This window comes from Telmatherina bonti (genome assembly GCF_933228915.1).
Source record: "Telmatherina bonti genome assembly, chromosome: 18".
NCBI lineage: Eukaryota > Metazoa > Chordata > Actinopteri > Atheriniformes > Telmatherinidae > Telmatherina > Telmatherina bonti.
In genome coordinates, this window is record NC_136616.1 from 6,057,711 (window position 1) to 6,129,799 (window position 72,089).

Genomic DNA, 72,089 nt, shown 5'->3' on the forward strand with positions numbered 1-72,089 from the left:
CCCATGGGTCTCCTCGTCGTCCCCCGGGTCTCCACGTCGTCCCATGGGTCTCCTCGTCGTCCCATGGGTCTCCTCGTCGTCCCATGGGTCTCCTCGTCGTCCCCCGGGTCTCCTCGTCATCCCATGGGTCTCCTCGTCGTCCCCCGGGTCTCCTCATCGTCCCCCGGGTCTCCTCGGCGTCACCCGGGTCTCCTCGGCGTCCCTCTTGTGTTACTGAGAACTCTGCCGAGTCCTGTCATCAAAGGACTGGATGCTGGTGGGTCCTGGTGGTCTCTAATGGACTGGATGATGGTGGGTCCTGGTGGTCTCTAATGGACTGGATGCTGGTGGTCTCTAATGGACTGGATGCTGGTGGGTCCTGGTGGTCTCTAATGGACTGGATGATGGTGGGTCCTGGTGGTCTCTAATGGACTGGATGATGGTGGGTCCTGGTGGTCTCTAATGGACTGGATGCTGGTGGTCTCTAATGGACTGGATGCTGGTGGGTCCTGGTGGTCTCTAATGGACTGGATGCTGGTGGGTCCTGGTGGTCTCTAATGGACTGGATGCTGGTGGTCTCTAATGGACTGGATGCTGGTGGGTCCTGGTGGTCTCTAATGGACTGGATGATGGTGGGTCCTGGTGGTCTCTAATGAACAGGATGCTGGTGGGTCCTGGTGGTCTCTAATGGACTGGATGATGGTGGGTCCTGGTGGTCTCTAATGGACTGGATGATGGTGGGTCCTGGTGGTCTCTAATGAACTGGATGATGGTGGGTCCTGGTGGTCTCTAATGGACTGGATGATGGTGGGTCCTGGTGGTCTCCAATGGACTGGATGATGGTGGGTCCTGGTGGTCTCTAATGGACTGGATGCTGGTGGGTCCTGGTGGTCTCTAATGAACTGGATGATGGTGGGTCCTGGTGGTCTCCAATGGACTGGATGATGGTGGGTCCTGGTGGTCTCTAATGAACTGGATGCTGGTGGGTCCTGGTGGTCTCTAATGAACTGGATGATGGTGGGTCCTGGTGGTCTCCAATGGACTGGATGATGGTGGGTCCTGGTGGTCTCTAATGGACTGGATGATGGTGGGTCCTGGTGGTCTCCAATGGACTGGATGATGGTGGGTCCTGGTGGTCTCTAATGAACAGGATGCTGGTGGGTCCTGGTGGTCTCCAATGGACTGGATGATGGTGGGTCCTGGTGGTCTCTAATGGACTGGATGATGGTGGGTCCTGGTGGTCTCTAATGGACTGGATGCTGGTGGGTCCTGGTGGTCTCTAATGGACTGGATGCTGGTGGGTCCTGGTGGTCTCTAATGGACTGGATGCTGGTGGGTCCTGGTGGTCTCTAATGGACTGGATGATGGTGGGTCCTGGTGGTCTCTAATGGACTGGATGCTGGTGGGTCCTGGTGGTCTCTAATGAACTGGATGATGGTGGGTCCTGGTGGTCTCCAATGGACTGGATGATGGTGGGTCCTGGTGGTCTCTAATGAACTGGATGCTGGTGGGTCCTGGTGGTCTCTAATGGAGTGGATGCTGGTGGGTCCTGGTGGTCTCTAATGGACTGGATGATGGTGGGTCCTGGTGGTCTCTAATGGACTGGATGCTGGTGGGTCCTGGTGGTCTCTAATGGACTGGATGATGGTGGGTCCTGGTGGTCTCCAATGGACTGGATGATGGTGGGTCCTGGTGGTCTCTAATGAACAGGATGCTGGTGGGTCCTGGTGGTCTCTAATGGACTGGATGATGGTGGGTCCTGGTGGTCTCTAATGGACTGGATGATGGTGGGTCCTGGTGGTCTCTAATGGACTGGATGCTGGTGGGTCCTGGTGGTCTCTAATGGACTGGATGATGGTGGGTCCTGGTGGTCTCTAATGGACTGGATGATGGTGGGTCCTGGTGGTCTCTAATGAACAGGATGCTGGTGGGTCCTGGTGGTCTCTAATGGACTGGATGATGGTGGGTCCTGGTGGTCTCTAATGGACTGGATGATGGTGGGTCCTGGTGGTCTCTAATGGACTGGATGATGGTGGGTCCTGGTGGTCTCTAATGAACAGGATGCTGGTGGGTCCTGGTGGTCTCTAATGGACTGGATGATGGTGGGTCCTGGTGGTCTCTAATGGACTGGATGATGGTGGGTCCTGGTGGTCTCTAATGAACAGGATGCTGGTGGGTCCTGGTGGTCTCTAATGGACTGGATGCTGGTGGGTCCTGGTGGTCTCTAATGGACTGGATGATGGTGGGTCCTGGTGGTCTCTAATGGACTGGATGATGGTGGGTCCTGGTGGTTTTTGGTGTTTGCATGTTTCGGATGATCCACTTCGCTGAAAACACCACAACGCTGAGGCATGAAGAAATATTAGTTTACATACATAAACAAACATTGTAAATACCAAGTTTTCCTCAGTAGAAACCTGTTTTAATAGAATGTATTTTATTTTATTAATTTATTTTTCATTAACTTATTTTGTAAATCTCTTTATTGTGTTTTATTGACATGTTTCAGATTTCTGATCCATCATCAGCCTGCATGTTTTACTTCCTCCTTTTTATTTGTCTTATTTTTTATCATAAATATGGATGAACGCAGCCTCACTGCCCAGACTCTCAGTCCGAGCTGAGAAGACGACAATAGTTCAGACTCCGCTGAAAACAAAACATTCATTCGTTCATCCATCATCCTAACCGCTCAGTCCGATGAAGGGTCACGGGAAGCTGGAGCCTATCCCAGCAGGCTCTGGGTGAAAGGCGGGGAACACCGCGGACAGCTCGCCGGTCCATCGCAGGGCCCAAAACAACACATTTATAAATTAAAAAACTAAAAGAATGAAAAGAAGTGGGTTCTCTCCGGGTTCTCCGGCTTCCTCCCTCCGTCCAAAGACATGATGTTAGGTTAACTGGTTACTCTAAATTGTCCCTAGGAGTGAGTGTGAGTGGTTGTTTGTCTCTGCGATGGACTGGCGAGCTGTCCAGGGTGTACCCTGCCTTTCACCCAAACATTGCTGGGATAGGCTCCAGCTTCCCCACGACCCTTCATCGGACTAAGCGGTTTGGATAACACAACAAGATCATTTAAAGAAACTGAAATATCTTCTTTCTGTCCCAATGAAGGCATCAGTAGGGACACTGCAGTTTTTAGTGCTTTGCATTGATTCACCCCCGTCGTGTCCTGTAAGCACCTCCACAAGCTGCTTATAAGCTACTTGTTCCACTTCATCTTCAGGGAGGTCTTTGTCAGCCGTGGCTTTGAAATGTCTGCATATTCAACCACACAATGAAAAAAGAAAGCTACCCAGGGCTGGGCTTGTATGGGCATGTGGATTTCTGAATCTCTTCCTGGTCGCCCTGTCACGAGATCGGAGAGAAAACAGGTCTGACTTGAGTGCCACCCATCTGCTGATGTGTGTTTGGGAAATATCTTATTTCCTCTTTCTGCGTCACATGAAGTCAGAAACAACAGCTTTAAACCAGATTACTTTATTATGTGTATTCTACTTGTTTAAGACAAATATAAACAATACTTAATGATTCTGCTACTGTAATAACATCTTCTTATACTATTAAACCGAGGCTGTAACTATTGAACTGTGGCAGCACGACAACGGCTACCACTAGCTCTTGTGCTGCTAAAATGACTTTTCTTACTTCTAGTACAACGTCGACTCCTACATGTATCACTCCCAAAACTACCATCATGTTTATTAAAACTACCGTTTGTGACTAGCTATTAAAAGAGTTTAGCTTCCCTTATTATACCATGTACTATCCCGCTGTTACCAGATTATCACAACTATTGGCTATAATGATAAAAAATCCTTATATAAAGATTATAACTACTAAAACTATTAGTTCTTGTGTTACAGCAGGATCCGTTACTATAACTATTGCATCACTGCTTGTACAGCAAATATTTCCACAATTAAACCACATACTCAATATATTATTGAATTTCCCTTGGGGATTAATAAAAATTTTTTTTCATATACTATTAATCCTAATGACATCACGTAATTAAGCTACTATGGTACTGTAATACTGTTAAGTTTAATCACTGTTGGTATACTAATACGGTCACTTCTGTACTAAATACTACATCTCATCATTCTGCTCAAACCTTTGCCAAAGAAACCAAAACAATCGAACCAAAACCGTGTGAATTATCACTAATAACAATAACTAATACAACCAGTGCTAATGCTATCATGCTAGCACAGCAATTACTACCAATAGTACTTTTATGACCAACGTTATCATACTATATATATATATATATATATATATATATATATATATATATATATATATATATATATATATATATATATATATATATGTATATATATATTATCAGTGTTGCTGTTACTATTACTGCCACCTCTGTTGAAAATATCACCTCTACTTCTAATACTATTACTTTTAACTATTACAAGTACTGACATCCTATCAGTGCTAAAGCTCTCCTGCTAGCATAGCGATTATTGTCACATTACAACCAGCAGTAGGCCTACTGTTAACATATTGTTTTCCTACTATAAGCTTTTTTCGTGGTGGTATTACTACCTGCCTGTATTATCATACCACTACAGCTATAATTTATTGATCCCACACTGGGAATTATATCAGTAATGCTACCACTTTCATGCTAGCACAGTTATTCAAAGTACTAACATTCTAGAAGAATTATTATACTATTATACTATACTATTATTCTATTATGCTAAGTATTAATAATTATTAGAATCATTACTGTTATTAAGCTACTAATACACAAATATTACTCTTATTTTTCTACTTTCACCAGTTTTACTATATATTACTAGTACCACTGTTACTGCTACCATGTGTATAGTTAATACAGCTACTAGGTGTTAGTATCAGGCAACCGTGTCTGTATTTAAACCTCCACATTTACTCGTTTTAAATAAAGAAGTGGGGTAAAATGGTCACAAACACAGTGTTTGTCCTTCAGGTTGTGTTCAGCAGATGAGTATACGGGCGGGAAATCACGCGGACGTTACAGTCAGGCCTTCTGGTTTGTACTCAGTTTAGTTTCGTTTCTTTGTGGTGTAAAATATCATGTTCCCCCCACTTTACAGCCACAGCCTCCTGCCCTGCTTTCACACTAGTTTCATTTCCTGAAACTTGCTCTATGAGGCAACTTCAGACTTTTTCCAGCTGCTCAGAGTGCTGCTTCCTGTAGAGCCCTTCAGAATAAAAATCCTCCAGCTTACCTTCTTCTAACATTTCACATTTATAAATTATTAATTTATTTCTCTGGTTATGATCAAAGCTGCTGAGCACTGGTTATTTTCTCCTCTTCGTCACACTCAGCTGACACCACACACTGGTTAAAACTTCACCTCAGAGGCAGGTTTTCTAGGGGGGAATGAAGAAAAATGAGGTGCAAACTAAATGAATGAATGGTAATAAATCTGAGGAAGGAATTATTCTTCTGTGATATACATTACTGAAGAAAATGAAACACTAGAAAAAAAACATTAAAATTTTGTTTGGATAGTTTAAAGTGAACTTATAAACTAAGTATGGATGAAACTGAGTGTGAGAAGTACTGAAATTAGTGTTTGGTGAAACGTACCGTCCTTACAGCTCCTACCTGCTTATAACTGGTGTTATCAAAGAAGATAAATAACCAACCAAACATTGTTGTGGTTTAAGTTTAAATAGTTAATATTTTAAAGGTATAATAAAAGGTATAATAGTTTCTTATGTTGCTGAAGTTACTTTAAATCATGCCTAATTCAAAGTTCAGACTTTGTCTCCAAGAGAAACTAAACTGAGTTTGAGTGACAGAGGTTCAGCGTTATGCTTGTTTACAGCAGCCTGGGTTACTCTGAGACACACGCATGTCTCATAAGATGGGGTAAAATAATTGTTTCTGCTGTTCTTTTTAATACTTTTTAGGTTTGACAACTATGTAAATGTGAAAAAGTATTGATATAGGATGAGGAAACATCCAGCCGAACATTCAACAAAGCGTGTTGCAGCTTGAAAGCAGTTTATTGTGGAAGCACAGCGAAAGGGTTTCCTGTGGCGTCGCGCCCGCCTTGACGCAGAAATGAGTTTATGATAAGAGGTGCAGCTCTTTAGTTGCTCATTAAGCCTGTTTTCGGAGCTGTGAGGCAGAAATCTGGTCAGTCTGTCAACATCTGTCAACATGCTGAAGGCGGTTGTGTTGATCCTAGCTGTCTGCGGTGCTCTCTCAGGTAGGAGGCCACTTCTTTTCACCTTTTTGTCTAAATTAAAGACAAAACCATGGATTTAATCAGCAGACAAAACTGTACCAGAATATAAATATAAAACTATCTAAATTGCAGCATAATAGTGTTTCTGAAAGTTAAAAATCTGATTACATCTGAGTCTAGGTCCATTTTAATAATAATTTTTGAATGTTGTCTTTTTTTATTTATTTGCTGTGTAAGCTGTATGTGAGATAGATCAATCTGGCCTCACTGTGGCTTCCTGGATTGTTTCAGGAACAAAGGTTTCCGCAGTCTTTGTTTGCGTGCAGGTCTGTGTCACATGTCTGCTGACAGATGTTTTAAGTCTGCAATCTGTGCTGAAGTCCAGCAGTGTTTAAAAATCACTTTGCATTCCTTCTGCTGAAGTGTAAACTTACTTTTTTTAAAAGTTTTTATTTTTTTATTTTTTCAAAGTCATCCTTTGTGAGATTTTTGGAAGGTGACGTCTGTGTTTGCCCATAAAAAGCTGACTAGTTTCCGCATCTACCTGCTTCACTGTCAAGTAAATACCTGAAACATTTAATAAACCAGCAGAAGGTGAGGACTGAAGTCACACGTGTCAAATATAAACTGACACGGTTTTTGCATATTTTGTTGCTTTAACTGTTTATTCAGTTGATTTAATTTCTTTTCTGATTAGAGTTCATAAAAAGTCCAAAAAACTGTCCTGAAAACAATATGGAAAAATATTTTTCTATCATTTTGTGACGTTAGACCTTATGACAATTACCAAAAATGCAGTAATTCAAATGAACTTTTCAAATGCTAGTTTGATTACACCTGATTGTTTTCTTTACTTTTCATTTTTATAAAAGATTAGTTTTTAAAAATGCAAAACATGAGCAGCAGCATTGATTTTGAAATAATGTTTTTCCAGCATTTGATTTGAAATTAAATTTTTTTAGGTTCTCAAAGGATGAAAAAAAAAGTCCTGAAAATGTCAGAGGTCCTCTTAAAATTGGAATTCCAAAGTTCTTCAAGAAAAAAAATAATTAGTTACAAAAACATAACTTTTGTGGGGGAAAACATTTAAAAAATGGCCGAAAGTCAAGGGTAAATTTAGTGCTAACTGACTGACAAGGGTTAGCATGCTAACCGTGAGCCACTAGCTTTAGCTTCATATTTTAAAACAGTGGTAAATGATTTAGTTTTTTGTTTTTATCTACAATGGATTCAGTTGTTTCATATAATTAAAAAGGTATCACATTTTATCACCTCATTGAAAACAATCCTGTGCTTTTATTTAGTTTCTTTTTTTCAGTCCTGTTTTGCTGCATTGTTTTCATTTCACAGCCCAAAAAACAGGTTTTGAGAAAACCCGTGACTACAGAGGTTCATTAAGCGCTAGCTTATCCATGGGAACAAAACATTTTTGGAATAGTATGATTCCTAAATCAATAATGTCTAAAGTGCTTTTTTGGTCAATAAAAATGGTAAACCACCTACTTTCTACCCTTACTGGATTTTAGCATGGCTAAGACTTTTTTTTGCAGATGAATCGGTGCCTCCAGGATTTTGCAGCATTTGTTGGAGTTGTACAAGAACAAATTAGTATTTCAGTCACTGTGTAAATAAGTAAATACTTTGAAACCTCTTAGCAATAGTATCTGTATATAAGTTATTACAGATCTTAAAGCGAATGAAATTCTTGGGGTTGTTCGAGGAACAAATGAACATTTCTATTATTGTGTAAATAAGTAAAGCATTAGCATCTGCATATTAGCTATTTAAGCTAACATACAATGCTAACTGGGTAGTGTTCATGGACATTTAGTAGCTGTAAAAGTCATTTAACAGTAAATTAACATTTGTGTTAATGTGTAAAGCATTGATTTTGAACCTCTTAGTAATAGGAGCAATGTATCTGAGTTGATGTTTAACATCTTCTGTCTTCCCCTGTACATGGAGCTGAGGAAGAAAAGGGCAGCACAAACTGTTTCAGCACACACAAGGAAGTAGTAATGCTAACATGTAGCATAGCAACATGACACAGATAAGCTCAGCTAAAAGACTTTACCAAGCATCAGCATCCAAACCAAACACAGTTCAAACCCCAAACAAGAGATTATCATTGGCTTTAGAGCTTCTGATCATTTCTCCAAACAAACTAGGTGTATTATGAAAGTAATATCACTTCATACCGCTTAGGTTTACTTTTTTATCTTCTACTTTTGCATAGTTCCTCCTTAGATGTTAAAATATTAACCCTTTAATGCTGCATGTATCATACTGCATACAGTTTCTGAGACAATTTGTTTAGTTTTATAGTAAAAACTTGGTTCAACACACCTTGTAAATAATCTGATCTTTGTCTTCTGCCACCTAGTGAACACTTTTTCACTACATATCATAAAGTATTAAACAGTAAATGAGAAAAATATAGATTTTGTTCACTAATTTTTGGCATTTTGTTAAAGAACCAAAGAAATACTTCGGATTTAAATAATGAGACATTGCTCCCCATTTTGTTTTGGTTAAAGGATTAATCCCCCGGACTACTTAAATAATTCCTCAGTGGATTGTGCTGCTATCTTACCTTTAAAAGATGAGCTTAAATTAGTATTCCATTTTTGTTTTCACATATCTATTCATTTTTTAAACTGCTTAATACAATTCAGAGTAGCAAAGAAGCTGCTGCCCATCCCAGCAATTAACAAGCGAGAGATAGGGGAAGCAACCTGGACAGGTTGCCAGTTGTTTTCGTTTAGGAGATAAAAATTCACATTTTCTAAGTTTGGAGCTGCACTTCTGTGAATTCTGAATTTTTTTCTTTAATCTATCTTTTCCTTGAAGCACTGTCACTGGACAACGAGATAGGAGAGTCCAAACCTCCTGCATCCATGGGCCCTGCAGGAGCGTTTGGAACCCAATCTCCAACAACTACACCTAAACCCACGACGACAAACACAACTGCACCTACACCTAAACCTACGACAACAAACACAACTACACCTACACCTAAACCCACGACGACAAACACAACTGCACCTACACCTAAACCCACGACGACAAACACAACTGCACCTACACCTAAACCCACGACGACAAACACAACTGCACCTACACCTAAACCCACGACAACAAACACAACTACACCTACACCTAAACCCACGACAACAAACACAACTACACCTACACCTACACCCACGACAACAAACACAACTACACCTACACCTACAACCACCACAGTTCCTGCAACAACTCCTTCGACCACTGTGACTGTGGGAAACTACAATCTGACGACAGGCAAAGATATCTGTCTGAGAGCTGACATGGGGCTGACGATCCGACTGGAGTCAAAAGAGGTAAATTTAATCAGTTGAATATAAAAATAACATTCTTCAAAGCTCAAGCTGACTTCTAGAGATAATTCTAGCTGTAGACCATTCTCGTCTTTTGATAAATTGTACTTTTTTTCAGTCTTGATTTGTTTATTTTTAGGCCCAATTTGTTAATAAAATCTTTAAGTGAAAAAATTATTATCAGATCTTATAAACAGGGGGTGGTCAAGTTACAGTTCTCCGAGTGTTAGAAGTTTCCCTGCTGCAACTAGCCTGACTCAGATCAATGTGTAATGAAAAGACTTATGCTGAGTTTGTCAAGCTCTGCACAAGTCTGTTAATTAAGTCTGATGTGTGTCAGGTGTGTTGCAGCAGGGAAACTACTAAAACTCACATGAATATGGCTCTCAAGAACTGGAGTTGCCCGCCCCGAGTATAGACCAGCTTTTGTCACTGATCATGTGGGGGCAAAAGATAAGCTACTAGCAGCCGGCTAAATACTAGCGGCTCGGCTGCTACAACCGGTTAGGTACTGGCGGCTCGGCTGCTACAGCTGGCTAACTGCTAGCAGCTTGACTGCTATAGCACACTAGCTGCTAGCGGCTCGGCTGCTACAGCTGGTTAGGTACTGGTGGCTCGGCTGCTACAGCTGGCTAACTGCTAGCAGCTTGGCTGCTACAGCTGGCTAACTGCTAGCAACTTGGCTGCTATAGCACACTAGCTGCTAGCAAGCGGCTACTACACCTAGCTTCTCCTGTGTATCTGGATGTTCCAGTCGGCTTCCAGATGATGTATTTCATATTCCGGACTACCTGCCTCCTTTTCAGTTCATTATAAATGTGCTGGGAAGCTAAATCTGCTAGCTGAACCTGACAGCTAAATATCCTTCAGCTGGCAGTTTTGGAGGAATGTAAAGCAGAATTTGGAAAATCATGCAGGTTCTGAGCACCATCAAGCACATGTTTTATAAAATGTGTCTGTTTGACATGAACACAATAGCTGAACTGGTTTGGAAAGTGCAATGTTTGCTCGCATCATCTGTGTGACAAACACTTTATTCGTCACATGATAATGACAGCTAGCTTTTAGCAACCCAAATGGCGGCATGACAAACATTGGGACATCACTGAGAATGGGAAGTTGTGCTGGGACAAAATAAGAGGTATCAAACTATGTGAAATATATGTTATGTGATGCATTGAGACAAATTCAAAATATTCAAACAAGCAAATTGTCTCGGACGCTTTAGGGCTATGAATACATCACTGAGGGGTGCCTGAGATAGATGCCATTCAGCAATAAATGATATTTTAATATGGGGATAACCCATCTGAAACCTGATGGAAAAGGGTCGGTCTTCTTCTACTGCGTTTTAATGACGGTCATTCAGATGGTACTTAGACAGTCAAATAAGCTAACGAATTAGCCATTTCATGAACAAAGACCCTGCTTTAACCTCTGACATAGATTTCAGCAAGTTCAGTTTCCAGCATCCTGTATTCAGGAACTGGGAAGATGCAAGTTTTCATTCCTCATTTTAACCATTCGATTACTTTAAGAGGTTAAACTGGTCATTCTCTGTCATGAGGCTATTGCTAATCCTTCTTGCCAGGCGAAAGAGTCCTTCAATCTTTTTTTTATTTATAAAAAGAAGTGCTTAAATCTGAAGAAAAGAAACATTTGTGATTTAATTCATTTCTTTTCAGACCAAAGGCAGCTTTATTGTTGACCCAGAAAAGACCTCTGCAAAGGGGCAATGCAAGGAAACCACTTCTAACCTTACCCTCGTCTTTCCTCAAGGCTTCATCACCTTCCTCTTCAAGAAGGTACTTTTCATTTCCTTCTCAGTTAAAGTGTTTTTGTCAGTAACTGATCCTCGTGCAGTTCCTGTGACATTTCTGTGTTGTTCAGTCTTTTGATGATGAGTAAGAATTAGCTTCAACAATCTGTGGAACTGGGACTGGGGAGGAAGTTTAGAAAAAGAGAAGTGTATTCATCCTGTCTGTGTTGGGATCATGTGACAGTAGAAACCGCCGAAATGTCCCCTCTGTGACTCATTTGGTGCTTTTCAAAGTGACAATTCATGAATTTTTGGAGCGTAACACTGAAGTGTTGCTGTAAAATTAAATTTACCCAGCAGTGTCATAAATCTTTACTGAGATATATATAATAAATTACAATTACCAAAAACTCTCATATTAAAATGTAAAACCTTTCCTGGTAAACAGAAATATATGCATGTGTGATCCAATAAACGTAACAAAAACACAGCAAAGCCGTTTATGAAAAGGACTTGCTGAGGGTTAAAACAATTATATCTGGGTAAAACATGAGTCTGTCCACAATGACACGTTAAGCCATTCACCACCCATCCTATCTCTTAACATACCTGTTCAAAGAAATTGCAAAATTACAGAGTTGTTTTTGGATCATTCAGCCATTATTCATTGGTCTTTGAATACGGCGAAATACCAAAAACATTATGCAAATTTTCATGTTGGAAAAGCATGAATAACTGAAAATTTTTTCAACAAAAAATATTGTTTAATGACATTTTGTATTAAATATAATTTCAAAATAAGAGTTGTACTGGTAGATTTAAGTTTAAGACTTTTAAAACACTGATAATATTGCATAGTAAACCTATTTATAGTAGCAATCTTCTGTCATTTCTATTGTTTTTATTTGTGCAAGAAATTAAATTGTTATCAGTGTATTTCATTATGAATTTGAAAAAATATATAAAATTATATGTATAAAAAGTTTTTATTTCATAGAATTTCCTTGTAAATTTTACATTTTATCACATTAATTTTGTGGAACAACATGTCATGGAAAATAAATTTTTCTTTTATTCAGTATATATATATATATATATATATATATATATATATATATATATACAAATATATCTATACATCAAGCCAAATAACCATGTGCAGAAAATACACAACATACATGTACATGTTACATGCTGATGTAGCCTCGATGAATATAGTAGATTATTATGGATTATAATCTGCTGGTCTGAATCCTTTTCTTCAGTTTTCTGACCAGCGTGCAGCCCTGCTGGCATAAGAATGGAAATGTATGCAAAGTTGTTGAATAACTTTATTTAAACCATGTAGGGAGCAAAAACAGAACCTTGTTGCTCCATGTTTGTGAAAGAGCTGATCAGATAAATGTGACCGAGTGACTCATCAGTGCTGCTATACTTCATATCCTGACTAAAACAAATCGTTGCTATGTGAATGTTTGCTTATCTATGTTTTATGGTTTTATGACAGACAGGTGCATTCAGCTGCTAGAAGCGTTGCACATCCATATTGTTTATATTTTTTATTTATTTACTCATCGACTGGTTTAGATTTCTGATTATGTTGAAGTTGTTGCATTTATCAACCAAACTCTGATGTGTTGATGTGAATGGAAGGGTTTGTGTTAAATGATACTGCATCAGACTTAAGGGAGTAAAAGACATTCAAGCCTATGAAGAATTACTACCCAGCTACCCGGCCATCCGGCCACCCGGCCATCCGGCCACCCGGCCATCCGGCTACCCGGCCACCCGGCCATCCGGCTCCCCGGCCACCCGGCCACCCAGCTACCAGGCCATCCGGCTACCCGGCCACCCGGCCACCCAGCTACCAGGCCATCCGGCTACCCGGCCACCCAGCTACCCGGCCATCCGGCTACCCGACCACCCGGCCACCCAGCTACCAGGCCATCCGGCTACCCGGCCACCCGGCCATCCGGCCACCCAGCCATCCGGCTAACCGGCCACCTGGCCACCCAGCTACCCGACCATCCGGCCACCCAGCTACCCGGCCATCCGGCTACCCGACCATCCGGCCACCCAGCTACCCGGCCATCCGGCTACCCGGCCACCCGGCTACCCGGCCATCCGGCTACCCGGCCACCCGGCCACCCGGCCATCCGGCCACCCAGCCACCCGGCCATCCGGCCATCCGGCCACCCGGCTACCCGGCCATCCGGCTACCCGGCCACCTGGCCATCCGGCTAACCGGCCACCCGGCCACCCGGCCACCCAGCTACCCGGCCATCCGGCTAACCGGCCACCCAGCTACCCGGCCATCCGGCTAACCGGCCACCCGGCCACCCAGCTACCCGGCCATCCGGCTAACCGGCCACCCGGCCACCCAGCTACCTGGCCACCCAGCTACCAGTTTAACCCAAACTTTTTATCAGTGTACAACGTTGCGCAACCGCCTCTGTGTTGTCAAGGAAGTCTGTAAAATTACGGCCATAAATGCATGTAGAGGAAGTTCTCATTGTTTTAATTTCATTGAAGAAATAAATGTTTTATCTCAGGTTTAATCAGGTTTGAGAAGCTGCGTTGACATGAGTCGCTGTTTGTTTCCACAGAACGTTACTGAAAACCTCGCCTACGTTGATAATCTGTCTTTCAAGCTGTCCTACCCCTTCGCAAACGGAGGTAAGTCCGAACCAGCTGCTCATTCAACTCTGGACTCTTCTGAAGAGGGTCCCTGCAGTGGGAAGCTGCAGACGGCTGTCACACACTTGTTGCTGATATAAACAGCAGACCCAGAAGCTTCCTGGTTTATCCGCCCAGTTAAACGCTGAATAGATCCAGTCTGTTATCTTGTCAACATGTGATGCCAGAAACACGCAAAGCTCCTTTCAGTGCAATGCAGTCACACTAGTTTGGCATCTTTTCAGCTTTTCTCCGTGTTGCAGGTCCATACAGTGGCAAAAACTCGTCACTGCATCTGTTTTCTGCTCGGATCGGGCATGCGTACTCCTGCAAGAAGCAATCGGTCTACATGGGGAATGGACTGTACTTAGACGTCACCCAAGACAGGATGCAGGCCTTCAATCTGACTGCCAATGACTTTGGCTCTTGTAAGTGAGCTCACAAACAAATATGATGTGTGACAGATAAAAGTTGCTTTTACAATAAGATGAGAAAATTAGACAAAACCTTTAATAAATGTTCTAAATAGAAACTTTAAACACTGTTTATTAATAAATAACAACAAAGACAACTAAGTATTCCCAGGATAATAACCTAAAAAAGCAGGTGGGTGTAGTACTTTTAATATTTAGTTACTTCCAACCCTGAACTATTAAACTGTGTTAGAATAAACAGTGAATGTTGTTGGTTTGGAAAATACAGATGAAGAAGGAGCACATGACTAGTGGTTCACAGCAACCACAGTGCAGATACAGAGAACTGGTTAAACTGGTAAAATGAACACATTTAAATTGTTTTCCAGTGTCAAACCCTTCAAACGAACCCAGGTGTCACTCATCACCAGTTTCATACATTCATTTTACATCATTTTAGCCTCAGAATCTGACAGCTGAGGCTGAAACATCACGTTTCCATGGAAACAATTCCTCACGTTGGGGGCGTGTCCCTTTGATTGACAGGAACTTAGTATCCGAAGGCAGAGTAGCACAACCGCATATATTAGTTGAGTAACACCGTGACTTAGCGTTAGCCCGCCCACCCCCAGTAGCTAGTTAGCTCCAGGTTAGCTCAGTTAGCTCTTAGCTACAGGCAGGTCAGACTTTAGTAGATGTCAATCATCCACCATGGCGCTCCCCCCTCCTCAGCTCCACCGCTTTGCCCATTAGTTTATTTTCCTGGAGTGACGGCACACATGATGCCCAGATGGCGATGGTACGAACCGCCCACCGAGCAGGAACCTGCGGGTGGCATCACGGAGGCTCCGCCCATCTTTTAGTGCAGTCTGTTATCATAACAGAGTTTATCGAAGCGTGGCAGTTTTATAGTTTATATCCTCCACAGAGTTCATAAAAGTCCCAACATCTCCATATTTTAGCTCTTCTCAGACGTATTTAGACAAGCTACAGTTAGTTTGTTCATTTTTTAAGCATGAGCATCAGGTGAAGTTTAAAAACTACCTGAAAGTATTTTCAGGTGCAAACAGTCATTTTATGATTATTTACCATAATAAACCAGTTTGGGTGGTTTTATTTAACTGGTAATGTTGTTTATCTGATTTTATTGTTATTTATTAGACTGTAATGATGCTCATGTTTACAACAGATGTTGTTCGGTGTGCGTACATCAACGCACAATGAAGATGTAAATGAAGGATGCGTGAGCGTGACAGACGTCGTTCCAGCACACCAGCCGTGTGTCCGGCGGAGTTAGCTGCCGCTCAGGACCAGCAGGTTTCTCCTGCAGCTTTTGGACGACATGTTTACTCAGAGATGCCGTAGAAGCTTCAGCCTGGCGCGTCGTTGCCTCTGTGCTCCTCTGAACCACCATGAGAACAGTGTTTAATCATTTACCTTGTCTAGCAGTTGAACTACTGGTTGTGCTAACAGGCTACATGCTAACCAAGCTGCTCCAAATGGAGCTTTCATTCAGAGAATTGATCGGTTTATGGACGCGGTATTGATTAACTGTCCCACTTGTGCATGTTGTAGCTGACCCCTGTCCTGCCGACAAGCCTGATTACCGGGTCGCCATCGCGGTTGGGGTGACGCTGCTGGTGCTGATTGTGGTGGTGTTGGTGGTCTACCTGCTGGGTCGGAGGAGGAGGACTGACGGCTACCAGTCTCTGTGAGAAGATGGGGGGCCGGCTGCAGGTCTATAAGACCAACTCCGTCTGCGAGGTTGTGAATGAGGCTTCCACTGAAGCTGCCATTTTTCTGACGCTGTATTTCCTGTTTTTACATAATGATGTTTACTCAGCGTTTTCCTGCGTGGTGGAGGCTGCAGCGACCCACCTGAAGAGCTTATGTGCAATCAATGATTAAACTGATCCAGATTCACCCAAAGTCCAACAGACTGGCTGGCTTAAACCTCGTGTTTACCAGACTTTAACCCTTAATTGTAAAACTTTATTAGCATTCTCCTCTGAACAAATAATCTGCATAATTAGACGCTGCGTACAGCCCGGGTCGACATACTTTCTAGATTGTCCTCGACCTGAATATAAACCACGACTCGGCTCCTGTTCAGACACCAAAGTGAAACCTGAGCCCGTTTATCTGTGATGAGAAAATCAATACATTGATTACAGAATGTTAGTTTCCACGTTACACATCCAAGACTTTATAAAGATCAGTTTTAACCAGTTTTTATCATTATTGATGTCAGTTCTCCTCATTTCTGAATGTTTTCTCATAAAAACGTGACAGAGTTGTGTGATCATCAGGAGGAGAAACTGACCTTGTCATGAATAACTGACCAGTCAGAGTCAAACTGGCTCCTTTATGGACCAGCCCGCCTTCCACCAGAGCACCAAAGGCAAAAATGAACCTGATCAGATAATTCCAGTCACATGACCAGTTTTATGGGAATGTGCTGGAAACATCATGGCCGTTTTTATTTTAAATCACATTTTGTGTTTTCTGAATTTAATTTTTCCAAAAGGAGCATTTTCTAATCTTTACCTGTCCAGGTGATTGAGCTGAATAACATGTTGATTTCTTAGTTTAAACAAAGGGAAAATGGTGGTTTTAGAAGGGATTGTATTCATATTAATTGCACTGACTGCGTTTGTTTGTTACATAAAGACAATACTTTGCTTCTGATGTGTAAAATCATGCTTTGCTTTTTATTTCTTTTCCCTCTTTAAAGTAAAAATTGTGCACGGTTGGACGAACATCGACGTGCGCCCAGGGAACAGCTCTATCGTAGCTCCACGTCGGTTTCCTTCTAGACTCGCTCAGCGGGTACGAAGCTGAGAGATGATTTGGTTTTAAGTGTTCTCCTGTTTTAAGATGAACTCTGTAAGGAAGGGTTTGGTGTTTGGAGACGTCTTCACGCTCCTGCTGAAACACGCGGCCCGCAGGAGACCTGCCGTAAGGACTTCCGGCCCCCAGGGCTGCAACTGGGCCAGCAGTGGCCCGGATTCAGCCCCAGGTATTACCTTCAGCAGCTCATCTGCTGTTTCTCATCAGCTTCTAAGTCTTTCGGTGCTCAGATGGTGTTATGAACGTCTGCTGCATCCCATGTGGAATGAGTCGGTTCTTACACCAGACAGAAGCTGGAGGGAGTTTCTGACTGCAGGAAGTCCAGCGGCAGGTCTCTCAAACTGCGGCCTGATGAAGCCAAATCCTCATGAAACTAATGCCATGGTTTGGGTCTGTGTGTCAAGCAGAAACTTCCTCTGAGAATAAAGACTTTGATTTCTAAACGTCTTTGTGTCTTTTTGAGACAAATATTCCTCATGTTCACATGTAAACCTGCAAGTTCCTCGCAAAGTTTCAAGACAAATCATGACGAGAAGACAAAGTCTGGAGAAAATGGATGGGAGAAATTTCCATTCAGTTTTCATGAGGGGTGGCGGGAAACTGCAGTCTATCCCAGCAACCACTGGGGGGGAGGCGGGAACACCTGGATAATAACCATGGTTACGGTCAACCATCTAAGAAGCTTTTTGGTCTCAGAAACATCACACACATATATGTGTGTGACCGTAACCATGGTTAGATATATATATATGTGTGTGTGTATATATATATATATATATATATATATATATATATATATATATATATATATATATATATATCTCCAGGGTTTCCAAAGGTCTAAAGAAGAGGAAACATTCAGCAGCAGCAGTTGTCTGGACCAGAGAGGATCCAAACCTGCACTAGCCAACTGTACTTATTAAACTGTCACATCTTTATGAGAACGAGGACGATGGAAGACTAGACTCCTCCTGTCACAACAGAATATCTGCGTATCGCTTTCTCTGACATGAATCATTGGTTAAGCTGGTTGTTGGACAAGTAAACTCTCCTTCAAAATGAAGAGATCTTTCCACATCACAAAAGTCTAGCTGTGACGTTTCTTTGGCATGAAGCAGGGTAGCAGGAGCTGTTTTTTTTCTCCAGATTGCTACACCAGCAGGTGTTTGGGGAGGTGTTTGGTCAAATGTTTAGGGGAGGTGTTTGGTCAAATGTTTAGGGGAGGTGTTTGGTCAAATGTTTAGGGGAGGTGTTTGGTCAAATGTTTAGGGGAGGTGTTTGGTCAAATGTTTAGGGGAGGTGTTTGGTCAAATGTTTAGGGGAGGTGTTTGGTCAAATGTTTAGGGGAGGTGTTTGGTCAAATGTTTAGGGGAGGTGTTTGGTCAAATGTTTAGGGGAGGTGTTTGGTCAAATGTTTAGGGGAGGTGTTTGGTCAAATGTTTAGGGGAGGTGTTTGGTCAAATGTTTAGGGGAGGTGTTTGGTCAAATGTTTAGGGGAGGTGTTTGGTCAAATGTTTTGGGGAGGTGTTTGGTCAAATGTTTAGGGGAGGTGTTTGGTCAAATGTTTAGGGGAGGTGTTTGGTCAAATGTTTTGGGGAGGTGTTTGGTCAAATGTTTTGGGGAGGTGTTTGGTCAAATGTTTAGGGGAGGTGTTTGGTCAAATGTTTAGGGGAGGTGTTTGGTCAAATGTTTTGGGGAGGTGTTTGGTCAAATGTTTTGGGGAGGTGTTTGGTCAAATGTTTTGGGGAGGTGTTTGGTCAAATGTTTAGGGGAGGTGTTTGGTCAAATGTTTTGGGGAGATGTTTGGTCAAATGTTTTGGGGAGGTGTTTGGGGGAGGGGATTTAAACCCAGCTGTGTGTTTTCTGAATTAGCAGGACTGATGTCTGGACCCAGAAAAGTTCTGACACCAAATTTGACTACTAACTCATTACTTTTATTTATTCTGGAAAGATTTTCTTGACTTTATCTCTTTTTATTTTTTAAACACCTCCCAAAACATCTCTCCAAAACACCCCCCCGAAACTCCTCCCCAAAACAATTCCCGAAAAAACTTCCCCAAAGACTTCCCCAAAACACCCCCCAAAGCTCCACCCCAACACACTTCCCCAGAAAATACCATAACACCTCCCCAAAACACTTAACAACCCCAAAATAATTCCCCAAAAACCTCCCCCAACTGCTTCCCTCGGTTGAGACAGATAAGAGTTTCTTTTCAAAATTTTAATCTACATTTGAACTGTTTTATTTCCATTTTTTGTCTCATGTTCTTCTTCAGCTTGTAAAACACTTTCAGATGGTTTGGGAAATATGGGTGGACATGGGAGTACCTCTGCCCACCCCCCGCCCAAAGTGAAGGTTATCTCGGCCACCCTACAGCAAATTCCTGGATACACCCCTCTGTATTTCATAGACATTGGACCTGTTTCTTTGCAGTATTTTTGTAATGGCAGACACGTTTATGATACAGTTAAATAATCATTTTGGAGAAGCTGAAGCCACGTTGTCATCCAAACAAGAAGCAGGTAACAATAATGTTAATATTTTTCTGTGTAAATTAGTCAGAATGCACACCATTCCTCTTCCTGTGGGACTGTCCAGCCCGTCTGACCTCTGACTTAGAAAGCAGAAGTCCCCTCATATCCGCCGATTCCGCCCCCTGCAGATGATTGGATTCCCCAGCAGTCCCAGGACGGGACCCCTCCCACATCCACCAAAACATTGCAAAACCCTCCATCTGAGGCCTGTAAGCAGCTGCTGACTCAAAAAGCGAATAAAAAAGGGGAAGATTTGAGCTGAAGTTCCAGCGGATCTTGAGATCATGGCAGGTAAATAAACACGAAACAAAGAAAAAGATGAAAACCGTGAATTTATGAGTATTTTTAGGTTAAAAAGTGAGAGAATCTGTGAGATTTGTGCTGGTTGCTCAGAGTGATCAGATCCAGATGTTTTCTGCTGCTTCATAACTGAGTCCGGTTTCCGCTTCTGGGACTTCTCCTCCTATAGCTGCTGCTTTGTGCACTGTAATCACATTAATAGACAAAGAAATGGTTTCAGGAAGTTTAGTTAGTGTTTAAACAGATGCTACTTTCAAACAAATGTACTTTTAAAGAAATTAAATGCACTGTTGGCTCCAAGAAGAAGACACTGTTGACGTGATCTTATACAAAAGTTCATCCAAAAAATGTTTTCACTTAAAAAAAGTAAATTGTGCATCATAAATTCATGATTTACTTAATCATGATAAACATTGCAGTAATATTCAATAAACAGACAATTCAGTATTTAAAAAGACAAACAATTTTATCAACATAGACTCCAATAAATTCCCTCTCAGTTTAATCCAGACTGGTCATACACAACAACCTCAGCACACACACACACACACACACACACACACACACACACACGCACGCACGCACGCACGCACACACAACGAAGCCATGAACAAGTTGGTGCATTTTCTCTGCCTCCACCCACCAGGTGGCGCTGGTTACAATAACACATTTTAAGTAGAAGCAGGTAGAAGTGCAGGCTTTGCTTGAGGAGACAAATACAGCTGAGTATCATCTGAATATCAGTTAAAATTTATTTTATATTTACAGAAATATTACTGAGGGGGAAGGAGGTAGATGTTGACAAGCAGTGGTCCCAGTACAGATATCTGGGACACACCAGTAGCAGGAAAGGACTTCTGTGTTTTTCATTGCACAGATGACGATGAGTCTGGTTCAGAATTACAATCCGTTTATTCTGTGCAGCTCAGCTGGTTAAACCGCCATCACATGTACCAGCCTGCAGAACCTCGGTGCAACTGGTGCAGACTGGAGTCCCACCGAAGGCCCTGCTGCATGTCAGTCCCCTCTTTCGCTATCTGACTCATTTTTGTCAAGTAAAGATCCCAGAAATCCTTTATAAACACGGTTTTAGTTCATTCTCCATGTAAAAACTCATTTATGCTGGATGGACACAGAAGACAGAGCCACAGACGGACGGACAGTTTCCCGCATAATTTTGTCCATTTTCAAGGGACTCAAACCTATCATATGAAGGATAGCTAGATAGAACAATAGCAGCAGACATCCCGGAGGCAGTGTTGAGTTGTGTAGCTAACCAGAGAAAGGATCAAACCACAGAAGAAGAGGAACAGGAAGACAACTAGAAACCGCCTAATTAAAAACAACCAAAGACGATGCAAAAGAAGTTGAGTTAAAATAAGAATATTAATATTTAGGAAGTGACTGTTTTATGGCCTGATGGCTGTGAGGACAACGGATGTCCTGAACCTCTCAGTCCTGCACTGCATGGAGATCAGTCTCTCATTGTCAGGGTGGTTAATACGGTTCATAACGTTCTGCAGTTCCTTCCTCTTCTGCTGTTCCACCACAGTTCTACCAGAGTTCATCTCCCTACCCAGCACAGAACTGGCATTTTTAACCAGTTTGTCCAGGCATCTGAAGTCCTCGTCCGTAGTGCTGTGTGACCATTTAAATATTTATTTTCAGACATGTAAAATCTCAGAACTGATTTGTTTACCAGATGCAGCTGAGATTTGGAAGCTAACAGTGGAAAAGTGTCTCGACACACTGTGTCAAGTGTCTCTTCTACTTTCAACTTTCAGATGAGGAAGCTGTCAGTCCAGCCCAGAGCCCCCTGGTTTCCGTCACCTTTCAGAGAAACGTCCACAGAAAGGAGAAGTACCTGGAAGCTGAACCAAAAGCTCTTGGGGTATGCTACACCTGTGTTTGTGCTTAAACTTCTGCTGCAGTCTGTAACTAACTCTTTCTCTTCGTCTTTTAGATTACTCAGATTGGCCTGAGTGTGTACAAGATCATCTGTTTTGGCATGTTTCAGGCCAAAGGCCTGAGTGATATACCGACAGACGTACCTTTCTACATCGCATCACTGCTGGTAAGCTCAGAGAAGTCAGAGATACTCCAAACTACAAGACGATAAGGCCACCATCCCCTTCTGATGTAACTGGTTTTGTTTACTTTGATTCCAGTTGTAAAACAAAGATGTTAGGTTTATACCTTTTAGCTAGACGTCTTCTCTACTTGTGGCAGGAGTCATTCCACCCTTTTCCTGCCAAGGACCATGATCTTGAATTTGAAATTGCCTGGCCTCATCCTATTCACTTCACACTCCAGTTAGTCCCTTTTCCACCCAAGAATGGGTGCTGGTGCTAGAGCCAGGGCTTAGCTGGTTCAGCTCTGGTTTCGACTGAAAGAGCTCGTTGGTGCTGTGTGATTACGTCCTGGTCCTGTGGCCCAGCAGAGAGTTGTTGAACCAATTTGAGAGGCAGGAGACGGGGCCTAGTCTGGCTTTAGCTCCAAACGGGGCTACTGAGAGTCCGTCAACTGGATGCCCTCAACGTTCTGGCTAAGCCTAGAAACATCTGTAACACAGTCCACTTCAGCACCGGTCCTGGCGGAGTCCAACTCACCAGACTGAGACCCAACTTACTGCTGGTAACATGGACCAAGCTCTAACATTTGTCATGCAGGCCAAACCAGTGTTATCAGGGGGTCCGGTACCTCATAATCCTGAAGGAGCGGTCTTCAGCTAACCTGAAGGTCAGTGGTTTGATTCCCAGCTTCCCCTCCTGATGGCAGGTTGCCTACCAATGTGCCTATCGGGGTATGAATCTGTTTGAGTGCAAAGAAAAAGAGACGTACTGTACAAGTGTGTGTGAATAGGCAAATGTGACATGTAGTGTTCAGCGCTTTGAGTGGTCCAGATGACTAGTATAGTGCTGTACCAGTTAAGTACATTTACTGGTCGAGTCCTGTCTGAACTCTCATTGGAAACAGCCAACGGTTTTCAATTAGAGTGGTCAAACACCTTCCAGGTCCCCACATGATAGGACACCTGCAGAATGGCAAGGGAAATTCTAAAACACAAACTCCCAGACTCTGCTGAGTGTAGAGATAGTCATTGTCCCACAGCCAGAACTAAAACCACACTGCTCCTTCTGAATCTGAGCTATGGCGATCTGACAGACCCTCTACAGGACTCCCAGGTAGGCCTTACCAAGGAGGCTGAAGAGAGTCATCTTTTCTAGCTGGAACACACCTTCAATGTCCGCGTGATGCCACAGAGATGTCAACTAAGACAGTCCACAGTATGCAGAGCCTTGAGGAGATCAGGACAGATTACATCCACTCCCACCAAGGAGCTTTAACCGTCCCAGTAACATCAGCCCCAGTGATGGTAGAGCACTTGCCCTGTGCCTCTCAGAGGCAACCAAACCAACCCCAACCAGAAGATTTATCATAAAGGAAAGTTTAAAATCTGATCTGAAAGGTGGAGAGGGTATTTGCTACCAGCTGAAGACTTTCAGGACCTTTCTTGGTCAGATTTTATAGCAAGCATGAATACATAAACACATTTCCACCTTAATCTGCAACTTGGCCTACTTAGTGATGTAGTAGTTGGCACCTTAGCTGTTAACTAAAGATTTGGTTTTGTTCTGGTTGCAGGTAGTCATAGCTGGGAATGTGGCTGTAGCTGCGAAAAACCTCCATCTGCCAACGGTGAGTCATGAAAGAGAAAACACAGAAACTCTTATAGAAAATCCACAGGTTAAACTGAAGATAGCAGCTTGTAAGGAGTAACTCTAAAATTCAACCTCATACGGGCGTAAACGTCTTAACAGAAGTTCATTCCAAAAAAGATGACAACTGGAGACTGATGAGGAGAACCTGGAACTGTTGGGTGGCGTGGGGCAGAAGGCCAACAAGCAGGGCATAAGTCCAATATCAAATAGCGTAGTCAAGGGGCGGCCAGTGGTCAGAGAAGCAGAGATCAGATTGCTTATCCAATGGGTCAGGCAAGAAGCGTGGTCATACAGAGCAGAAGTCGATGTCCAGGAAAACACAGGAGGATCCGATGGAGACTAGACCAGGATAATCCGGGGACGTGACGTGGTCTGTAACTGGAAGACAAACGTAGAAAACTGCTGCTAAGCATCTGGCAGGGAAGCAGAGACTGGAGAGGGTTTAAGCAGGTACAGGTGAGGAAAGGGAGCACCCAGGGAAGTCCAGGTGGAACAGATTAACTTGAATAAGGCAGAAGAGGCCTGGCAGAACCCAAACTATGGCACACTTCGCAGACCAAACCACAGACTGAGAAAGAGTTAGGACAACGGAAGACTGAAAATAATAGAATATCTCTGACTGACTTCCTCTTGGCAAAGAGCGGCTTGTTAAATGAGTAGAGGAAACAAGTTTACCCACATCTGGAAGCTCCAGCTGTGATCTCTGACAACTAGCAGGACCACACAAGTGGGATGAGTCAGTACAGGCATGTTTTCTCTTTCCCACAGGAAAAATCTGGGAAGGGTGCCAGAATATCTGACCTAAGCCATCCAACCCCTCCTTTGGGGTCCCAGTAGCCCCATCTCCACCATGGGGTCTGACTCTGATCTAAGCCATCCAACCCCTCCTTTGGGGTCCCAGTAGCCCCATCTCCACCATGGGGTCTGACTCTGATCTAAGCCATCCTACCCCTCCTTTGGGGTCCCAGTAGCCCCATCTCCACCAAGGGGTCTGACTCAGGAAGGAACAATTTGGTGAAGGAACGCAAACTGCTGGATGCCCACTGTTCTCCTCCTGGCTGTGGAAATGCAAACACTGGTCAGGATTTACTGGTCTAGATCCTTCTGTCCCAAGTTGGACCCCTCAGTGGACCCTTGGTGGACCCTTGATGCACCCTCGGTGGACCCTTGATGGACCCTCGGTGGACTCTCAATGGAAACAGTTAAACAGTGAGGAAGAGGAGCTGGTTGGCTCCAGATGTGGAGCTGAATGATCAGATTTGTCCAGATGAAGACAGACCAGCTGCTACACTGACAGAGAAGTGAAAGTGGCTGATGGCGACAGCTTTTCGTCAGTATAGAGATAAAAATCACTTTGAGCGCCATTTTGAAAGAAACTCTTGTGTCTCTCAGCTGAGGGCCTGTTTGGGGATGCAGATTGTGGCGTGTGCTGCCTCCATCTTCAACATCATCTGCAGTTTGATCAAAATGGAGCACTGGTCCTATGACTGCTGGCATTACATCAATGACAGAGAGAGCAGCGTGAAACATAATGAAATCTGTCAAGAGATCATGGTGAGTAACGAGTCGTCTTCTTAAGAACAAAAAAACACGTGAAAGCAGACGGGATGAAGGTGTACTTGTCTGAAGAGTTCTCAGTTCTCTTCTGGTCCACTGTGACAGAACATCCATTCGCAGTTCTACGGTGGTGCCGTGCTCATCCAGGTGACCCTGCTGGCCATCTCTGTCACTCTGGTCGCCTACTCCTGCAAGGTGATCAACTGCTGTGGGCCTGCTCCCAAGATAGTGAGTAGATGCTGATGATTGCTGAAGGTCCTTCAGTCTGCATGACAGCTTGCTTTGGCCTGTTTAACCTGCAAAACGCCGCCTGCAATGTTTATTACCTTTTACATTTGCATCTGAATTATCACTACAAGTCAACCATCTCACTGTAAGCTAATGTCCTTATTGTTTTCTCCATTCCTACAGCCTGTGATCAGCGTTCAAACACCCCCATCAAACAGCGTGGAGGTTGCCCAGATAAGCTCACAGGAATGATGTGCAGCCACAAATTCATGCTGCAAAGTAAACTCAGTCAGTAGTTTCATTTTAACATGGACCATACTGATGAACTGGTTCCCAGTAAAAAGCCTAATTTGAACCATTTGACGCTTTAACGTGATATGGTCATAAAACGTGTCATGTTTCACATTTCTACGATAAACTAGTGTGTTACAGCATGACATGTTTCACGTTTTACAGTCAGACTATGACTTTATAACATGATTATTTTTGAATGATTTTATGTTAAAACACCGCACATGGTATTATACGTTTTTACAGTAAAACTATAACATGATATGTTTTTCATGATTTTACTAAAAACTGATGATTTATATACTTACTGGAAACTATCACCTCATACGTAATACATTCCTTGTTTTTTCTGTACACTATCATGTTATAACCAATGTTGTGCTAGTTACAGTCACTAGTTACTTCATTCAAAAAGTGACTTATGTGCTAGTTTAACTTTGAGTTACATTTTAAAAAGATAATATCCTTCTACCTTTACCTTAGATGCACAAGTTGCATAATGAGCATGCTCTTTATTACAAATCGGGGTCATGTCGGTTCGGACGGCGACGGTAACCAAGGAAACAGGGCTGTGGACACTTTTTCTGGATAAAAAGGGCCGTTGCATGTGTCCTGTTTTGCTGCCTGGCCTTTTCGCTTTATTGCAGACAGCTGAGAAAATCAGGATGGTTTCATCAAGGCTTGTAAGCAAGTACATAACGAAAACCCCCAGAAAAACAAGTCAAACAAGCGGACTTGGTAAGCCCACATTGTGCTGCGCTACAGAAAGTACCTTACCGTTTATGCATTTGGCTAGCAACAGACAAAAAAGCCAGGTACTTCTTTTTTTTTTTTAAAAAAAGTCAAACTTTAAGGTCCATTTCAAATGTCCTACGTCTCCGTCCTTATTCTTCCAACACTGTCATGTTCACTCAGTTCATCCACTAGGGGGCAGCGCTTAGTTCAGAGTTCACTTCCACGTGGTGATACTGGTTGGTACTGGTTACCCACCGTTATCAGGTTTACAGCTGCATAAAAACACCAGAAGAAGAAGAAACCCACAAAGTTCAGCGATGATATGCTCAACTTCTTCTTCCAGTTTCCGCTCTTCTTCTCTGGTTGTGATTCAGCTGTACAACCAAACACTGCCCCCCCCCCATGCTTTCCAGTAGTATCGCTCCGTTTTCTGTGTAAAATGATGGGTAGCTAAGCTCCTTAAAAACAGACCAAAAAACATTCGTAACCAACGCAGGAGACGGACAAAACTGTTCGACCGTCTACGTTTCTTTTGCATCCAGCAGAAATTAGCTTTCATTAGGTACTGACAGACGTAACGGCGTATCAGTAACGTATTACTACCCAACACCTGTTACAACATGATACTTTTTTCTCTCATAGTGGCAGCTCTTCACTTTCATAACTTTGAATAGTATGAATACTTTCATTTATTCTGCATTTTTCATCTTAAGTCTTGCTCCCCATCTATCAAACGCCAACCTGCCTGTCATTACGAGCTGAGTTTACCTGTATCTAACCAGCTAGTGGAGCTAGGCAGGCTAAAGCTAAGGCACGCTGTTAGCCAGCTAAAGACCACAGTTATGCTGCGTCTGCCTTTTTGCTGCCGGATATCAGATACTTGTTAATCAAAGGACACGCCCCCAATTATGCCGAATTACTTCTTCAATTGTAAAAAAGTTTTTCTAAAGTGTTTCTTCTGTACGACAGAAATCCATGAAGAATGCATCAAACTGCATCAATGCCTTGATTCAGTGATCAATGAGCCAATCGATCCAAACTGTAAGCATCATGATCCATATTATCATTTGATCTCTTTCAGGGAAGGCATTGCAGATTTTAGCAAGACAATGCTGAACTGTGGCCTGCCTCTATCACAGCAGTAATCATTTGTAAAGTTTCAATTAAAAAATAATTCATTTTTTCCCTCTTTTTTCATCTCTTCATCCATTTTTTTAACTGAATCAATATATTTTACTTGAAATTTTTATGCCACAATGAATTTTCTGAATAGTTATATTTTATGATCATCAAACTTATGACTGATTTGTTTTCCACTTATTTTATCTGTGAGCGCTGGGCTGATTGATCCAGATATTGATACCAAGGCTAGTATCAGTATTGATCGATACCATGAGTTCCTACAGAGGCTTTAAGGGTAAAAAGCCACAGAATGTGAATAAGAGACACCAAACGTAGGTTTTGCTTTTCTTTAACTCATTTGCATTTTTTTCTTGAAACAATCATGATATAAAATGGTGAAACAATTATTTGTAATAAATCTTCAATTTTGAATTTGATAAAAATATTTAGTTGTTTTATCATGATCACAATCATAATAAATATTTAAAGAAACAGTCCCTAAATAACTGAACTTTCAAGCAAAAAGTATTGTTTTTTTCTACGATACTTGGCCTGGATTTACATGGTTTCCGATTGATTCTGATCGGTTTTGTTGCATTGCCCAGCCCTATTATCAATATGAAAATGGAATGAACACATGGTTCAGAAGAAGCTTTCGTTCTAGTAAAATCTTTCAAGGTTTTGCAGAAATTTTTAGGTTTCTTGTTTCAGAATAAAGAATTTTTGTTTTGTTTTTATTTGGAGTTTTAACAAAACACATTTAAATGAAGAGATCATTTACATATATGTACGTTTTATGACCACAGGTCTGCATTATTGCAGTTATAAGGAAGTCTACCACAAAACCGAATGAAAGTGTAAAAATGTTCAACGGCCTTTTGAGTTTTTACTATGAAACGATGCAGCAGGTCTCAGAAACTCTCTGTATTAGGGTTAGGGTTGTTAAATGTCTCCATTTTGAAATCTGATTAATCACATGACAGCTGCAGATTAATTACAATGATTCACAGTTTAAAATATAATAAAAACAAACCAGAAATTAAAGCCTGAACAGGTGTGTGTTTGATGCCTGCAGCTCATACATGCAGAACTTCTTTTCTTGCTTTGGTGCATGTCTACTACCAGACGATGTGGTTGATAACGTGCTATTATCCTGCTGAACATGCGCTATGTTAACCCTCTCACAGCCAGTCCGGCGGCGATGACGTGAAATGCTACGTCAACCCCTGCATGTGGCACCCTTGGTCACATGCAGGGGTTAACCCATCCAAATGCCACGAGCAACAGGCCAAATCCCCAGAAAGGGAGCTAAAACTTCTTACCGTTTTCCACCACTAGATGGCAAACACGTGGATTTTCAACGTAACTCAACGAGTCTTCCAATCATTTGACAGGTTGGATAAAAGTAAAGCAACTTTAATGAGCAGGACACTCTGGTTGACAGGATGGGCTCACAGAGGTTTGTTCTGAGCATCTTCTGTAAGTTAGTTCACCAAATGGACGCAGGTGAGGGGTGAGTGTGTTTGCTGTGGCTGGGTGAGGCTAGCTAAGACAGGTGTCTGCCCTGGAAACCCGAGGCGGCGCATGGGCTCATCGAGGACCTCGGAAGAAGGGGGTCTGCTTTCCTGGAAGAAGTGATTAGAGCTGCTTACACCAGTTCTGTCTCCTCCTTCGGTCGCAGCACTTAGCAATCACTGGAAGGCTCTTCGCTCTGTGCGGTCCCTTGTGGCGGTCACAGTCACTGAGAAACGGTCAGCAATCTGTTTATTTCAGAGTATCACCCCATGTGCTTTACCTGCTGCTCGAATGTGGCGGTTTGTAGCTCAGAAACTGCCTCTATACTCGACTTACGGCTAGTCAAGGCCAGCTTGGCCTCTTGGTCTGCAACACAAGAGGATCCTGAGGGATGTGTGGCTCCGGAGGTTGGAGGAATTGTGACTTCCAGTCGGTATCAAACTTCAAAGTTTTCAAGGCGTCATGTAACTGCTGCTTCTGCCGGCAGGTTGCTCCGACTCCATATTGTTTCCAGAAAGCTTTGATCCGATCCGTGTGATAGAGCTGGATTCTGAGGGGCTACTGCTGGTCTGACAGGTTCTTTCACCAGTTCCGGTCAGACAGAAGGGTACAGAGGGGTTCATTCACAGCACACAGTCCCTCACCTTCATCCTTTTGACTCTAAACACTGTAGCATCTTCTGATGGAAACGGGATGATGAACCACGTCACAGCGGTGTGATGCTCCAACATGGAGCAAAAGCTGAGGAGACCATGTTCCATCCATCACACCAAGAAAGAAGACAGTTCCAGGTGGAATGGGGGGTCCGAGCCGGTGCTAGAAGGTGGTCCAGTTCCAGGTGGAATGGGGGGTCCGAGCCGGTGCTAGAAGGTGGTCCAGTTCCAGGTGGAATGGGGGGTCCGAGCCGGTGCTAGAAGGTGGTCCAGTTCCAGGTGGAATGGGGGGTCCGAGCCGGTGCTAGAAGGTGGTCCAGTTCCAGGTGGAATGGGGGGTCCGAGCCGGTGCTAGAAGGTGGTCCAGTTCCAGGTGGAATGGGGGGTCCGAGCCGGTGCTAGAAGGTGGTCCAGTTCCAGGTGGAATGGGGGGTCCGAGCCGGTGCTAGAAGGTGGTCCAGTTCCAGGTGGAATGGGGGGTCCGAGCCGGTGCTAGAAGGTGGTCCAGTTCCAGGTGGAATGGGGGGTCCGAGCCGGTGCTAGAAGGTGGTCCAGTTCCAGGTGGAATGGGGGGTCCGAGCCGGTGCTAGAAGGTGGTCCAGTTCCAGGTGGAATGGGGGGTCCGAGCCGGTGCTAGAAGGTGGTCCAGTTCCAGGTGGAATGGGGGGTCCGAGCCGGTGCTAGAAGGTGGTCCTGACGAAGATGATTGTAAGGATGTTTTTCATATACGGACCATCCTGTTAAAGGCAGTTTGACTGTTTTTTGTCCGTTTGAAGCTTCGTGGAAACATCGTTTATTATCAGTTCAGTAAATATACGTAACTCTCAAAACTCCAGTAAGAAGAAACGGGAAACGTTCGGGTTTTACTGGGTAAATACATGTTTTATTTCCTGCAACACATTCATATCAGATGAAAACAGAAGTTATAGAAAAAATATTTATTTTTTCCACAAATATTAAACTCATTGAAATATTCTGTATGCGATTAAAAAGGAGGTGTCATGATGGAATGAGGCTTTCCGACGTTGAATAAAATAAATAAAGGTTTAAAGTTGTTTCATCTCTGCAGCCCGTCTGTCCAGTGCTTCTGCCGAGGATCAAACCACAAGTTAGTGGACCAGAAACCGTCTTTGACCGTGACGCCCAGCATTCCAACATACCTGTGATGACAACGGCGTGATGTCCTCCAGGTCTCCAAAGCAGCCGTGTTTATGGCGAATAAGACTCCCCCAGAGGAGCGAGCGCCGGCAGGACGGACACTCGCCCTCCACCGGCAGCAGCTGGCTGGGCTCCAGCCGCAGGAAGGTTCTGGCGAGGCAGATTAAATGAGCGCTCATCCCGCAGGACGGCTGGAAGCAGCGCAGCCTCTCCGACTCCTGACGAGGACAGAAACCTGTATTATTCCTGGTTCATCCATTGATATGCAGACATTAAGATGACATGAAGACCGCGGGCAGGATAGCAGATCTGGAGGAGAGCTACAAGTACCTTGACATACTGCAATAAAATGACAACAGCAAAAAGACCACAAGGAAATACCCTCAACAAGTACTGAGAAGCCAGCTTATAGGCAAGAACAAGGTCCAGGCCGTACCCAGCTTCGCCCTGCCAGTGATCAGATACCCTGCTGGGGTAAGAAGCTGGCCAAAGGAGGAAGTTCAGATCACAGATGGTAAAAGATACATCAATTCATCTACAATACATCAGGAAGAGGGCACCGAGGGATGAAGCACTTAGTGAATGTCTCAGACAATGGAATCTGGAGGAACACCAGATGGAAGAACCATCATGGGAGGAAAAGCTCCTGCATGGGATGTACCACCGGCAGATCACCGAAGTGGCCGATATACCAAGTCCTATCAATGGCTGGAGAGGGTCTACCAGACCAGGCAGGATCCCAGATCTACCATACCAGGCAGGATCCCAGATCTACCAGACCAGGCAGGATCCCAGGTGCAGACTATGCAAAGAAAACCCAGAAACAATCCAACACCTCCCAGCAGGGTGCAAGATACTGGCAGGCAAAGAATACATGGAGCGTCATAACCAAGTAGCTGGCATAGTGTACAGGAACATCTGTGCAGAATATGGACTGGAGACCCCTAAGTCCCAGTGGGAAACTCCCCCCAAGGTGGTGGAGAATGAGAGGACTAAGATCCTCTGGGACTTCCAGATCCAGACAGATAAAATGGTGGTGGCCAACCAAGCGGACATAGTGATGATGGATAAGCAGCAGAGGAAAGCCGTAGTGATCCATGTATCCATCCCCAATGATGGAAATATCAGGAAAAAGGAGAAACTGAAGAAGTACCAAGGCCTGAAGGAAGACCTGGAGAAGGCCTGGAGGGTGAAAGCAACAGTAGTACCCATAGTGATGGGAGCACTGGGGGCCGTGTCCCCCACACTGGAGAAGTGTCTCCAACAGATACCTGGTGGAACATCAGACATCTCCGTCCAGAAGAGATCAGTCCTAGGAACAGCTGAGATACTGGAGAGGAGCCTCCAGAACCCTGGTAGAGGACCCGAGTTGGAGACAAACAACCCCCCACTCTGCCCAGATGGAGGAGGGGGGAGGATAGAGTTTTTTTTAAATAATGTGTGTTTTAAAATCTTAATTGAGAAAAACATATTTAATTCAATATATTTAGTTAATTATTAAATAGACTTTTATTTGTTGGAAAAAATTAACCATTTTTATTGAGGAAATTAAATTGTCACTGAAGAAAAAAAAAACATTTATTTAGGAAAAAATTATATTCAACAGGCACCTCGCTTTTATCCAGCTATTATCCAGCTTTTATCCAACTACTATTCCAGCTATTATCCAGCTTTTATCCAGCTATTATCCAGCTTTTATCCAACTACTATTCCAGCTATTATCCAGCTTTTATCCAGCTATTATCCAGCTTTTATCCAACTACTATTCCAGCTATTATCCAGCTTTTATCCAGCTATTATCCAGCTTTTATCCAGCTATTATCCAGCTACTATTCCAGCTATTATCCAGCTATTATCCAGCTTTTATCCAACTACTATTCCAGCTATTATCCAGCTTTTATCCAGCTATTATCCAGCTTTTATCCAACTACTATTCCAGCTATTATCCAGCTTTTATCCAGCTATTATCCAGCTTTTATCCAGCTACTATTCCAGCTATTATCCAGCTTTTATCCAGCTATTATCCAGCTTTTATCCAACTACTATTCCAGCTATTATCCAGCTATTATCCAGCTTTTATCCAGCTTTTATCCAACTACTATTCCAGCTTTTATCCAGCTTTTATCCAGCTATTATCCAGCTTTTATCCAGCTTTTATCCAACTACTATTCCAGCTATTATCCAGCTTTTATCCAGCTATTATCCAGCTTTTATCCAGCTACTATTCCAGCTATTATCCAGCTTTTATCCAGCTATTATCCAGCTTTTATCCAGCTACTATTCCAGCTATTATCCAGCTTTTATCCAGCTATTATCCAGCTTTTATCCAGCTACTATTCCAGCTTTTATCCAGCTACTATTCCAGCTATTATCCAGCTATTATCCAGCTTTTATCCAGCTACTATTCCAGCTATTATCCAGCTTTTATCCAGCTATTATCCAGCTTTTATCCAGCTACTATTCCAGCTATTATCCAGCTATTATCCAACTTTTATCCAGCTACTATTCCAGCTTTTATCCAGCTTTTATCCAACTACTATTCCAGCTATTATCCAGCTTTTATCCAGCTATTATCCAGCTTTTATCCAGCTACTATTCCAGCTTTTATCCAACTACTATTCCAGCTATTATCCAGCTATTATCCAGCTTTTATCCAGCTTTTATCCAGCTACTATTCCAGCTATTATCCAGCTATTATCCAGCTTTTATCCAACTACTATTCCAGCTATTATCCAGCTACTATTCCAGCTATTATCCAGCTTTTATCCAGCTACTATTCCAGCTATTATCCAGCTTTTATCCAGCTACTATTCCAGCTATTATCCAGCTTTTATCCAGCTATTATCCAGCTTTTATCCAACTACTATTCCAGCTTTTATCCAGCTTTTATCCAGCTACTATTCCAGCTATTATCCAGCTTTTATCCAGCTATTATCCAGCTTTTATCCAGCTACTATTCCAGCTATTATCCAGCTTTTATCCAGCTATTATCCAGCTTTTATCCAGCTACTATTCCAGCTATTATCCAGCTATTATCCAGCTTTTATCCAGCTACTATTCCAGCTATTATCCAGCTTTTATCCAGCTACTATTCCAGCTATTATCCAGCTATTATCCAGCTTTTATCCAGCTACTATTCCAGCTTTTATCCAGCTTTTATCCAACTACTATTCCAGCTATTATCCAGCTTTTATCCAGCTTTTATCCAGCTACTATTCCAGCTATTATCCAGCTATTATCCAGCTTTTATCCAACTACTATTCCAGCTATTATCCAGCTACTATTCCAGCTATTATCCAGCTTTTATCCAGCTACTATTCCAGCTATTATCCAGCTTTTATCCAGCTACTATTCCAGCTATTATCCAGCTTTTATCCAGCTATTATCCAGCTACTATTCCAGCTATTATCCAGCTTTTATCCAACTACTATTCCAGCTATTATCCAGCTTTTATCCAACTACTATTCCAGCTTTTATCCAGCTTTTATCCAACTACTATTCCAGCTTTTATCCAGCTTTTATCCAACTACTATTCCAGCTTTTATCCAGCTACTATTCCAGCTTTTATCCAGCTACTATTCCAGCTTTTATCCAGCTACTATTCCAGCTTTTATCCAGCTTTTATCCAGCTACTATTCCAGCTTTTATCCAGCTACTATTCCAGCTTTTATCCAGCTACTATTCCAGCTTTTATCCAGCTTTTATCCAGCTACTATTCCAGCTTTTATCCAGCTACTATTCCAGCTTTTATCCAGCTTTTATCCAGCTACTATTCCAGCTTTTATCCAGCTACTATTCCAGCTTTTATCCAGCTACTATTCCAGCTTTTATCCAGCTTTTATCCAGCTACTATTCAGCTCTTCCTGGATTGTTTGGTCAATTTCAGATGAAACAATTCTACAGTAAGTTGGACCAGAATCTGGTTTTGGGTTTTGGAAATCTTCAAATACAAAGAAACGTTCAGGTTTGCACCAAAACACTATAAATCACGAAGTCTTTGTTGATGAAGACAGAAGCAGGACACCAACCTTCACCAGGCCTCTGCAGAGGAAACATCTGAACGTCTCCTGGTCTTCCTCGGACGGTAGCGGCCGCTTCTTCTTGGCCCTCACACTGCCGAATGCGACGGGGATGTGCAGCGGCGGCTGCAGGCTGGCCTCAAACTCCATCCTGTACTCCTGTTTGAGCCAGCGGGCCGTCAGCGGCAGCCGGCTCCATGGCGCTGCTCGCAGCATGTTGGACACTACGCGCCAGTGGAACTGAAGGCTGGACTCCTTCCTGGACCGCCGGGAGACGTGGGAAAGCCGTCTGGAGGCGTGAGGATGCTGCCAAGCCCACTCAAACTGCACAAAGAGATCACACTGAACATTTACACTGAACCAACATCATCTTAGAACCTTTAAAATCCTCTCATTCGGTCCAAACCTTGGACTTGTTACCATGGAGACCACATTAACCCTGAAAACTCCCAGTTTTAAATCTGAACCATCCTGTAGAGCTTTTAAACTAGTCACCTTGATGTTTCCATGACAACCTCAGTTGTCAGATTCATTTATTATCCTAACCGCTTAAGCTTGTTCCATCCTCCACGAGGCTGCAAGAACGAAAAAAACTTCTAGTTCGCTAGGTCCATCCATCCTCCAGGAGAAGCAGGTCCGCGGCGGGGCGGGTCGTACACGCGGCGTCATGTTTTTTCTCGGAGCCTCGAGAACAAGAAGAAAGTTCTCGCTTCTTGTGGAGGATGGAACAAGCTTCAATCCAACGAAGCGTCGTGGGGAAGCTGGAGCCTATCCCAGCAGTCTTTGGGCCAAAGGCAGGGTACACCCTGGACAGCTCGCCAGTCCATCGCAGGGCCAAGTGTCTTGTCAGGGGCATTTTCTTGCTTTTCTCATCACTTGTTGATCTTTGGCTGCTCCTGATTGGACATTACCGTCAGTTTATGCTCTCTGATTGGTGGAAAGTCTGACAGGAAGTGTCTTCATCATCATGTCCAGGTGAAAATAGAGGTCTCTTAGCAACATGGTAGTGATGGTGATGAAGATGTGATAAATAATGGTGGATCATGGATCCTTGTGTGAACTGTTTTTACCCTCCGGACCAGGCTTTGTTAAATGGATCCAAATCATTGATTGTTTCTTATTTAAATGTCAGCACACCGTTCATAAATTGCTTTATAGATTTATAAATGATGTCGTACACGTTTGCAACGGCGATGAGATGAATTTCACCCTGCATAACCTGCTGTGTAGGAAATTGTTTGACTATTCATAAAATGGTACAAATGTTCACCACGGATTACCTAAAATAAGAGATTAAAAACATGAATTATGAGATTATGATTTATGGATTTATAAGAAATCCACGTTTAGATGAAAACCTGTAACTTAAATCCTGTTCCTGCCAAAAGACCTTGCTTACGTTTCAGACTCTAAGTTCCATTTTCCTGTTTTTAAGGGATTTTATATTTCAGATTGTGGTTCTTACTAAAAATGTAAAGAATTTCAGACAGATCATTCAAAGATACTGTTCTCCAGTCAGTTACCCTCATACCCACCCTGAGTGCAGCGATGTCGGACGGAAAGCCGTGGATAATGAGGATCATCTCCCTGCAAACAACAGACTCGGATCAGCATTGTTCAGTCCAGTCCAGTCCAGACCAGTACAGTGCAGTACAGACCAGTCCAGACCATTACAGACCGGGTCTGGGGACTCACCAGGGTCCCGTAGGACCGGGTCTGGGGACTCACCAGGGTCCTCTCCCGCTGGTCCTCTTCGCTCCGCCGCGGTGCCGGCCGGCGTTGTGTTGTCCGATCCGCCGCTCCGGATCCACAGTGAAGCCGATGTAGATGCGACCCTTGAATTTGGGATTAGTGCAGAACAACATGTACACTCCGAAGAAGCTTTCTACCTCAACCACCATCCTGACAGAGAATAACCAGATTTTTCACCTAAATTAATATTTTTCCTCTTCAGCAGGAGCATCCATGACAGGTTCATTAAAACAAGTAAAGATGAGCTCGTCCAGCCAAACACCGACAGAAATGGCTAAAATTCCACTCACGCCATTTATATTAAATAATAACTTCCCAAAAAGGAAACCTACAAACTATGATGTCATAAAAATATCCTGTTTATTTTAAAAGCGAAACGGCGGTTGTTTTAGTTGTCTAATAAGCTGCCTGATAAATTAAGTTCCTAAAACAAATAGTATATCTCTCAGTAGCTGAATAAAAAGGATATTCTCGATAAACTTTAGAAAAGTTGATATGTTCACTTTTGTAAAAAAAAAAAAAAAAAAAATAGTCAAAAGAAAATAATATTGCAACGTTCTTGCGTTTTTTCTGTTTGTCTTTCTGAACGGACTTCTAATATTTTGATTCGCTACTTTAAAATGCGGGTCCTGGTTACGCTGCAAATTAGACGCCACTGATTGGCCACTGCTCTCAACTGCTGCGATTCAATTGGACAGATTTCCGACATCCCGGAAGTGTCTGAAATTAGGAAAAAGCCTGAAAGCGCTGCGAAGCTTCGGTTTTATTTCTAAATACTCCGTTTTTTGTTTCTTTTTAACAGACCGAGCATAAACATCTGTCAGACACCGCGGGGTGGCTGTTGTCAGACGGTCTGTCAGGTATTCGACGTAGAGATTAATTCATTAGTAGCGTGATTTCTATAATAAATGGTTAATTAACGGGACGAGTTGAAGGGAAAATGACCACAACAGCGGAGCACATCCGGGATAAACTCACCAAGGAGCTCGCGGCAGTGCACGTGGTGAGTGGCTGGCTGCTGATGCTGCAGCCTCCATCCTGGAGTTAACATCTGGTTTAATAATTAGCGGATGTTTATGTCAGCAGCTTTCATTCATGCCATCTGTTAGCTTATTTATGACATAAACATGTTCAGGCAGGAAGCTAGTTGTCATTTTTACTGAAAACATCATTAAACAAATTCCCTCTGAGTGAATAAAAAACAATTTTATTATCTACCAGGAGACTGGTGTCCCTGGGTAAACTGTGGGATCTCAGATCATTTAAACGTTTCTCGTGTTTTCCAGGACGTGGAGGACACATCACCCAACAGATGTGCTGCCAGCTTCAAAGTCCTGGTGGTGTCGTCCCAGTTTGAGGGAAAACCGCTGTTACAGAGACACAGGTAGATGTCAACCTTTGAGCCGGCCTGCACCTGACCAGGCTAACAACCAGGCTAACAGCTAGGCTAGGCTAACAGCCAGGCTGACAGTTAGGCTATCAACCAGGCTAACAGGCTACACTTATGCTAGTTGTTTAACATCATAAAGTCAGGAGTAACTGCTGACAGAGCATTCTGGATCCCCAGGTCCAGCTTCTGAATCTGTGGATTCTCCAGGTTTCTCTGTTAGTGCAGTGTGAGGCTCCAGGTCCTGCAGCAGAACCAGTTTCTGGGTGTGTGGTACATATGATCAGCTGTGATGAATCAGATAGATTTTTCTATATAAATAAATTGATATAATTTCACATTAAATTGATCGACTGCTGTCTTCGAAGCTTCTGTTCCTTATCAGGTTGGAACCGTCATTTCCTGCTCACAGCGTACAGCGACTGGCGGGGCAGCTGGTCTGACTGGAGGGACGAAATGCTACGGTTGGACGGCGTCGTCTTCCTCCAGTCAAACCAGGACAGTTATTCCTGCCATTCGTCCTGGAGTTCGTATTATATCAGAAGGATAAACTGGAATCTGGTTCGTCGTCACTCCTCCTCGGTCTGGTTTGGTTAACTAGAAACCAGTTAAACCAGGAGCTTTTCTGCTGTGTGACGTTCCTCAGTGCAGTTTGGAAATGTTAACGTTAATCAGAGCGCCATCCTGACTCTGCTGACATCTCATTTCTGATGATGTCACTGTCACGCTGTCTGCTGATTGGTCCTTAAATCGTTGTTAAAATGACTGAGGATGTCATTAAATCAGTTTTCTTTGTTCAGTTCATTTAAAAATCAGTTCTGAAACAGAAAGAATGTTTGAAATCAGTGGATTCTTCCTTTTGCCATCATCATCATCATGTGTGTGTGCTGACAGGATGGTGAACACGTGTCTGGCTGAGGAGCTGAAGGAAATCCACGCCTTCGAACAGAAAACTCTCACAGTGGAGCAGTGGGAGAAGCAGAAGTCGCAGTGACCCCAACTTTCCTGTGTGTCGGTGTCTTCAAGCCGTAGGAGACGCCCGTCTGCCCGATGATGTCATGATGTTTGTTGATGCAAAATAAAAACATTTTAATCGTTTCATGTTTTTGTTGAACTGATTCTTTTTGTTTTGTTTTTTATCCTGATTTATTTGCATGAAATTCCTAAAAATATTTTTCTTCATGGTAAATGATCTTATAAAGCACTTTTCTACACTATCTGTCACAGTCTGTCGACATGCTCTCTACAACATCAAGAGAATCAGACGTACCTGACAGAACACACAACTCAGCTTCTGGTTCAGGCTCTGGTCATGTCACACATCGATTACTGCAGTTCCCTACTGGCAGGTCTGCCTGTATGCTGGTTAAACCTCTGCAGATGATCCAGAACGCCGCAGCGCGTCTGGTTTTCAACCAACCCAAATGAGCTCATGTCACTCCACTGCTAATCGCTCTTCACTGGCTTCCGGTTGCAGCACGCTTCAAATTCAAAGCTTTGCTTCTGGTTTACAAAACAATAACTCAGACGGCTCCCGTCTACCTTCACTCCCTAATCCAGACCTACACTCCCTCTCCACAGCTACGTTCCACCAGTGAAAGATGCCTCGTGTTACCACCACAACGTGGGACTAAATCACCAGCCAGACTCTTTTCCTCTGTTGTTCCACGATGGTGGAATGATCTCCCAAACTCTGTCCGCTCTGCAGAGTCCCTGTCTACTTTTAATGTGCTGAAGACTCAGCTCTTCAAGGAGAACTTCAACACTTAGTTTAGCTGTATTTGTTGGAAAGTTGGAGAACTTAGCCCAGTTCTTTGCAACAAACTTTATGGTATTAATTCTTTGTATTATAACATCGGTGATTTTATGTAGTGGGAAGGGAGTGAAATAAAAAAAAAACCAAAAAAAGCCTGTAGCACTTCCTGGAAGGATCTGCATCGAGGGCACTTCTGCATGAAAACCTGGAATCCAGCTGGAAAACAACCCCAATCTCCAACCACCATCATGTCTAAGTAACTAGACGTGTGTTTGGTGTGAAACCTTCAGGCTGGTCGCTGCAACATCTGGAGCATCTGGATTAGTTTGACCTTCAAGCTGAACTCTAAGTTTTGCTGCTGAAGGGATGCTGTGGACTGTTTCTGTTCTTTTAACCTGTAGATCCGCGTCAGAACGTGGACTTTGCTGCCACCTTCAGGGATTTCACAGTAACTGCAGGAGGTCCTGCTTTGCTGCTTCTGTGCTTCCTCCTACAGGCCATGAGCATGCATGTGAGGTAAACTTTGTGGGAATTCATCCTAGGAGTGCGTATACCTGGCAGTCCCCAAGGAACTGGCTACTTACTAAAAATGGCTGCAGATCCCTGCTATTCTGTACGGACACAAAGCTTCCTCCGGGGGGCTTCCCAACTGCTTACTGACCCCTAATCAATACTTCCAGCTCCTGCTGGAGTTGAAGAGACATGGTAAAAGTTGTTAACTGGTGAAGAGTTTATCTCTAACACTGATGGCCTTTCTAAGCAGAGAACACGTTAAACTGGTTTAACTGGTCTCATCCCAACACTGGTTTATGTTGGGATGAGACAAAAAGTCTTTGATGTTTTTCTTAAGTAAAAATAAAACGTCGTTTCTTCGGACTTCTCGGGTCCTTATGGATATGAAAGCAGATTTTTTCGGCGTATCATCACTGCAACATGGTAGTCCACCTCCAGCAGTGGGAAACATCTGGAATCGTATCTGTGAACCTCCAGATTGTACATTTGGAAGGTTTTATTCAAATTAAAATATAATTTCTTTTAAAATGGCCCAGAATGTTACTACTTCTGAACATGCTAAGATAACCATGCCCCTTCCTCCATCCACCAGCAGCCGTGTCTGCTCAGCAATGACCGATTGTAAAACTGTCTCACATCTATACATCTGAAGTGTTATGAACGTTCAACAATCCCCGACATTCACATAGAAGTGTGATAAACGCTAATCTGTCAGCTGCAAAGGTACAGTTAGCTCTAGAAGGTTAGCATCACTAGCTTATGAAATTAATAAAAATGTAAACACTTTATTAATTCCCAAAGGGAAATTCAATATTGCACTAGATAATTAACTAGAGGAGGTCTTGTTCCTCCTGAAGTCAACAATCATCTCTTTTGTTTTGCTGCTATTTAATATGAGATGATTGTCACCGCACCATTTAACAAACTGACTGACCAGTTCTCTGTACTCTGCTTCTTGTCCATCCCTGATACACCCCACAACTGCAGAGTCATCAGAGTATTTCTGCAGATGACAGGACTCAGAGTTGTACTGGAAGTCTGAGGTGTACAGAGTGAAGAGGAATGGCCAGAGTACAGTTCCTTGTGGTGCACCAGTGCTGCTGACCTCCATCTCAGACACACAACCTTTCAGTCTCACAAACTGGGGTCTGTTTGTGAGGTAGTCATAGATCCAGGTGGTTGTGGAGGTATCCACCTGGAATTTATGGAGCTTCTCACATATGATGGCATCTTCAACCCCAAGTCCATTACGATATGCAAACTGGAATGGGTCCTGAAAGGTGTTTACTTGCTTGTTGAGGTGAGCCAGTAAGAGTCTCTCCAGGACTTTCATGATGTGAGATGTCAGGGCAACTGGTCTGTAGTCACTTGGTTCAGCTGGTTGTGTTTTTTTAGGCACTGGAACAAGGCAGGAGGTTTTCCACAGCACTGGGACTCTATTTTGTCTCAGACTGGTGTTGAAAAGGTGCTGGACAACCGGACATAGTTGTTTTGAGCAGGTCTTGAGAACTCTGGGACTGACACCATCTGGACCTGCAGCCTTGTTCTGGTTCAGTTTCTCAAGTTGCTTCTTAACCTGATTGCAGGAGACAAACAAGGTGGAGGTCTCAGGATGTCCTGATGTGGAGGGAGATGAAGCGGTGTTCTGGTCCATGACTGAGCTGCAGGGTGACAGATTGGAGGCGTGACAGGAAAGCAGTGGGCTTATGGAGGGTGTGTGGTCTGTTGGGCTGGAGGTAGGGGGTGAACTGAACCTGTTGAAGAATATGTTCAGCTCATTAGCTCTGTCCAGACCTCCATCAGGCTGGTCCCCCTTTAACTTGAAGCTGGTGATCTTCTTCATTCCAGACCACACATCCCTCAGGTTATTCTGCTGGAGCTGACTTTCTAACTTCTTCCTGTAGTCCTCCTTGCACTTCTTAGTTTGTGTTTTAAGTTGTTTTTGTGTTGCCCTCAATAACTCCCTGTCTCCATCCCTGAAGGCTTTCTTTTTGATGTTCAGCAGCTTTTTCAGGTCACTGGTGATCCAGGGTTTGTTATTGGGGAAGCACCTCACTGTTCTTGTTGGGACGATGCTGTCCACACAGAAGTTTATGTAATCTGTCACACACTCAGTCATGGCGTTGATGTCGTCTCCATGAGGGTCACAGAGGACGTTCCAGTCTGTAGCCTCAAAGCCTCCTCTAAGAGCATCTTCAGCTTCAGCAGACCAGATTTTGATAGTCTTTGTGATGACTGGTTGCTGCTGAACGATGGGCTTGTAGGTGGAGGTGAGAAGAACCAGATTATGGTCAGATCTTCCTAAAGGAGGCAGGGCAGAACAACTGGATCCATTATTCATATTTGCATAAAATAAGTCCAACATCTTATTTTCTCTGGTGGAGCAGCTGACAAACTGCTGGAATGTTGGTAGAGTTGCAGAGAGGGAGACGTTGTTGAAGTCTCCGGAGATCGCCATGAATGAGTTTGGATGCTGTGTTTGTAGCCGAGCAACGACGGAGCTGATGACGTCACAGGCTGTGTCTGGTGTGGTACCAGGTATTATATAAACCGCTACCAGAATAACACAGGTAAACTCTCTGGGTAAATAATATGGACGGAAGCTCACAGCTAACAGTTCCATGTCCCTTGTGCATATCTTCTCCTTGTCATTAACATGTCCAGGATGACACCAACGCTGGTTAACCAGCACTGCAATTCCACCACCCTTTAGCTTTCCGCTGTGTTGTCTACTGCGGTCTGCACGGACCGTTTTAAAGCCCGGTACAGACACATTACAGTCAGGGATGTGTTCATGCAGCCATGTCTCGGTGAAGCACATAATACTGCACTCTCTGTATTCTTTCTGAGACCTTGTTAGCATCTCGAGCTCGTCCGTTTTGTTAGCTAGCGATCTCACATTACCCATGACGACGGTCGGGAGAAATGGTTTAAATCTCCATCGCTTTCTCCTCTGTCTCACTCCCGCTCTGCATCCTCTTCTCTTTCTTTTCAACTCCATCGGGATTTGATGTGTTGTTTCGCTGATGATCCTGATTTGGGAGAGGTTAATGAGTTGATCCCGATCGTAAACAAGTCTTTCATTGCCATGGAGACTCATCATAACAAGTACTGAGAGAGCCAAAAATATGCAGAAAAATCTCCCTTGCAGCACATCCTCCGAACCGGCATGAAATACTCAGAAAAAATACCTAATTTGAGGTAATATCTATGTGAGAAGAGTTTGTACTTTCAAAAAAAAAAATCAAGATAGCAAGTCAGAGCTACTACAGTCTGCTGCCAACAGACGGCACAATCTAGAATGGACATGAAATTTGAATTTTGAATTTGAAATTTGAATGAAAATTAATATGAACTATAAACAGTCGGAGGATTATTTCACTGCCGGGATCCAACTCTTAACATGTATTTGTGTCTCTTACGATAGAAAGGCGTCAGGAGGAAGACAGTGACCCTATTGATCTTACAGCACTGGAACGATTATTCTGTTTTGGACTAAGGGCTAAGATTTCTAGTTGTGGGGATGATCTGCCCCCACATGGGATAGGTTGGAAGTCTCCAGTGGACTGAGAGGTGCGGATGCTCCCCTTAATTTTTTCCGTTTAGCTTTTATGTTCATTTTTGCAGCACGGTTTGTTGTCTATTTGTTTGTAAGTTTGGCAGTTTGTGTTCACATTGGTTATACTGTGGTTCCAGAGCCCAAGCCATGTGGCGAGGTAAGTCCAACTATATCTAGTCGGAACCGCTCAACCTCGCACACAAGCTTAGGTTCCATCCTCACCAGACAGGTGACATTCCACCAGTGGCGGCTGGTGAGATATTTTTTAGGTGGGGCGGTCACTTCCAGTAGTTGTCAAAGATTGTAAACATTAGCTCATGCAAAAGAGTAAATTAAGATATTTCCCATTGAAGGTTACACATTCAACAATTTATTCCATGAAATAACACCATAACAGCAAATATCAAAACTTCTTAATGTAGTCATCTATAAAAGGAAAATGGCTTATTAACAGTGTTCCATTTTAAACTAAAGTATTTTGTACAAATCATAAAGATATTTGGTTACAATTATGTCTAAAATATTAACTTTAATAAACAGTGATGTCTATGATCTGCTCTTTTAAATTATCAGTGTATGCATTCTGCAAGTGTGGAACTGAAAAGAAAACAAGTTGATTTCAAATCAAATGTTATTGTGGTAAACAAAATAGCACATAAATATTCTCCCAAAGCCCTAATGACAGTAAGTATGGGAAGAAAGTGCTTCAGGTGTAAGCTAAAGAAAGTTAACACTAGCACACCTTTCATTCAAGAGTCTCTAACCTTACTGAAGCTCTTTGAATTTCCAACACATATACATTTAGTAATAATGATTTAAACATAAAATAATGAACAATGGAACCCGGAAACTGGACCGATTAAATAATTTGATTCCTCCAAAAACAATTCAAACAAACATATGTCAGCAGAGACGGGAGCTTGTCCGTTTTGTTCGCTAGCGATCTCACATTACCCATTAGGATGGTTGGGAGAAATGGTTTAAATCTCCATCGCTTGGTCCTCTGTCTCACTCCCGCTCTGCATCCTCTTCGCTTTCTTTTCAACTCCATCGGGATTTGATGTGTTGTTTCACTGATAATCCTGAACTGGGAGAGGCTAATCAGTTAATCCTGATTGTAAACAAGTCTTTTGTTGTCATGGAGACTCATCATAACAAGTCTTGCGAGAGCCAAAAATATGCAGAAAAATCTCCCTTGGAGCACACCCTCCGAACAGACATGAAATCCTCAGAAAAAATACCCTAATTTGAGCTAATATCTATATGAGAAGAGTTTTTACTAAAAAATTTAGTTTGCAATTTGAGTTTGTAAAATAAAATCTAGATAGCAAGTCAGAGCTACTACAATTTGCTGCCATCAAACGGCGCAACCTAGAATGGAATGCGATTATATATGTTGTATGAGATTATAGCAATGCTAGCTAGCCTTGTCCTGTTTCCAGGATCTGCAGCTCATTGCAAAAGTAGCATTTTTATTTGCAGTTTTATTTTACAGTTAAAATCGTGTTTTTGTGTTTAATATTCAGCTCTGAGAGGAAACACACTCGCTGCAGGGTGCGTGAGGCGCGACGTTGCTAACAGAACATGAAGTCGACTGAATAACATGCAAAGATGAGCAGTGAATATAAATGAGATGAATAAAGTTCAGTAGAAATTATGCTGCAGATCGTGTTTACACGCTGAGTGCACATGTGCAGTGCGTGTGAGTGTGTGTGTGTGTCTGTGTGTTGGGGGGGTAACACTGACACACACCTTCATCATTTGGGTTTAAGGACACAACAGCACCTGCTTAACAAACCCCCCCCCCCACAAACACACACACACCCTCTTCGGTCAGTAATGTCCCACTGTGGTGGTCATGAACGCTGCGGCACACCAAGGAAAAGGCCAGATCTTTAGCCCCCAGCGTGAGGTGAGTCACCTGGTGGACTGGAGGCCCATCCAGCCCGACAGCATGGCGGTCTGCGGATCAGCTGGTGGTGGCTGAACTAATGGAACATAATTAATGTTTTCACTCTTGCTTTTCAGCTCAGTGGACGTGTGAAACAGACTGTGTGGGTTACAGCGTGGGGCGTCCCTGCAGACAAATCAGGCGGTTTGATTCAACATTTGTGAAAGAACTGAAGGTTGGTTTATTGATTTATTGCGGTATAATTCCTCCTCCAGCAGGGGATTTGTTTCTGCCCCCGACAGTAGATGGATGCTTCTAGTCTGCAGCGGTGCATCCAGATCAGAGCTGGAACTGAATGATTTCAGTCCTGTAAACTCAGACGTTCATCATCATTCTCATCTATCAGATGTTAAAACCATCTCATCCAGTCTAATTATTTACATCATCACTTACAGCAGCATGCAAAGGTTTGGGCGCCCCTGCTGCATTGTCCAGCCTCGTTCTGTCGGACTCACAGTTCATGGTCTGCTCAGCGACTGCAGAGTCCAGACCATTACCCTTCCACCACCGTGCTGACAAAAGCTTTGAGATGTAAAATGCTGCTGTTTCTGTCCGTCCATACGACATGGTCTGCACGTTTTCTGGTTTCAGGCCGACGCTGTGAGGAAACCAGTAACCAGGTCCGGGAGTAGAAACTAAACAACCATGTTACAAACTAATGTTTATATACGCATTAAAACCTTCTACATGAGAACATTTGTTTGCTAAATGACAAATATTATTTCATCATTTAACTTCCGTGTATCATACTGACAACCGACAACAAGCACCTGAGGAAGATGAAGATGTGCTGAACATCAACAACACGAACGTGAAAACAATCATTTCATGAGAAGTAGTTTGCTGGAACTGCGTTCCACTCAGAGTCATGGCGAAAAATGGAACTACAATAAAACATGATCAGGATTATTACGCTAATCGTTTACTTTACGTTTTACACAGTCGACACGTTCTCTCCTAAACTCACAGAAAACTCACAGAGTTCAGCTCAGTTTTCGCTTTTTAACATGAAAAAACATGAAATTTATTTTTAAAAGATTCTTAGATTGTTTATTTAATTTAAAACCATGTTGCATTTTCAGCTAAACTGGCTGGTGGAGAGCGCTAGCATCGCTAACCAGTAAACAGAACCAGTAAACAGAACCAGTGGCGCAACGGAAAATTACTCACGCAGAAAATAACACACAGTGGTTGCATACAGAGCCCTGTGGGACTCCATGAAGCCCTGCTGGAGCTGCTTCCCTTCACACGTACAAACTGGTTCAGTTTCCAACTGGCCGTACTGGTTCAGGCTTTTCCAACTGGCCGTACTGGTTCTGTTTCCAACTGGCTTTAGTGGTTCAGGCTTTTCCAACTGGCCGTACTTGTTCAGGCTTTTCCAACTGGCCGTACTTGTTCAGGCTTTTCCAACTGGCCGTACTGGTTCCGGCTTTTCCAACTGGCCGTACTTGTTCAGGCTTTTCCAACTGGCCGTACTTGTTCAGGCTTTTCCAACTGGCCGTACTGGTTCAGGCTTTTCCAACTGGCCGTACTGGTTCCGGCTTTTCCAACTGGCCGTACTGGTTCCGGCTTTTCCAACTGGCCGTACTGGTTCAGGCTTTTCCAACTGGCCGTACTGGTTCAGGCTTTTCCAACTGGCCGTACTGGTTCAGGCTTTTCCAACTGGCTGTAGTGGTTCAGGCTTTTCCAACTGGCCGTACTGGTTCAGGCTTTTCCAACTGGCCGTACTTGTTCAGGCTTTTCCAACTGGCCGTACTGGTTCAGGCTTTTCCAACTGGCCGTACTGGTTCAGGCTTTTCCAACTGGCCGTACTGGTTCCGGCTTTTCCAACTGGCCGTACTGGTTCCGGCTTTTCCAACTGGCCGTACTGGTTCAGGCTTTTCCAACTGGCCGTACTGGTTCAGGCTTTTCCAACTGGCCGTACTGGTTCAGGCTTTTCCAACTGGTCGTACTGGTTCAGGCTTTTCCAACTGGCCGTACTGGTTCAGGCTTTTCCAACTGGCCGTACTGGTTCAGGCTTTTCCAACTGGCCGTACTGGTTCAGGCTTTTCCAACTGGTCGTACTGGTTCAGGCTTTTCCAACTGGCCGTACTTGTTCAGGCTTTTCCAACTGGCCGTACTGGTTCAGGCTTTTCCAACTGGCCGTACTGGTTCAGGCTTTTCCAACTGGTCGTACTGGTTCAGGCTTTTCCAACTGGCCGTACTTGTTCAGGCTTTTCCAACTGGCTGTACTGGTTCAGGTTTTTCCAACTGGCCGTACTGGTTCAGGCTTTTCCAACTGGCTGTACTGGTTCAAGCTTTTCCAACTGGCCGTACTTGTTCAGGCTTTTCCAACTGGCTGTACTGGTTCAGGCTTTTCCAACTGGCTGTAGTGGTTCAGGCTTTTCCAACTGGCTGTAGTGGTTCAGGCTTTTCAAACCTCCGAAGGTTTAGAATGAGACCCATCATCAAAAAGAAAACTGGAAAAATGGTAGTGTTTTTGTGTAAACTTGTGAACAAACAGACAAATGCGGGCAGAAACATAACCTCCATGTCGGAGGTCATTAATTTTCAAATGCTCATTAATCTGACCTTTTTATTGGTTATTGGTTGTTTGGTAATGAAGGGCAGATGGGCAGGATATAATTAGCTCTTTTCTGTGATTCAGGTTTCCTACATCTGTGACTTACGTCTCATGGCAAAAACTGGTATAAATGACGAGGCTCATGTCGCATCACTCAGCCCTGGAAAGATAAGAGCTCTGGTCTAAGTGGTGAATACACCCACTGCTGACACACACTCACAGTCAGACAAAGACACACTGTCCTCCATGACTGTTTTTCCATTAGTGGTCCTCGGGAGGGTAAGTGGTGGAAGTAATCCTCCCACACTGGAGGCCCTGTTTGTTCTCTGATGGATAAAATCACATCAGAATTCAGCTGTTTTTGTTTTTTATTCATCAAAGCCAGATTTTTATTTCCATGCTTTCTTTCTGACAACATACATTTATAAATATAATTAGCTGCCACTTTGTCAGCTCCACCTGTTCACCTGTTAAGCAATATATCTCACCAGCCAATCACATGACAGCATGTAGACATGAAGACGGCGTGTTTAAGCTCAAACTTTGCATCAGAAAGAAGAAGAAAGTAAATTATGGAGACTTTGAACATGGCATGGTTGTTGGTCTGAGTATCTCAGAAGCTGAGAGTCTGATGAGTCTCCAGTTCAGCTCCACATTCACATGGTAGGATCAGAATCTGCTGGAAACATCATGACATCATGCATCCATCCTGCTTCTGGTGCAACTTTGGTCCCTTTGTACCACCATGATCTGGATAACCTCCACAGCCTACCTGAGTCCTGGTGATGAGGTGGAATGGGAGATTATCATGGTGATGAGGTGGAACGGGAGATTCTCATGGTGATGAGGTGGAACGGGAGATTCTCATCATGATGAGGTGGAACGGTAATTCTCATCATGATGAGGTGGAACGGGAGATTCTCATCATGATGAGGTGGAACAGGAGATTATCATCATGATGAGGTGGAACGGGAGATTCTCATCATGATGAGGTGGAACGGGAGATTCTCATCATGATGAGGTGGAACAGGAGATTATCATCATGATGAGGTGGAACGGGAGATTCTTACCATGATGAGGTGGAACGGGAAATTCTCATGGTGATGAGGTGGAACGGGAGATTGTCATGGTGATGAGGTGGAACGGGAGATTCTCATGGTGATGAGGTGGAACGGGAGATTATCATGGTGATGAGGTGGAACGGGAGATTCTCATCATGATGAGGTGGAACAGGAGATTCTCATGGTGATGAGGTGGAACGGGAGATTCTCATGGCGATGTGGTGGAACGGGAGATTCTCATGGTGATGTGGGGGAACGGGAGATTCTCATGGTGATGAGGTGGAACGGGAGATTCTCATGGTGATGAGGTGCAACGGGAGATTCTCATCATGATGAGGTGGAACGGGAGTTTCTCATCATGATGAGGTGGAACAGGAGATTCTCATGGTGATGAGGTGGAACAGGAGATTCTCATGGTGATGAGGTGGAACGGGAGATTCTCATGGTGATGAGGTGGAACAGGAGATTGTCATGGTGATGAGGTGGAACAGGAGATTCTCATGGTGATGAGGTGCAACGGGAGATTCTCATCATGATGAGGTGGAATGGGAGTTTCTCATCATGATGAGGTGGAACAGGAGATTATCATGGTGATGAGGTGGAACGGGAGATTCTCATGGTGATGAGGTGGAACGGGAGATTCTCATCATGATGAGGTGGAACGGGAGATTGTCATGGTGATGAGGTGGAACGGGAGATTCTCATCATGATGAGGTGGAACGGGAGATTCTCATCATGATGAGGTGGAACAGGAGATTATCATCATGATGAGGTGGAACGGGAGATTCTCACCATGATGAGGTGGAACGGGAGATTGTCATGGTGATGAGGTGGAACGGGAGATTGTCATGGTGATGAGGTGGAACGGGAGATTGTCATGGTGATGAGGTGGAACGGGAGATTCTCATGGTGATGAGGTGGAACGGGAGATTATCATGGTGATGAGGTGGAACAGGAGATTCTCATCATGATGAGGTGGAACAGGAGATTCTCATGGTGATGAGGTGGAACGGGAGATTCTCATGGCGATGTGGTGGAACGGGAGATTCTCATGGTGATGTGGTGGAACGGGAGATTCTCATGGTGATGAGGTGGAACGGGAGATTCTCATGGTGATGAGGTGCAACGGGAGACTCTCATCATGATGAGGTGGAATGGGAGTTTCTCATCATGATGAGGTGGAACAGGAGATTCTCATGGTGATGAGGTGGAACAGCAGATTCTCATGGTGATGAGGTGGAACAGGAGATTCTCATGGTGATGAGGTGGAACGGGAGATTCTCATCATGATGAGGTGGAACGGGAGATTCTCATGGTGATGAGGTGGAACAGGAGATTGTCATGGTGATGAGGTGGAACGGGAGATTATCATGGTGATGAGGTGGAACGGGAGATTCTCATCATGATGAGGTGGAACGGGAGATTCTCATGGTGATGTGGTGGAACGGGAGATTCTCATGGTGATGTGGTGGAACGGGAGAATCTCACGGTGATGAGGTGGAACGGGAGATTATCATGGTGATGAGGTGGAACGGGAGATTCTCATGGTGATGAGGTGGAATGGGAAATTCTCATGATGATGAGGTGGAATAGGAGATTCTCATGGTGATGTGGTGGAACGGGAGATTCTCATCATGATGAGGTGGAAAGGGAGATTCTCATCATGATGAGGTGGAACGGGAGATTCTCATCATGATGTGGTGGAACGGGAGATTCTCATCATGATGTGGTGGAACGGGAGATTCTCATGGTGATTAGGTGGAATGGGAGATTCTCATCATGATGAGGTGGAACAGGAGATTCTCATGGTGATTAGGTGGAATGGGAGATTCTCATCATGATGAGGTGGAACAGGAGATTCTCATGGTGATTAGGTGGAATGGGAGATTCTCATCATGATGAGGTGGAACAGTAGATTCTCATCATGATGTGGTGGAACAGGAGATTATCATCATGATGAGGTGGAACGGGAGATTCTCACCATGATGAGGTGGAACGGGAGATTCTCACCATGATGAGGTGGAACGGGAGATTATCATGGTGATGAGGTAGAACTAGAGATTCTCATGGTGATGAGGTGGAACGGGAGATTCTCATCATGATGTGGTGGAACGGGAGATTCTCATGGTGATGAGGTGGAACAGGAGATTATCATGGTGATGAGGTGGAACGGGAGATTCTCAACATGATATGGTGGAACGGGAGATTCTCATCATGATGAGGTGGAATAGGAGATTGTCATCATGATGAAGTGGAACAGGAGATTATCATCATGATGAGGTGGAACGGGAGATTCTCACCATGATGAGGTGGAACGGGAGATTCTCATGGTGATGAGGTGGAACGGGAGATTGTCATGGTGATGAGGTGGAACGGGAGATTCTCATGGTGATGAGGTGGAACGGGAGATTCTCATGGTGATGAGGTGGAACAGGAGATTATCATGGTGATGAGGTGGAACGGGAGATTCTCAACATGATATGGTGGAACGGGAGATTCTCATCATGATGAGGTGGAACAGGAGATTGTCATCATGATGAAGTGGAACAGGAGATTATCATCATGATGAGGTGGAACGGGAGATTCTCACCATGATGAGGTGGAACGGGAGATTCTCATGGTGATGAGGTGGAACGGGAGATTGTCATGGTGATGAGGTGGAACGGGAGATTCTCATGGTGATGAGGTGGAACAGGAGATTCTCATCATGATGAGGTGGAACGGGAGATTCTCATCATGAAGAGGTGGAATGGGAGATTATCATGGTGATGAGGTGGAACGGGAAATTCTCATGGTGATGAGGTGGAACGGGAGATTCTCATGGTGATGAGGTGGAACGGGAGATTCTCATCATGAGGAGGTGGAACGGGAGATTATCATGGTGATGAGGTGGAACGGGAGATTCTCATCATGATGAGGTGGAACGGGAGATTTTCACCATGATGAGGTGGAACGGGAGATTATCATGGTGATGAGGTGGAACTAGAGATTCTTAAGGTGATGAGGTGGAACGGGAGATTCTCATCATGATGAGGTGGAACGGGAGATTCTCATGGTGATGAGGTGGAACCGGAGATTATCATGGTGATGAGGTGGAACGGGAGATTCTCAACATTGAATGGTGGAAAAGGAGATTCACATGGTGATGAGGTGGAACGGGAGATTCTCATCATGATGAGGTGGAACGAGAGATTCTCATGGTGATGAGGTGGAACGGGAGATTCTCATCATGATGAGGTGGAATGGTAGATTTTCATCATGATGAGGTGGAACAGGAGATTCTCATCATGATGAGGTGGAACGGGAGATTCTCATGGTGATGAGGTGGAACGGGAGATTCTCATCATGATGTGGTGGAACGGGAGATTCTCATGGTGATTAAGTGGAATGGGAGATTCTCATCATGATTAGGTGGAACAGTAGATTCTCATCATGATGTGGTGGAACAGGAGATTATCATCATGATGAGGTGGAATGGGAGATTCTCACCATGATGAGGTGGAACGGGAGATTCTCACCATGATGAGGTGGAACGGGAGATGATCATGGTGATGAGGTGGATCTAGAGATTCTCATGGTGATGAGGTGGAACGGGAGATTCTCATCATGATGTGGTGGAACGGGAGATTCTTATCATGATGATGTGGAACGGGAGATTATCATGGTGATGAGGTGGAACGGGAGATTCTCATCATGATGAGGTGGAAGGGGAGATTCTTATGGTGATGAGGTGGAACGGGAGATTCTCATCATGATGAGGTGGAACAGGAGATTATCATCATGATGAGGTGGAATGGGAGACTCTCACAATGATGAGGTGGAACGGGAGATTCTCATAGTGATGAGGTGGAACAGGAGATTCTCATCATGATGTGGTGGAACTAGAGATTCTCATGGTGATGAGGTGGAATGGGAGATTATCATGGTGATGAGGTGGAACGGGAGATTGTCATCATGATGAGGTGGAACGGGAGATTCTCATGGTGATGAGGTGGAACGGGAGATTCTCATCATGATGTGGTGGAATGGGAGATTCTCATGGTGATTAAGTGGAATGGGAGATTCTCATCATGATTAGGTGGAACAGTAGATTCTCATCATGATGTGGTGGAACAGGAGATTATCATCATGATGAGGTGGAATGGGAGATTCTCACCATGGTGAGGTGGAACGGGAGATTCTCACCATGATGAGGTGGAACGGGAGATTATCATGGTGATGAGGTGGATCTAGAGATTCTCATGGTGATGAGGTGGAACCGGAGATTCTCATCATGATGATGTGGAACGGGAGATTCTCATGGTGATGAGGTGGAACGGGAGATTATCATGGTGATGAGGTGGAACGGGAGATTCTCAACATGATATGGTGGAACGGGAGATTCTCATCATGATGAGGTGGAACAGGAGATTGTCATCATGATGAGGTGGAATGGGAGATTCTCATCATGATGAGGTGGAACGGGAGATTATCATGGTGATGAGGTGGAACGGGAGATTCTCATCATGATGAGGTGGAACGGGAGATTCTCATGGTGATGAGGTGGAACGGGAGATTGTCATGGTGATGAGGTGGAACGGGAGATTCTCACCATGATGAGGTGGAACGGGAGATTCTCATCATGATGAGGTGGAACGGGAGATTCTCATCATGATGTGGTGGAACGGGAGATTCTCATGGTGATGTGGTGGAACGGGAGATTCTCATGGTGATGAGGTGGAACGGGAGATTCTCATGGTGATGAGGTGGAACGGGCAATTCTCATGATGATGAGGTGGAACAGGAGATTCTCATGGTAATGTGGTGGAACGGGAGATTCCCATCATGATGAGTTGGAAAGGGAGATTCTCATCATGATGAGGTGGAACGGGAGATTCTCATCATGATATGGTGGAACGGGAGATTCTCATCATAAAGTGGTGGAACGGGAGATTCTCATGGTCATGAGGTTGAATGGGAGATTCTCATCATGATGAGGTGGAACAGGAGATCCTCATCATGATGTGGTGGAACAGGAGATTATCATGGTGATGAGGTGGATCTAGAGATTCTCATGGTGATGAGGTGGAACGGGAGATTATCATGGTGATGTTGTGGAACGGGAGATTCTCATGGTGATGAGGTGGAACGGGAGATTATCATGGTGATGAGGTGGAACGGGAGATTCTCAACATGATATGGTGTAACGGGAGATTCTCATCATGATTAGATGGAACGGGATATTGTCATGATGATGAGATGGAATGGGAGATTTTCATGGTGATGAGGTGGAACGGGAGATTATCATGGTGAAGAGGTGGAACGGGAGATTCTTCACATGATATGGTGGAACGGGAGATTGTCATCATGATGAGGTGGAAAGGGAGACTCTCATGGCGATGTGGTGGAACGGGAGATTCTCATGGTGATGAGGTGGAACAGGAGATTCTCATGGTGATGAGGTGGAACGGGAGATTCTCATCATGATGAGGTGGAACGGGAGATTCTTATGGTGATGAGGTGGAATGGGAGATTCTCATGGTGATGTGGTGGAACGGGAGATTCTCATCATGATGAGGTGAAACGGGAGATTCTCATGATGATGATGTGGAACGGGAGATTCTCATGGTGATGAGGTGGAACGGGAGATTCTCATGGTGATGCGGTGGAACGGGAGATTCTGAACATGATGATGTGGAACGGGAGATTCTCATGGTGATGAGGTGGAACGGGAGATTCTCATCATGATGAGGTGGAATGGGAGATTCTAATCACAATGAGGTGGAACAGGAGATTCTCATCATGATGTGGTGGAAAAGGAGATTCTCATGGTGATGAGCTGGAACGGGAGATTCTCATGGTGATGAGGTGGAACGGGAGATTCTCATGGTGATGTGGTGGAACGGGAGATTCTCATCATGATGAGGTGGAACGGGAGATTCTCATCATGATGAGGTGGAATGGGAGATTATCATGGTGATGAGGTGGAACGGGAGATTCTCATGGTGATGCGGTGGAACGGGAGATTCTCATCATGATGATGTGGAACGGGAGATTCTCATCATGATGAGGTGGAAATGGAGATTCTTATGGTGATGAGGTGGAATGGTAGATTCTCATCATGATGAGGTGGAACAGGAGATTATCATCATGATGAGGTGGAATGGGAGACTCTCACCATGATGAGGTGGAACGGGAGATTCTCATAGTGATGAGGTGGAACAGGAGATTCTCATCATGATGGAACAGGAGATTCTCATGGTGATGAGGTGGAATGGGAGATTATCATGGTGATGAGGTGGAACGGGAGATTCTCATCATGATGAGGTGGAAATGGAGATTCTTATGGTGATGAGGTGGAATGGTAGATTCTCATCATGATGAGGTGGAACAGGAGATTATCATCATGATGAGGTGGAATGGGAGATTCTCACCATGATGAGGTGGAACGGGAGATTCTCATCATGATGTGGTGGAACGGGAGATTCTCATCATGATGATGTGGAACGGGAGATTATCATGGTGATGAGGTGGATCTAGAGATTCTCATGGTGATGAGGTGGAACGGGAGATTCTCATGGTGATGTGGTGGAACGGGAGATTCTCATGGTGATGAGGTGGAACGGGAGATTATCATGGTGATGAGGTGGAACGGGAGATTCTCAAAATGATATGGTGTAACGGGAGATTCTCATCATGATTAAATGGAACGGGATATTGTCATGATGATGAGATGGAATGGGAGATTTTCATGGTGATGAGGTGGAACGGGAGATTATCATGGTGATTAGGTGGAATGGGAGATTCTCATCATGATGAGGTGGAACAGTAGATTCTCATCATGATGTGGTGGAACAGGAGATTATCATCATGATGAGGTGGAACGGGAGATTCTCACCATGATGAGGTGGAACGGGAGATTCTCACCATGATGAGGTGGAACGGGAGATTATCATGGTGATGAGGTAGAACTAGAGATTCTCATGGTGATGAGGTGGAACGGGAGATTCTCATCATGATGTGGTGGAACGGGAGATTCTCATGGTGATGAGGTGGAACAGGAGATTATCATGGTGATGAGGTGGAACGGGAGATTCTCAACATGATATGGTGGAACGGGAGATTCTCATCATGATGAGGTGGAATAGGAGATTGTCATCATGATGAAGTGGAACAGGAGATTATCATCATGATGAGGTGGAACGGGAGATTCTCACCATGATGAGGTGGAACGGGAGATTCTCATGGTGATGAGGTGGAACGGGAGATTGTCATGGTGATGAGGTGGAAATGGAGATTCTCATGGTGATGAGGTGGAACGGGAGATTCTCATGGTGATGAGGTGGAACGGGAGATTCTCATGGTGATGAGGTGGAACAGGAGATTATCATGGTGATGAGGTGGAACGGGAGATTCTCAACATGATATGGTGGAACGGGAGATTCTCATCATGATGAGGTGGAACAGGAGATTGTCATCATGATGAAGTGGAACAGGAGATTATCATCATGATGAGGTGGAACGGGAGATTCTCACCATGATGAGGTGGAACGGGAGATTCTCATGGTGATGAGGTGGAACGGGAGATTGTCATGGTGATGAGGTGGAACGGGAGATTCTCATGGTGATGAGGTGGAACAGGAGATTCTCATCATGATGAGGTGGAACGGGAGATTCTCATCATGATGAGGTGGAATGGGAGATTATCATGGTGATGAGGTGGAACGGGAAATTCTCATGGTGATTAGGTGGAACGGGAGATTCTCATGGTGATGAGGAGGAATGGGAGATTCTCATGGTGATGAGGTGGAACTGGAGATTCTCATGGTGATGAGGTGGAACGGGAGATTCTCATCATGAGGAGGTGGAACGGGAGATTATCATGGTGATGAGGTGGAACGGGAGATTCTCATCATGATGAGGTGGAACGGGAGATTTTCACCATGATGAGGTGGAACGGGAGATTATCATGGTGATGAGGTGGAACTAGAGATTCTTAAGGTAATGAGGTGGAACGGGAGATTCTCATCATGATGTGGTGGAACGGGAGATTCTCATGGTGATGAGGTGGAACCGGAGATTATCATGGTGATGAGGTGGAACGGGAGATTCTCAACATTGAATGGTGGAAAAGGAGATTCACATGGTGATGAGGTGGAACGGGAGATTCTCATCATGATGAGGTGGAACGGGAGATTCTCATGGTGATGAGGTTGAACGGGAGATTCTCATCATGATGAGGTGGAATGGTAGATTCTCATCATGATGAGGTGGAACAGGAGATTCTCATCATGATGAGGTGGAACGGGAGATTCTCATGGTGATGAGGTGGAACGGGAGATTCTCATCATGATGTGGTGGAACGGGAGATTCTCATGGTGATTAAGTGGAATGGGAGATTCTCATCATGATTAGGTGGAACAGTAGATTCTCATCATGATGTGGTGGAACAGGAGATTCTCACCATGATGAGGTGGAACGGGAGATGATCATGGTGATGAGGTGGATCTAGAGATTCTCATGGTGATGAGGTGGAACGGGAGATTCTCATCATGATGTGGTGGAACGGGAGATTCTTATCATGATGATGTGGAACGGGAGATTATCATGGTGATGAGGTGGAACGGGAGATTCTCATCATGATGAGGTGGAACGGGAGATTCTTATGGTGATGAGGTGGAACGGGAGATTCTCATCATGATGAGGTGGAACAGGAGATTATCATCATGATGAGGTGGAATGGGAGACTCTCACCATGATGAGGTGGAACGGGAGATTCTCATAGTGATGAGGTGGAACAGGAGATTCTCATCATGATGTGGTGGAACTAGAGATTCTCATGGTGATGAGGTGGAATGGGAGATTATCATGGTGATGAGGTGGAACGGGAGATTGTCATCATGATGAGGTGGAACGGGAGATTCTCATGGTGATGAGGTGGAACGGGAGATTCTCATCATGATGTGGTGGAATGGGAGATTCTCATGGTGATTAAGTGGAATGGGAGATTCTCATCATGATTAGGTGGAACAGTAGATTCTCATCATGATGTGGTGGAACAGGAGATTATCATCATGATGAGGTGGAATGGGAGATTCTCACCATGATGAGGTGGAACGGGAGATTCTCACCATGATGAGGTGGAACGGGAGATTATCATGGTGATGAGGTGGATCTAGAGATTCTCATGGTGATGAGGTGGAACCGGAGATTCTCATCATGATGATGTGGAACGGGAGATTCTCATGGTGATGAGGTGGAACGGGAGATTATCATGGTGATGAGGTGGAACGGGAGATTCTCAACATGATATGGTGGAACGGGAGATTCTCATCATGATGAGGTGGAACAGGAGATTGTCATCATGATGAGGTGGAATGGGAGATTCTCATCATGATGAGGTGGAACGGGAGATTCTCATAGTGATGAGGAGGAATGGGAGATTCTCATGGTGATGTGGTGGAACTGGAGATTCTCATGGTGATGAGGTGGAACGGGAGATTCTCATCATGATGAGGTGGAATGGGGGATTCTCATCATGATGAGGTGGAACTGGAGATTCTCATGGTGATGAGGTGGAACTGGAGATTCTCATGGTGATGAGGTGGAACGGGAGTTTCTCGTGGTGATGAGGTGGAACGGGAGATTCTCATGGTGATGAGGTGGAACGGGAGATTCTCATGGTGATGAGGAGGAACGGGAGATTCTCATGGTGATGAGGTGGAACGGGAGATTCTCATGGTGATGTGGTGGAACGGGAGATTCTCATGGTGATGAGGTGGAATGGGAGATTCTCATGGTGATGAGGAGGAACGGGAGATTCTCATGGTGATGTGGTGGAACTTGAGATTCTCATGGTGATGAGGTGGAACGGGAGATTCTCATCATGATGAGGTGGAACGGGAGATTCTCATGGTGATGAGGTGGAACGGGATATTCTCATCATGATGAGGTGGAATGGGAGATTATCATTTTGATGAGGTGGATTGGAAGATTCTCACCATGATGAGGTGGAACGGGAGATTCTCATAGTGATGAGGAGGAATGGGAGATTCTCATGGTGATGTGGTGGAACTGGAGATTATCATGGTGATGAGGTGGAATGGGAGATTCTCATGGTGATGAGGTGGAACGGGAGATTATCATCATGATGATGTGGAACGGGAGATTCTCATGGTGATGAGGTGGAACGGGAGATTCTCATCATGATGAGGTGGGATGGGAGATTCTCATGGTGATGAAGTGGAACAGGATATTCTCATCATGATGTGGTGGAACCGGAGATTCTCATGGTCATGAGGTGGAACGGGAGATTCTCATGGTGATGAGGTGGAACGGGAGATTCGCATAATGATGAGGTGGAAAGGGAGATTCTCATCATGATGAGGTGGAACGGGAGATTCGCATAATGATGAGGTGGAAAGGGAGATTCTCATCATGATGAGGTGGAACGGGGGATTCTCATCATGATGTGGTGGAACGGGAGATTCTCATCATGATGTGGTGGAACGGGAGATTCTCATGGTGATGAGGTGGAATGGGAGATTCTCATCATGATGAGGTGGAACTGGAGATTCTCATCATGATGTGGTAGAACAGGAGATTATCATCATGATGTGGTGGAACAGGAGATTCTCATGGTGATGAGGAGGAACGGGAGATTCTCATCGTGATGAGGTGGAACGGGAGATTTTCATGGTGATGAGGTGGAACGGGAGATTCTCATGGTGATGTGGTGGAACGGGAGATTCTCATCATGATGAGGTGGAACGGGAGATTCTCATCATGATGAGGTGGAATGGGAGATTAACATGGTGATGAGGTGGAACGGGAGATTCTCATCATGATGATGTGGAACGGGAGATTCTCATGGTGATGAGGTGGAACAGGAGATTCTCATCATGATGAGGTGGAATGGGAGATTCTCATGGTGATGAAGTGGAACAGGATATTCTCATCATGATGTGGTGGAACCGGAGATTCTCATGGTGATGAGGTGGAACGGGAGATTCTCATGGTGATGAGGTGGAACGGGAGATTCTCATGGTGATGTGGTGGAACGGGGGATTCTCATCATGATGTGGTGGAACGGGAGATTATCATGGTGATGAGGTGGAACGGCAGATTCTCATCATGATGAGGTGGAACGGGAGATTCTCATGGTGATGAGGTGGAACGGGACATTCTCATCATGATGAGGTGGAACGGGAGATTCTCATGGTGATGAGCTGGAACGGGAGATTCTCATGGTGATGTGGTGGAACGGGAGATTCTCATCATGATGAGGTGGAACGGGTGATTCTCATCATGATGCGGTGGAACAGGAGATTATCATGGTGATGAGGTGGAACGGGAGATTCTCATCATGATGAGGTGGAACCGGAGATTCTCATCATGATGAGGTGGAACGGGAGATTCTCATGGTGATGAGGTGGAACGGGAGATTCTCGTGGTGATGAGGTGGAACGGGAGATTCTCATGGTGATGAGGTGGAATGGGAGATTCTCATGGTGATGAGGTGGAACGGGAGATTCTCGTGGTGATGAGGTGGAACGGGAGATTCTCATGGTGATGAGGTGGAATGGGAGATTCTCATGGTGATGAGGTGGAACGGGAGATTCTCATGGTGATGAGGAGGAATGGGAGATTCTCATGGTGATGTGGTGGAACTGGAGATTCTCATGGTGATGAGGTGGAACGGGAGATTCTCATCATGATGAGGTGGAACGGGAGATTCTCATGGTGATGAGGTGGAACGGGATATTCTCATCATGATGAGGTGGAATGGGAGATTATCTTGGTGATGAGGTGGATTGGAAGATTCTCACCATGATGAGGTGGAACGGGAGATTCTGATAGTGATGAGGAGGAATGGGAGATTCTCATGGTGATGTGGTGGAACTGGAGATTCTCATGGTGATGAGGTGGAACGGGAGATTCTCATCATGATGAGGTGGAACGGGGGATTCTCATCATGATGAGGTGGAACGGGAGATTCTCATGGTGATGAGGTGGAACGGGAGATTCTCGTGGTGATGAGGTGGAACGGGAGATTCTCATGGTGATGAGGTGGAATGGGAGATTCTCATGGTGATGAGGTGGAACGGGAGATTCTCGTGGTGATGAGGTGGAACGGGAGATTCTCATGGTGATGAGGTGGAATGGGAGATTCTCATGGTGATGAGGTGGAACGGGAGATTCTCATGGTGATGAGGAGGAATGGGAGATTCTCATGGTGATGTGGTGGAACTGGAGATTCTCATGGTGATGAGGTGGAACGGGAGATTCTCATCATGATGAGGTGGAACGGGAGATTCTCATGGTGATGAGGTGGAACGGGATATTCTCATCATGATGAGGTGGAATGGGAGATTATCTTGGTGATGAGGTGGATTGGAAGATTCTCACCATGATGAGGTGGAACGGGAGATTCTGATAGTGATGAGGAGGAATGGGAGATTCTCATGGTGATGTGGTGGAACTGGAGATTCTCATGGTGATGAGGTGGAACGGGAGATTCTCATCATGATGAGGTGGAACGGGGGATTCTCATCATGATGAGGTGGAACGGGAGATTCTCATGGTGATGAGGTGGAACGGGAAATTCTCGTGGTGATGAGGTGGATCGGGAGATTCTCATGGTGATGAGGTGGAACGGGGGATTCTCATCATGATGAGGTGGAACGGGAGATTCTCATGGTGATGAGGTGGAACGGGAGATTCTCATGGTGATGAGGTGGAACTGGAGATTCTCATGGTGATGAGGTGGAACGGGAGATTCTCATCATGATGAGGTGGAACGGGAGATTCTCATGGTGATGTGGTGGAACGGGATATTCTCGTGGTGATGAGGTGGAACGGGAGATTATCATGGTGATGAGGTGGATTGGAAGATTCTCACCATGATGAGGTGGAACGGGACATTCTCATAGTGATGAGGAGGAATGGGAGATTCTCATGGTGATGTGGTGGAACTGGAGATTCTCATGGTGATGAGGTGGAACGGGAGATTCTCATGGTGATGAGGTGGAACGGGAGATTCTCATCATGATGAGGTGGAACGGGAGATTCTCATCATGATGAGGTGGAATGGGAGATTATCATGGTGATACGGTGAAACGGGAGATTCTCATGGTGATGAGGTGGAACGGGAGATTCTCATCATGATGAGGTGGAACTGGAGATTCTCATGGTGATGAGGTGGAACGGGAGATTCTCATTGTGATTAGGTGGAACGGGAGATTCTCATCAGGATGAGGTGGAATGGGAGATTATCATGGTGATGAGGTGGAATGGATGATTCTCACCATGGTGTGGTGGAACGGGATATTCTCATAGTGATGAGGTGGAACAGGAGATTGTCATGGTGATGAGGTGGAACGGGACATTCTCATGGTGATGAGGTGGAACGGTCATTTCTCATGGTGATGAGGTGGAACGGGAGATTATCATGGTGATGAGGTGGAATGGGAGATTCTCATCATGATGAGGTGGAACGGGAGATTCTCATGGTGATGTGGTGGAACGGGATATTCTCGTGGTGATGAGGTGGAACGGGAGATTATCATGGTGATGAGGTGGATTGGAAGATTCTCACCATGATGAGGTGGAACGGGAGATTCTCATAGTGATGAGGAGGAATGGGAGATTCTCATGGTGATGTGGTGGAACTGGAGATTCTCATGGTGATGAGGTGGAACGGGAGATTCTCATGGTGATGAGGTGGAACGGGAGATTCTCATCATGATGAGGTGGAACGGGAGATTCTCATCATGATGAGGTGGAATGGGAGATTATCATGGTGATACGGTGAAACGGGAGATTCTCATGGTGATGAGGTGGAACGGGAGATTCTCATCATGATGAGGTGGAACTGGAGATTCTCATGGTGATGAGGTGGAACGGGAGATTCTCATGGTGATTAGGTGGAACGGGAGATTCTCATCAGGATGAGGTGGAATGGAAGATTCTCACCATGATGAGGTGGAACGGGATATTCTCATAGTGATGAGGTGGAACAGGAGATTGTCATGGTGATGAGGTGGAACGGGACATTCTCATGGTGATGAGGTGGAACGGGATATTCTCATCATGATGACGTGGAATGGGAGATTATCTTGGTGATGAGGTGGATTGGAAGATTCTCACCATGATGAGGTGGAACGGGAGATTCTCATATTGATGAGGAGGAATGGGAGATTCTCATGGTGATGTGGTGGAACTGGAGATTCTCATGGTGATGAGGTGGAACGGGAGATTCTCATCATGATGAGGTGGAACGGGGGATTCTCATCATGATGAGGTGGAACTGGAGATTCTCATGGTGATGAGGTGGAACTGGAGATTCTCATGGTGATGAGGTGGAACGGGAGTTTCTCGTGGTGATGAGGTGGAACGGGAGATTCTCATGGTGATGAGGTGGAACGGGAGATTCTCATGGTGATGAGGTGGAATGGGAGATTCTCATGGTGATGAGGAGGAACGGGAGATTCTCATGGTGATGTGGTGGAACTTGAGATTCTCATGGTGATGAGGTGGAACGGGAGATTCTCATCATGATGAGGTGGAACGGGAGATTCTCATGGTGATGAGGTGGAACGGGATATTCTCATCATGATGAGGTGGAATGGGAGATTATCATTTTGATGAGGTGGATTGGAAGATTCTCACCATGATGAGGTGGAACGGGAGATTCTCATAGTGATGAGGAGGAATGGGAGATTCTCATGGTGATGTGGTGGAACTGGAGATTATCATGGTGATGAGGTGGAATGGGAGATTCTCATGGTGATGAGGTGGAACGGGAGATTATCATCATGATGATGTGGAACGGGAGATTCTCATGGTGATGAGGTGGAACGGGAGATTCTCATCATGATGAGGTGGAATGGGAGATTCTCATGGTGATGAAGTGGAACAGGATATTCTCATCATGATGTGGTGGAACCGGAGATTCTCATGGTCATGAGGTGGAACGGGAGATTCTCATGGTGATGAGGTGGAACGGGAGATTCGCATAATGATGAGGTGGAAAGGGAGATTCTCATCATGATGAGGTGGAACGGGAGATTCGCATAATGATGAGGTGGAAAGGGAGATTCTCATCATGATGAGGTGGAACGGGGGATTCTCATCATGATGTGGTGGAACGGGAGATTCTCATCATGATGTGGTGGAACGGGAGATTCTCATGGTGATGAGGTGGAATGGGAGATTCTCATCATGATGAGGTGGAACTGGAGATTCTCATCATGATGTGGTAGAACAGGAGATTATCATCATGATGTGGTGGAACAGGAGATTCTCATGGTGATCAGGTGGAACGGGAGATTCTCATCGTGATGAGGTGAAACGGGAGATTTTCATGGTGATGAGGTGGAATGGGAGATTCTCATGGTGATGTGGTGGAACGGGAGATTCTCATCATGATGAGGTGGAACGGGAGATTCTCATCATGATGAGGTGGAATGGGAGATTAACATGGTGATGAGGTGGAACGGGAGATTCTCATCATGATGATGTGGAACGGGAGATTCTCATGGTGATGAGGTGGAACGGGAGATTCTCATCATGATGAGGTGGAATGGGAGATTCTCATGGTGATGAAGTGGAACAGGATATTCTCATCATGATGTGGTGGAACCGGAGATTCTCATGGTGATGAGGTGGAACGGGAGATTCTCATGGTGATGAGGTGGAACGGGAGATTCTCATGGTGATGTGGTGGAACGGGGGATTCTCATCATGATGTGGTGGAACGGGAGATTATCATGGTGATGAGGTGGAACGGCAGATTCTCATCATGATGAGGTGGAACGGGAGATTCTCATGGTGATGAGGTGGAACGGGACATTCTCATCATGATGAGGTGGAACGGGAGATTCTCATGGTGATGAGCTGGAACGGGAGATTCTCATGGTGATGTGGTGGAACGGGAGATTCTCATCATGATGAGGTGGAACGGGAGATTCTCATCATGATGCGGTGGAACGGGAGATTATCATGGTGATGAGGTGGAACGGGAGATTCTCATCATGATGAGGTGGAACCGGAGATTCTCATCATGATGAGGTGGAACGGGAGATTCTCATGGTGATGAGGTGGAACGGGAGATTCTCGTGGTGATGAGGTGGAACGGGAGATTCTCATGGTGATGAGGTGGAATGGGAGATTCTCATGGTGATGAGGTGGAACGGGAGATTCTCGTGGTGATGAAGTGGAACGGGAGATTCTCATGGTGATGAGGTGGAATGGGAGATTCTCATGGTGATGAGGTGGAACGGGAGATTCTCATGGTGATGAGGAGGAATGGGAGATTCTCATGGTGATGTGGTGGAACTGGAGATTCTCATGGTGATGAGGTGGAACGGGAGATTCTCATCATGATGAGGTGGAACGGGAGATTCTCATGGTGATGAGGTGGAACGGGATATTCTCATCATGATGAGGTGGAATGGGAGATTATCTTGGTGATGAGGTGGATTGGAAGATTCTCACCATGATGAGGTGGAACGGGAGATTCTGATAGTGATGAGGAGGAATGGGAGATTCTCATGGTGATGTGGTGGAACTGGAGATTCTCATGGTAATGAGGTGGAACGGGAGATTCTCATCATGATGAGGTGGAACGGGGGATTCTCATCATGATGAGGTGGAACGGGAGATTCTCATGGTGATGAGGTGGAACGGGAAATTCTCGTGGTGATGAGGTGGATCGGGAGATTCTCATGGTGATGAGGTTGAACGGGGGATTCTCATCATGATGAGGTGGAACGGGAGATTCTCATGGTGATGAGGTGGAACGGGAGATTCTCATGGTGATGAGGTGGAACTGGAGATTCTCATGGTGATGAGGTGGAACGGGAGATTCTCATCATGATGAGGTGGAACGGGAGATTCTCATGGTGATGTGGTGGAACGGGATATTCTCGTGGTGATGAGGTGGAACGGGAGATTATCATGGTGATGAGGTGGATTGGAAGATTCTCACCATGATGAGGTGGAACGGGAGATTCTCATAGTGATGAGGAGGAATGGGAGATTCTCATGGTGATGTGGTGGAACTGGAGATTCTCATGGTGATGAGGTGGAACGGGAGATTCTCATGGTGATGAGGTGGAACGGGAGATTCTCATCATGATGAGGTGGAACGGGAGATTCTCATCATGATGAGGTGGAATGGGAGATTATCATGGTGATACGGTGAAACGGGAGATTCTCATGGTGATGAGGTGGAACGGGAGATTCTCATCATGATGAGGTGGAACTGGAGATTCTCATGGTGATGAGGTGGAACGGGAGATTCTCATGGTGATTAGGTGGAACGGGAGATTCTCATCAGGATGAGGTGGAATGGGAGATTATCATGGTGATGAGGTGGAATGGAAGATTCTCACCATGATGAGGTGGAACGGGATATTCTCATAGTGATGAGGTGGAACAGGAGATTGTCATGGTGATGAGGTGGAACGGGGCATTCTCATGGTGATGAGGTGGAACGGTCATTTCTCATGGTGATGAGGTGGAACGGGAGATTATCATGGTGATGAGGTGGAATGGGAGATTCTCATCATGATGAGGTGGAACGGGAGATTCTCATGGTGATGTGGTGGAACGGGATATTCTCGTGGTGATGAGGTGGAACGGGAGATTATCATGGTGATGAGGTGGATCGGAAGATTCTCACCATGATGAGGTGGAACGGGAGATTCTCATAGTGATGAGGAGGAATGGGAGATTCTCATGGTGATGTGGTGGAACTGGAGATTCTCATGGTGATGAGGTGGAACGGGAGATTCTCATGGTGATGAGGTGGAACGGGAGATTCTCATCATGATGAGGTGGAACGGGAGATTCTCATCATGATGAGGTGGAATGGGAGATTATCATGGTGATACGGTGAAACGGGAGATTCTCATGGTGATGAGGTGGAACGGGAGATTCTCATCATGATGAGGTGGAACTGGAGATTCTCATGGTGATGAGGTGGAACGGGAGATTCTCATGGTGATTAGGTGGAACGGGAGATTCTCATCAGGATGAGGTGGAATGGGAGATTATCATGGTGATGAGGTGGAATGGAAGATTCTCACCATGATGAAGTGGAACGGGATATTCTCATAGTGATGAGGTGGAACAGGAGATTGTCATGGTGATGAGGTGGAACGGGACATTCTCATGGTGATGAGGTGGAACGGGATATTCTCATCATGATGAGGTGGAATGGGAGATTATCTTGGTGATGAGGTGGATTGGAAGATTCTCACCATGATGAGGTGGAACGGGAGATTCTCATAGTGATGAGGAGGAATGGGAGATTCTCATGGTGATGTGGTGGAACTGGAGATTCTCATGGTGATGAGGTGGAACGGGAGATTCTCATCATGATGAGGTGGAACGGGGGATTCTCATCATGATGAGGTGGAACGGGAGATTCTCATGGTGATGAGGTGGAACGGGAGATTCTCGTGGTGATGAGGTGGAACGGGAGATTCTCATGGTGATGAGGTGGAACGGGAGATTATCATGGTGATGAGGTGGAACGGGAGATTCTCATGGTGATGAGGAGGAACGGGAGATTCTCATGGTGATGTGGTGGAACTTGAGATTCTCATGGTGATGAGGTGGAACGGGAGATTCTCATCATGATGAGGTGGAACGGGAGATTCTCATGGTGATGAGGTGGAACGGGATATTCTCATCATGATGAGGTGGAATGGGAGATTATCATTTTGATGAGGTGGATTGGAAGATTCTCACCATGATGAGGTGGAACGGGAGATTCTCATAGTGATGAGGAGGAATGGGAGATTCTCATGGTGATGTGGTGGAACTGGAGATTATCATGGTGATGAGGTGGAATGGGAGATTCTCATGGTGATGAGGTGGAACGGGAGATTATCATCATGATGATGTGGAACGTGAGATTCTCATGGTGATGAGGTGGAATGGGAGATTCTCATCATGATGAGGTGGAATGGGAGATTCTCATGGTGATGAAGTGGAACAGGATATTCTCATCATGATGTGGTGGAACCGGAGATTCTCATGGTGATGAGGTGGAACGGGAGATTCTCATGGTGATGAGGTGGAACGGGAGATTCGCATAATGATGAGGTGGAAAGGGAGATTCTCATCATGATGAGGTGGAACGGGGGATTCTCATCATGATGTGGTGGAACGGGAGATTCTCATCATAATGTGGTGGAACGGGAGATTCTCATGGTGATGAGGTGGAATGGGAGATTCTCATCATGATGAGGTGGAACAGGAGATTCTCATCATGATGTGGTAGAAGAGGAGATTATCATCATGATGTGGTGGAACAGGAGATTCTCATCATGATGAGGTGGAACGGGAGATTCTCATCATGATGAGGTGGAATGGGAGATTATCATGGTGATGAGGTGGAACGGGAGATTATCATCATGATGATGTGGAACGGGAGATTCTCATGGTGATGAGGTGGAACGGGAGATTCTCATCATGATGAGGTGGAATGGGAGATTCTCATGGTGATGAAGTGGAAAAGGATATTCTCATCATGATGTGGTGGAACCGGAGATTCTCATGGTGATGAGGTGGAACGGGAGATTCTCATGGTGATGAGGTGGAACGGGAGATTCTCATGGTGATGTGGTGGAACGGGAGATTCTCATCATGATGAGGTGGAACGGGAGATTCGCATAATGATGAGGTGGAACGGGGGATTCTCATCATGATGTGGTGGAACGGGAGATTATCATGGTGATGAGGTGGAACGGCAGATTCTCATCATGATGAGGTGGAACGGGAGATTCTCATGGTGATGAGGTGGAACGGGACATTCTCATCATGATGAGGTGGAACGGGAGATTCTCATGGTGATGAGCTGGAACGGGAGATTCTCATGGTGATGTGGTGGAACGGGAGATTCTCATCATGATGAGGTGGAACGGGAGATTCTCATCATGATGCGGTGGAACGGGAGATTATCATGGTGATGAGGTGGAACGGGAGATTCTCATCATGATGAGGTGGAACCGGAGATTCTCATCATGATGAGGTGGAACGGGAGATTCTCATGGTGATGAGGTGGAACGGGAGATTCTCGTGGTGATGAGGTGGAACGGGAGATTCTCATGGTGATGAGGTGGAATGGGAGATTCTCATGGTGATGAGGTGGAACGGGAGATTCTCATGGTGATGAGGAGGAATGGGAGATTCTCATGGTGATGTGGTGGAACTGGAGATTCTCATGGTGATGAGGTGGAACGGGAGATTCTCATCATGATGAGGTGGAACGGGAGATTCTCATGGTGATGAGGTGGAACGGGATATTCTCATCATGATGAGGTGGAATGGGAGATTATCTTGGTGATGAGGTGGATTGGAAGATTCTCACCATGATGAGGTGGAACGGGAGATTCTGATAGTGATGAGGAGGAATGGGAGATTCTCATGGTGATGTGGTGGAACTGGAGATTCTCATGGTGATGAGGTGGAACGGGAGATTCTCATGGTGATGAGGTGGAACGGGAGATTCTCATGGTGATGTGGTGGAACGGGAGATTCTCATCATGATGAGGTGGAACGGGAGATTCTCATCATGATGAGGTGGAATGGGAGATTATCATGGTGATACGGTGAAACGGGAGATTATCATGGTGATGAGGTGGAACGGCAGATTCTCATCATGATGAGGTGGAACGGGAGATTCTCATGGTGATGAGGTGGAACGGGAGATTCTCATGGTGATTAGGTGGAACGGGAGATTCTCATCAGGATGAGGTGGAATGGGAGATTATCATGGTGATGAGGTGGAATGGAAGATTCTCACCATGATGAGATGGAACGGGATATTCTCATAGTGATGAGGTGGAACAGGAGATTGTCATGGTGATGAGGTGGAACGGGACATTCTCATGGTGATGAGGTGGAACGGTCATTTCTCATGGTGATGAGGTGGAACGTGAGATTATCATGGTGATGAGGTGGAATGGGAGATTCTCATCATGATGAGGTGGAACGGGAGATTCTCATGGTGATGTGGTGGAACGGGATATTCTCGTGGTGATGAGGTGGAACGGGAGATTATCATGGCCATGAGGTGGATTGGAAGATTCTCATCATGATGAGGTGGAACGGGAGATTCTCATAGTGATGAGGAGGAATGGGAGATTCTCATGGTGATGTGGTGGAACTGGAGATTCTCATGGTGATGAGGTGGAACGGGAGATTCTCATGGTGATGAGGTGGAACGGGAGATTCTCATCATGATGAGGTGGAACGGGAGATTCTCATCATGATGAGGTGGAATGGGAGATTATCATGGTGATACGGTGAAACGGGAGATTCTCATGGTGATGAGGTGGAACGGGAGATTCTCATGGTGATTAGGTGGAACGGGAGATTCTCATCAGGATGAGGTGGAATGGGAGATTATCATGGTGATGACGTGGAATGGAAGATTCTCACCATGATGAGGTGGAACGGGATATTCTCATAGTGATGAGGTGGAACAGGAGATTGTCATGGTGATGAGGTGGAACGGGACATTCTCATGGTGATGAGGTGGAACGGTCATTTCTCATGGTGATGAGGTGGAACGGGAGATTATCATGGTGATGAGGTGGAATGGGAGATTCTCATCATGATGAGGTGGAACGGCAGATTGTCATGGTGATGTGGTGGAACGTGAGATTCTCATGTTGATTTGGTGGAACAGGAGATTTTCATGGTGATGAGGTGGAACGGGAGATTCTCATCATGATGAGGTGGAACAGGAGATTCTCATGGTGATGAGGTGGAACGGGAGATTCACATCATGATGAGGTGGAACAGGAGATTCTCATGGTGATGTGGTGGAACGGGAGATTCTCATCATGATGAGGTGGAAAGGGAGGTTCTCATCATGATGAGGTGGAACGGGGGATTCTCATCATGATGTGGTGGAACGGGAGATTCTCGTCATGAGGTGGTGGAACGGGAGATTCTCATGGTGATGAGGTGGAATGGGAGATTCTCATCATGATGAGGTGGAACAGGAGATTCTCATCATGATGTGGTAGAACAGGAGATTATCATCATGATGTGGTGGAACAGGAGATTCTCATGGTGATCAGGTGGAACGGGAGATTCTCATGGTGATGAGGTGGAACGGGAGATTCTCATGGTGATGTGGTGGAACGGGAGATTCTCATCATGATGAGGTGGAATGGGAGATTATCATGGTGATGAGGTGGAATGGGAGATTCTCATGGTGATGAGGTGGAACGGGAGATTATCATCATGATGAGGTGGAATGGGAGATTCTCATGGTGATGAAGTGGAACAGGATATTCTCATCATGATGTGGTGGAACCGGAGATTCTCATGGTGATGAGGTGGAACGGGAGATTCTCATGGTGATGAGGTGGAACGGGAGATTCTCATGGTGATGTGGTGGAACGGGAGATTCTCATCATGATGAGGTGGAACGGGAGATTCGCATAATGATGAGGTGGAACGGGG

At 44.7% G+C, this 72,089-nt stretch overlaps 4 protein-coding genes across 4 annotated transcripts; 3 read left to right on the forward strand and 1 right to left on the reverse strand.

Annotated features, from left to right (window-relative positions):
- Positions 1–6,121: 6,121 nt before the first annotated feature.
- LOC306769365 (macrosialin-like) lies at positions 6,122–17,685 on the forward strand. Its single transcript, XM_079257948.1, has 6 exons — positions 6,122–6,206; positions 9,036–9,547; positions 11,230–11,349; positions 13,910–13,979; positions 14,243–14,407; positions 15,968–17,685. The coding sequence occupies exons 1-6, from the start codon at positions 6,158–6,160 to the stop codon at positions 16,105–16,107; spliced, it is 1,056 nt and encodes a 351-aa protein (XP_079114074.1). The 5' UTR covers positions 6,122–6,157; the 3' UTR covers positions 16,108–17,685.
- A 2,291-nt stretch (positions 17,686–19,976) lies between these two features.
- Positions 19,977–28,707, forward strand: LOC306769391 (membrane-spanning 4-domains subfamily A member 4A-like). Its single transcript, XM_079257976.1, has 7 exons — positions 19,977–20,068; positions 21,862–21,968; positions 22,041–22,151; positions 23,723–23,776; positions 25,192–25,353; positions 25,462–25,584; positions 25,768–28,707. The coding sequence occupies exons 1-7, from the start codon at positions 20,062–20,064 to the stop codon at positions 25,834–25,836; spliced, it is 633 nt and encodes a 210-aa protein (XP_079114102.1). The 5' UTR covers positions 19,977–20,061; the 3' UTR covers positions 25,837–28,707.
- Positions 28,708–30,772: 2,065 nt separating this feature from the next.
- On the reverse strand, positions 30,773–37,139 carry slx1b (SLX1 homolog B, structure-specific endonuclease subunit). The gene is made up of 5 exons (XM_079257710.1): positions 36,806–37,139; positions 36,613–36,664; positions 35,087–35,401; positions 31,061–31,276; positions 30,773–30,987 (listed from the first exon to the last, which is right to left on the reverse strand). Exons 1-5 carry the CDS (start codon positions 36,976–36,978, stop codon positions 30,958–30,960), a joined length of 786 nt encoding a protein of 261 aa, XP_079113836.1. The 5' UTR covers positions 36,979–37,139; the 3' UTR covers positions 30,773–30,957.
- Positions 37,140–37,544: 405 nt separating this feature from the next.
- LOC306769390 (bolA-like protein 2) lies at positions 37,545–39,296 on the forward strand. Its single transcript, XM_079257975.1, has 3 exons — positions 37,545–37,832; positions 38,116–38,213; positions 39,111–39,296. Exons 1-3 carry the CDS (start codon positions 37,770–37,772, stop codon positions 39,208–39,210), a joined length of 261 nt encoding a protein of 86 aa, XP_079114101.1. The 5' UTR covers positions 37,545–37,769; the 3' UTR covers positions 39,211–39,296.
- Positions 39,297–72,089: the final 32,793 nt, after the last annotated feature.

Excerpts from the sequence above, each read along its gene's own strand:
- slx1b (XM_079257710.1), bottom strand. The coding sequence starts at position 36,978 with ATGGTGGTTGAGGTAGAAAGCTTCTTCGGAGTGTACATGTTGTTCTGC. Across the intron at positions 35,402-36,612 it reads CCGACATCGCTGCACTCAGG|TTTGAGTGGGCTTGGCAGCA; the intron begins GTGGGTATGAGG and ends CTCTTTGTGCAG. Across the intron at positions 31,277-35,086 it reads TCTGCAGAGGCCTGGTGAAG|GAGTCGGAGAGGCTGCGCTG; the intron begins GTTGGTGTCCTG and ends TGTCCTCGTCAG.
- LOC306769365 (XM_079257948.1), top strand. The coding sequence starts at position 6,158 with ATGCTGAAGGCGGTTGTGTTGATCCTAGCTGTCTGCGGTGCTCTCTCA. Across the intron at positions 11,350-13,909 it reads TCACCTTCCTCTTCAAGAAG|AACGTTACTGAAAACCTCGC; the intron begins GTACTTTTCATT and ends TTGTTTCCACAG. Across the intron at positions 13,980-14,242 it reads CTACCCCTTCGCAAACGGAG|GTCCATACAGTGGCAAAAAC; the intron begins GTAAGTCCGAAC and ends TCCGTGTTGCAG.
- LOC306769391 (XM_079257976.1), top strand. Across the intron at positions 22,152-23,722 it reads TCTACATCGCATCACTGCTG|GTAGTCATAGCTGGGAATGT; the intron begins GTAAGCTCAGAG and ends TTCTGGTTGCAG. Across the intron at positions 23,777-25,191 it reads AAAACCTCCATCTGCCAACG|CTGAGGGCCTGTTTGGGGAT; the intron begins GTGAGTCATGAA and ends TGTGTCTCTCAG.
- LOC306769390 (XM_079257975.1), top strand. The coding sequence starts at position 37,770 with ATGACCACAACAGCGGAGCACATCCGGGATAAACTCACCAAGGAGCTC. Across the intron at positions 37,833-38,115 it reads AGCTCGCGGCAGTGCACGTG|GACGTGGAGGACACATCACC; the intron begins GTGAGTGGCTGG and ends CGTGTTTTCCAG. Across the intron at positions 38,214-39,110 it reads CCGCTGTTACAGAGACACAG|GATGGTGAACACGTGTCTGG; the intron begins GTAGATGTCAAC and ends GTGTGCTGACAG.